Here is a 72,089-nt window from a genome sequence, read left to right as displayed (position 1 = left end):
GAAAGAAGCTGTATCTGCACTACATTAATAATTGGTGCTTTGAGTGCTGGTGCTGCATATGTCTTTTACCCCGATTAGTTTACATGTATATAGGTAGTAAGTTAATGGCTTTATAAAGCCTTTTGAACAAGTGAATTGTGAGGCTGTTACTATATATTACTAATGGTGTTTAATGAAAACTCGCTTCTAACTTGATACTTGATTTTTTATTTGCCGAGCTACAATGATAAGAAATTTATATATAGAAAATAAGCTACCATAATGTCTGAAAAGAAGATGAAATAGATTAAGTTAATCGTTGAAATAAGATTAGCTAAATAATGTTACATAATCATCCTGACTCAATACAAATTGCCAAAGGTGGAGTCATACAAAAATAATGCACTTACAACAACAAAAAACAGTTTTGTACATAAGTAGTATAGAGTCTTTGAAGCTCTTGAATTTGTACAAATTGCCAAAACAAAACTAAACAAAAATGCACATTTAGCCATTAAGAAAATAACAAAACCAAGCATTTCCATCACTCGATCTGTCTTTGAGTAATCTTGACGCCTTTTCCTTTGTTTTGATCTACTTTTGGTATTGGAGCTTGTGTGCTTGAACCTGGATATATAGCTCTTCTTATAATACTGCTTGGCAGTTGGTTGTGAGCTTGCTTCATGCTTTCTAACTCTAGCATTCATCTCATTATCTTCTCTTATTTGTTGTTGATGCTTTTGAAATACTTCCTTACTAGATTCTATATAACTCTCAAAGTTCATCAAGTCTGGATTAGCACTTGATTGCCCTTCACTATCCCTGTGAGTATTAATATTTGCCACTTTGTCAAATGATGTGTAAAAAGCTGCCTTCTGAGCTACTTCTTGCTTATTCTTCTTTTTGTGTTCCTTCTTCTTACTTACATAATAATCATCTTTGAGATCTTATGCAGCTTTCTTCCTTCTTATCTTGTTGTGATAATTAGCTCCCTTGCTGGTTCTGGCTGGTCCTAGGTGTGTTTGTATGAGCTTGTTATTTTCTTGATGATGTGCTCTAGGTTGACAACACAATTCAACAAATTTTAGTTTAATTACACTAACAATGCAAAATAAAAAAAGTAAAGCTAAAATAATGACCTCTGGGATTGCTGCCATATTTGGACAACCTTTTCTATTGTGGCCCTTACTGTTACATAATCCACAAGTCATGACACGACCTTTTCATGACAACTTCCTAAACTTTTTTTGGTTCCTCTTCGTCCTTCCTCCTTGCTTTCTTAGGTATGCCTGATATTTTCCTTGCTGCTAGTGGCTCAAGTTCAGGCGATCCAATCTCTGTCCATATCATTTTACCCTTTATTGGTTGCAAAGAGTACTGTTATGACTTGAAGTAAGTCTTTTTTCTGTACCAATAAGATAAATACTCTTTTGGATCCTTTCAATGTTGTACACTGCATATATTGCATGTGGGCAAGGTATCCCTGTAAAGTCAAATTCCCTACAAGTATAACTCCTATTTTGTAAGCTAACTATATGTCTAATGCTAGTTACTTCAAAATCCTCATCTCCATTCCATTCCATGAATCACTTGTAAAAAATTTCTTGTTCTTCTCTAGCTTCTCTAGTGATCTCGGAGAGATGTTTTATATCCAACTATCAGTAAACTTCCTTTTCTCAACTATTCTCTTTATTATTTGGACTCTTATATTGTCGATCATTGTAATAATAGGCTGGTATCTAGCTTCAAGTATCCATCCATTAAATGTCTCTGATAGGTAGTTAACAACCACATCACATTTAATGGTGGTACTAAAAAAGTTCTTACACCAAATATACATTGGCCTTTCAAGCATGTCTTCAACTATACCCATTCTAAGCTTCTCAAGTGCTTCAATATTTGCTTTGAGTGGTTGTTCAAAGTTGGACTTAACCAAACCTAGAAAGCCAACCTTCTTTCTTCTCCCTTCTATTTCTTGCACCAATTAGAGAAGATATGCCTTGCAGACATTCGATGTTCAATGTTTGGCAGTAGCTCTTGAATTGCATTGTCCAATCCCTACAAATTAAGTAGAATACAATTCACTTTTACAGCTGATAATAAAATGAAAAAGGAAAAAATCATAAAAATGTGATTACCTTCTGCATGTCACTAATGAGTATGTAACCCTCTTCATCACCTAAGGGCAGATCATATTTGAGGAACCTCAGGAACCATGACCATATATTCTTTTTTTTCAATATCAACTACACTCCATTGCCAGAGCGTACATCTGGTTTTTGCCATCCCTTAATAAGCCCCTTCATAAAACATACATCCAACCCTAAAATTTGTCTGCATTCAGCTAACCAACCCTTCTTTAGAGCATCAAAACAAATATAAAATTTTTCAAACCTCTTATTGTCTTATTCTTGAATGTTATTACGTTTTAAGACACATATAGTTCCTGAATTACTACATGAGATCTCATTTACAAAATGTGGCAGCCTTGTATATTCCTTTTTGTAACACCCTATTAAGTCTTCAAGTACCTTCTTCTTGATAGCTCTACAAACTGTAATGCTCACTTTAAGCTTGTAGTCAGTTATGCAAATATGTTTCAAGTTCCTTAGTCTCATTACTGGTTGAGACATTATCCTATCTTTCAATAATTTTGCTAGGAATTTACTGGTTGCCATCTTATTTTCCTCAATCCTTTTGCAATAGTGATGCGGGTGGTAGGTTTTCACTGTTAAGTTGTTATTTTTTTACTTTTTTTTGAGATATACAATGTCCAAGGACATTTTGGCTCACACTTGGCTCTAACTTGGTCTTTTTATTCTTTTTAAGCCACACGCCTAGACCTTTCATAATTAAATATCTTGTAACTGTATCTCTAACTTGCTGCATATCTTAAAAATCATTCCAAGACAAAAAAAAAAGTATGTTGGGTTAGGATCAAATTTTATAAAACTATTGTGCCTCCTCAGTGCTGAATCCCCACATTCTTCATCTGAATATTCATAAAAAATGCCATAATCACTACTATCAAGTATTTAGAACTATTTTCCTCACTTTCAAATGATGATCCCCCTATCTCATCCTCCTAAACTTCAGACAGATTCTCTTCATCAATTTCTGTTTCTCTGTAGCTGAAATTCTTCCTATCGGCTGCTTCTCTCAGTTCATACTCCCTCACCATCCTCCTAGCTTTAATGAGTTCCTCATCCTCATCATCTGTAAGTACACTAATATGTATGACGATATTATCCTGCAAGTTCTCTTTTTCATGCCCAATCCCTTCATCAGCCATTCATGAATTCACCTTACCCTTACTCTTTCCACTTTCATCATACAAACCTGAACTAGCTTTAGCCTTACCCTTTCCACTTTCATTATACAAACTTGAACTAACTTTAGCCTTACCATTTTCACCTTCCTGTCCTTTTTTCACAGGCAGTTTACTTGGTCTATGGTGCTTGTAATGCAAACCAAATCTTGATGCATTGTCATGAATACTAGATTGGGATGTTTCCTCAATATTTATCCTACCAATGTTACCAACAACACTAACAAAAGGTTGATCACTTAGCCCACTTTGATTTCCAGCGTTGTTGTTTACATGATCAATATAGACATGCAAATCAGACCCTTCTGCTAAATTTTGTACTCCACAGCACTATTGTCATCTTGAATTAGTGAAGACTCATCACTCAAATTACACTTATAGTTATCTGAGCAACTGCACTATACCCTAAGTCTTTAACATAAGATATTAAGTTGGGATATGATACGATATCAATATCAAAACTTTCTTCAACACACTTTACAATACCTCTAACATAACTATAATACATATTATATTTGTTCCTAAGAAAACGACCTTTATGGTGAAATAATAATCTTATAGCTACTTCACCCATCCTGTAATGTAAACAACCAATATAATATATCAACACCTACACTAATAAAGAATTTCAGTAACAATATGACAAAATCAATTTCAATTTATATTGCATAAGGCATATTGATAGGTTACTTTTAAGAAAAGGAATGCAAGCTAGCTATAACAAACGACAAACATTTGTATACTTTAAGATTTATTCTTTTTACACAAAGCAACACTACATTAAGCAAGAAAATAGTAAATAAACCCATAAACACACTCATTTTGGGATCACTTTCATTAAATATTACTAACAACAAAATAAAAACTAACCTTTTGCAGCTTCAACAACCGACACTTGGGACCATAATATGCAATAGACTTTAGGCTTGAAAACACTGTATTAAGCTTCAAAACACCGTATTAAGCTTTAAAACACCATTGAACCAGACACTCACTCTCACAAAACTACTGCAATGTCGAAGAATAATAAAACAAAATTTTGCCCAAGAATTATCCCCAAATAAAAAATAAAACAATAAAACAGTTTGTTTTGTATGTAACTAAACAAAATGGAACCGTATTGATTATTTGTTTTTAATTATATTTTTCAATTTATGAAATATTATTAAAATATTTAAATTCTATGTTAAAAAATATTTGAATAATATTGGAATGTGCTTTTCACATAGAGTTTTAGACATGCACTTAACACCCATCTATGAAGGGTTTACATCATACAACTGTGAAGTTCACAGACCCAATTGCGCTAAAGTTGAGTTTACGGGGCTAATTATAAAAAAATGATAAGTTCAGGGGCCAATTATGCATTTTACCTTATAATTTAATAGAAATTTGAGTATTAAAATATATATTTTGATTTAATACATAAGCTTACTGGTCAAATAATATTTATAGAAGGAGTTTATATTTTCAATATTGTAATTAGATGTAATAGTAGATTTTTGTAATTAATATTTATTTTTTAATATTTATTTAATTAATTACATTAAAAATAAGAAAACACATAATATAATACTATCACTTTAGACATTTTAAACATATATATATTACTCTAGATAAAATTAAGATGAAATTTTAAAAATCATAATTTATTATAATATAAAATATATTTTTATTTATATAAAGAAATTATTCTTATATAGAATATCATTTTGACCGTATGAATTGACGAAATGATTATATGTTTATCTTTAAATAAAAATTCATAATTTATATGATATTTTTTGGAAAATCGAAAATATCATTGCTATTTAAAGTCATACTCATAAATTAAATTTTTAAAATTTTTATTTAATTTTATTAACTTATATTTTTAACAACTAATAATTTTTAATATAAATAAAAATAAAAATATAATAAATTAATATAACAAATAAAAATCTCATATTGTATCAAGAAAAGTAAATGCTTAATCAAGGGTTTTGCGAGATTTCTTTTGAGGAAATTACATCTTATACGCTTTTTATGTAAAATACTTACAAAAATACATGATTTTAATTCCTTACAAATTTATTCATTTCACTTACATTTTTACACTCTTCTTTATACGTCACTATCAAACACCTGCAAATCTCCACAAAATACTATCAGATCTTCATCACCACCCAAAAGCTTCATATCCACATCACGTCATCCCAACCGCCTATCAATTACCTATTTTTTTATCTTTGTTCTTTTTAATTGAAAATGTTATGGGACTAACATCCACTAACACTCTTCCTGCACTCTCCAACACTAACTTCTTTTGTATTTTATCCCTTTTTCATAATATTAAAAATAATTAACAAAGTAAAAGATGTTGAAGATTAAAATATCTATTAGTATGTGAATAAATTCTTAATAAATAAATATTAAATTATTGAAATATCTTAAAGGATTGTCATTGAATTAAATTAAAACTTTTAGGTATTATATTAGTCAAATGATATTTTGTGAAATAATTATATCAATGAGCACTTACATTAAGTTTCAATTTGGTCATATTTTGTATATTTTATACAGTAATTTAACTTTAAGTTGGGTAACATATTAGTCGATTATCTAAAATCTAGTGATTTAATTCGCTAGAATAATGACATGTATAAAGCATTCATTGTTAGATTAAAATGTGTTTTAAAAAATTGACAAGTTGCTATCTTAATCATTAAACCATTTAACCAAACTATTAACTTAATTCAAAATCAAACGCAACTTTAGACTTTAGAAATCCTCTAAAATTTAATAATGAATCTTGGCTATAGTTTTTGTTGTTTGTCTTCTCATCTTCTATTCCTTTTTATTTATTTATTATTACAATAATATTTTTTTTAACTTAATTAATTTTAATTTTACCAAGATATTATTTTTTAAGTAAAAATATTTAATAATAATAACAATAAACAAAAAATAAAGAAATTGAAAAATAAAAAATGGAAGAGTGTCCAACCATTAAATTAGTAATATTTCTGCACTTGTTTTTATTTAAGCTATCATTTCTTTAGGTTTCTTACATATTACATGGCTATTAGAGGATGTACGATTAGTTCCTATTTGGTGCAAAAATTCTAATATTAAACAAGTACCTAACCACCAAATTAATTAAATTTCAATGCAAATTGTAAAATAATGAATATGTAGAACTTACAGTATATAAGAACATTTTCTCCTAGTTGTTTACAACGTAGGCCATTGAAATTGATTTTTAAAAATTGGGATTCATTACTCGCTCAAGACATTAAAATTAGAGATTTCATTTTATTGTATTAGAGATTCTAAAATGTATTAGAGATTCTATGTTGTAGATTTAGGAGATTTAGTGATTTTATTTTTTCTTCTGATGAATAAATCACGAGATTTTAAATAAGTGACCAATTTTTTACCCAACTTAAAGTTAAATGACTTTAATAAAATAAAAAAGTTATATGACCAAGATAAAACTTAGTGTAAGTTAAGTGACCATTGACATAATTATCTAGATATTTTGTTGATGTTAAAGAGGGTATGATTGGTATAGTTGATGTTTGGTTAATTTTCAGAACTATGAATAATTGTCATTTTTTTTAAACTGCTATTATTTTTTTTCTTGGTATCAATTCTTTTCTTCTCTTTCTCTGTTATGTGTATAATTTAAGTTTTTATGTTACAATAAACAACAAGAATCTAACTACCTTGAATATATATACCTTCACAAAAACAACCTTAAGTAATCTACGTCTTTTTTCTTTAATACATATACATAATAATTTTTTTTTTTAAAAAAAGATTGCAGTGACAAATTGATCGACATTTTTTTATGAAAAAAATAAGAAATTGATTTAAAAATATATGTTGTAGAAATATGAGAAAGAATAAAATTTAGTGCTTTTTGTGTTAGATAACTAGTTATCTTGAATATTTTGTTGATGTTTGGTTAATATTTAGTTGATATTTGGTTGATATCCAGTTGATATTTGATTGATTTTTAGATCTATAAATAATTGTCTTTAATTTATTTTCTTGAACTGTTATTTATTTTTCTTGTAGGTCTCGATCTCTTTTTTCTTTTCTTTCTTTGATCTCTCTTATTGCAGTTCTCTTGATTGCATAAAAGAAAAAAAAAATAGTCATTTTGATTTTCTTAAAATTTGTTAAATTTTATTTTTCATAAGAAGTTTGACTTTTTAAAATATTTTGTAAGAAATTATTTAAATATATATATATAATTTTATAACGTTTAGACTATATTTACAGTTCCATTATGAATTTTTATGCCAAATTTTACGCTTTTTTATTTGTTTTAAGTCTTTATGTAATAAAATAATTTTGTTGATGTTTGGTTGAATTTTAGATATATGAAAAAGCTTTTTTAATTTTTTTTTGAACTATTAGTTATTTGTTGATAATTATCTAGAATATTAGAAATTAGTCTTTTTTTTAAAAAAAAAGTTTTAAGTTCCTTGGACTGTTATTTACATGTTGAAAAAAATTCAAAATATTAGAAATTAATTGTTTTTAAAATAAAAATATATATATTTTAGCATTAGATTTACCTTGTTTCATGCTTGATTATAGTTGTTTTATATTTATTATGTTGATATAAAAAATAATTAAAAATAAAATAGAACAAAGTGATGATGCAAATAAAAAGTGATTTATATTGATTTTTATACTATTAAATAAAAAAGTAAAACAATAACGATAGAAAAATTATAAAATAATATAATTAATTCTATAGTTAATTAAAAAAAGGTTGTCAAGAAGACAAATAATGAAAAACATACCGCTATATTAATTATTTATTTTAAGATATTTATACTTCAAGATATTTTATTTTTAGAAAAATATGAAAATCTCCAAACAATTTGTGATAATGTAATTCTTATTTAATTTAAATTATGAAAGTAAATGAATGTAAAATAATTTATAAATTAAAATATAATAAATAATAAAATATATAAATGAAAAAAAATGTTAGTTATTTCAAGGCTATTATATTTTTCAAAAATTTAAAAATATATGTCATAATTGCTTCAAATATAATATTTAAATTAGAAATTATATTTATTTAAAATTTTAATTTGATAAATAAGTTATAGAAAGTACTTTAAGACAAATAGTGGTTAGAACATATCACCATGACAATTTTAAAGTTGTAAGATATCAATATATCTTTTAGTTAACTATTAAAGAAAGAAAAAAAATATGTAAAAAGATTAGTAAATTTTAAAATTTAAAAATAAATGAATAAAAAATATGAAAAAAAAATACATGTACCACTAATAAAAGCATTTGCAAAGGAAATGTTAGCATTGGAAAAAAAACACTAAGAAAGGGAATTTGTGTAAACATCCCACTTCTTTTTCATGGCATTACATTACAAGATGAATAATTGTAATTCACACACCACACATAATCAAAGTGTTAATGCACATTACAAGCCCAACCGGTCCAAACCTTCAAGAGCCAGAACGGACCCAGGATGGGCCTTCAAGACCTGACCATAAGCCCATCGAGCCTCATCCTTCTTTCCTTTCCACTCATAACACTGACCCAACAAACAATACACTCTCTCACTTTCCCCACTCAGCTTGACCGCTTCCCTTAAATCCTCAATCGCGGAGTCAACTCGGCGTCTCCGATTCACGCTCGTCTTCAACTCAGCTCGTTTAACAAGCGCATCCCCGCGCTCCCTCCCTTCGAGCGACTTTACGCGCGGCGAAGAAAGCGCTAAATCAAGCGATTTAAGCGCAGAACCTTTGTGGCCGAGTAGATCGAGAACAAGTGCTTTGAGAATTAAAGGGGCTGGGTCTCTAGGAGAGAGAGAGATTGCCGATTCGGCTTCTAAGAGTGCGTTTCTAGCTAGGGTTTGAGATTGAGATTTATTATTATGAGGTATGGATTTAGCTTTGGAGAGGAAGTGGGTGGCTTGGATCAGGTGACGATTGGCTTGGAGTGAGGTTCGGTTCTTGGCTCGGAGTTTTGTTAGGGCTTGTTTGGGGAAATACTGGATTGCTATGAACATTGCTAGGGTTAGTAAAAGAATGGCTACCTGCAGTGCAACTTCTGTTGCTTCCATTTGCCAGTGTTGTTTGTTGTGTTGTGGGCGTGGAGTTTAGAAGCAAATGGATTGATGATGGCATTGGCCTTGTTGTTGTGTTGGGTCTCAAGTCTATACTAATTTAGGCCCGGAGTTAAATTATTTTGATCGAGTTGGTTTGCAGATAACAAATTGAACTAACGAACGAGCAAATCTTGCATTTTCCTTTTATGTTACTGATTTTTATTTCTTTTTAATTGTTAGGTTACTAATTTGATTTATGGGTTTTTCATTTGTATACAGTTGATTGAATAATTCTTGTTGTATATACTGGAATGCAACTGATAGAGAGAAGGGCCTCGATATTTAAATATTTTATATTTTAATATTTAAATAATTAATAATATATTTTTTTAAATTAAAATTAATAAATATGTGTCATTTATCGATTTAAACAGAAGTTTATATTAAATATATACAGTAAATATAATTAAATTTTTTTAAAAAAGTACTACCAATAATAAAAAAATTAGATAAAACATTTCAAATAACATGAGTTTTAGTTATTTAATTATTTTTTTAACATATTATTTTTTAGTTTATTTTCATAAATATTTAAATTTTATTTTCTATCTTTTAAAATTTATTAATTTTTAATTTAATTTAATAAACAATTAAATTTTATTTGTCTTGTATTTTTTTTAACAGTCGAGCCGATGAAATAGACTGGTAGCTTTTGCTCAATTTCTGCTGTATATGTAAGATGTTTAAATTCATTTCAGTCCCCACAAAAAGAAAACAAAAAAAGGTAGCAAGGTATCTGTATCTGCATATTCTGATGAACTACTACTATACCATGAAGCAAAGCAGAACAGGCTCCCATGTCTATTTTCTTTCCTTTTTTTTCACCTGGGTCAAAAGCAAATGAGAAGAAGAGAATGCAAGTGCCAATGAATGGAATCCGGAAAGTTAGCCAGGGCTGCCCCTATAACTGGAAACAATCTTGTGAACTGGAACATTTGTTCTGGGATTATGTAATTTTGCTTGAGAGAAAGACATAGTGACATTCTAGGGATCGTCAAAGCCACCCACTTGGGTTGACATAAAAGTAAGGTAATTGGAGAAGCATCTGCTTTTTAAGATATTTAACATCTATATTTGTTTTCTCCAACCATTGATGTCTTTGACCTGCCACTAACAATTTTTTTATAAAGCAGTTCCGGGTCAAAGTTGAGGAGGAGAAGGATACCGCCATCAAAAGTTTCAAGGGTGACTTTCCGCCCTCATTTGACTGCCTGTCTCCTGCATTTTCTTTGTTTTAAATGTTTCCGGCTATGCTTTTTTCTGTTACAAGTATCAAACACATGGAGGAATTATGCAAATAAATAAATAAATAAAACAGCGATTTAACGGAATTCGACAATGTATTTACATTTTCAGAAGCAAAGCAGTTAGAATTTTATTGATTCAAAAAATACATAGAATTACACTTCGTCGACGGCTGCAGTATCTGACCACTTACTAATATATACGAACCATGCACAACATGGATACTTAGTTTTTTCAAGCAAGTACCATCCTAAATTATCATGTGTTTTGGTGTCGTTGGAGAACTTCTAGAGAAAAGAAAAAAAGGAAAAGAAAATTGGATAAATCTTTTTAAGTGTACCATAATAAATGGACAAATGATGGAATATCTTACACTTAAATATTGAATAATCCACACACATTTCTTTTATCTATTCACTCAAAATCCTGGCATTCTCCTGGTGACACAGGGGGTCCAATCTTGCCAAAACAAAGATGAAATGGGGTTTGAACTTGGTGTCCCGGGTGAATTGCACTTGCACACGAATTACTGTGAGAAATTTTTGGCTTCCTATGTATGTGCATTGTGATTGCTTGTTAATCACATTTGCCTACGATTTTATGTCAAACCACCTTCGTGGAAGGTGGTAAAACTGTAAAAAGGATATTACAAAGGAGAAAAGATATTGATTTCTCCACTCATACAAAGAAAAAGGGTAAAAAATTTTAACCTTTCATATACACAAGCGGGAAACTAAAAGTAGCAGCAGAAGCAGCAAATAGCTCCTAAAAAGTGTATCAAACAAAACACTACTCCAACACAAGTTGCATATGACGATTGAGGTCATTGAGATAGCTTGTGCAAGTATAGTCTTGCAAATCACAACCATCCACCATTACTGCCCTGCCTGCATTACTCTTTTGCTGCATCTCCATTGGTGCTTCCTCACCCCTCAATAGCTGCACCACCTGAAGGTTTTCAACATTCCTGTTAGCTACTAAAAACTTTCTTCGAAAGCAATCAAATATATAGTAAGACGAACGAATTTTGTACCTGATTCATGTGGGGACGCATAGATGGTAGATGGTTGATGCACATTGAAGCTGTGAACATTGCGCGCTTCATTTCGACAGGATCATAATCGCTCCCTAACTGGGGATCAGCTACTTCTTTAACCTGGTTTTCCTCTAACAGTGGTTTTGCCTGTGCAAAGCAAAAGACTAATTTAGGACTTCCCCTGATGGTTAAAGATCTCAGCGAATAGTGATGGTAACATATCTTACCCACATTGCAAGGCTCTGTCTGCTAGAATCAACTGCATGACGACCTGTTATTATCTCTAGTAATAAGACCCCAAAGGAAAATACATCAGTCTTCTCATTGACTATCCCGTGCATGAAGTACTCTGGAGCCAAGTATCTGGATAAAATTTGAAGTTCCGTAAGGCTAATTCTGACAAACAGTATGAAAACAGAAATGAAAATGGCAAATTATTGAAAGCTGCAGTATGCCTAACCCGAATGTGCCTTCGATGGGAAAGACAATGTGGTGAAGCCAATTCTCAGGGAGCCATTTTGCCAATCCAAAATCAGAAATCTGCAGGAATGGAGAGCTTATCATCATTTGAAAAGATGCCTACAGTATACATGGAGGCAATTCATTACTATAAAATTGAAGAATCACCTGAGCTTCGTAATCTTCAGTGAGCAATATGTTGGAGGCTTTGATGTCTCTGTGGATTATGCGCCTGTGGCAATCATGATGGAGATACCGTAATCCTTCTGCTATTCCTACAGCTACTTTAATCCTTTTCTCCCATTCTAAACTCTCTGCCCCACCTGAAAATGTTGAATGTCTCAGTGAAATGACAATGTGAGAAAGTGGTCAAGAGAATCAACGCAAAATTGCGAGTCAGAGAGAGCACCAAAGAGCACAGAAGCAAGGCTGCCTTGAGGTAAATATTCCAAGACAAGATGCAAACCGCCATCGATGCTGAAACCAAGTAATTTAGCAGCATTTGGGTGGTTTATGTGTGCAATAATCCCTAGCTCAGATAAAAAATCACCAATTCTATTCTCGTCTTCCTTTTCTGTCTTCATTATCTTCTTCACAGCTACAACTTGACCATCTGATAAACACCCTTTATACACTTGTGCATGACCACCTTCCCCAATCAAGTTCTCTACCAGAATTTTTATGCACAATCAGAAGCATAACGAAATATAAAAAAGTAAGCATATACAACAATAGAATTGCAAATATTGATAAAATCTGCTGCACTTGAACTTATGTGTTAACAAATTTTCCAAGTAATATGAGTTGCTGATAAGCTGAGAGTAACTAACCAACAATCATAAAAGTTCTACAATATAACCCATATCTTTGAACCTGAAGTGTAGTTTAATATGGCTGCAATTATCAACTTAACTGTCAAAAATTTGCTTGAAATTCTTTCCAAAGATTTAATATTTGTCCTGCCATCAGAACAGTAGTGTAATAGTCCAGTGTTTAAGAGATTAAAGAACCAATCCTCCACACCCTCCTCCCCTTCAAAAAAATTTATTACCTCCCAAAAACAAATATTAGTTCTAAAGTCAATTAGGCCTAACAGCAACATTAAAGACTAAGAAAGGATCTGTCAGCTTAATTAATTCTTCATCAAAAACCACTCCAATCAACCCAGTGCCTTAGTCATCAAAATGACCATATATCATATGGCTATGCAGGATTTTAATTCGCCTGGTGCACTAGTCAATCAGTTTGGTCCCACCTTTTCCTCCTTAGCATACTTGGTCGACATAGTCCCCCGTCCAAACCAGTTCTCAATCGCAGGCGGTATTGACTGTTAGGGTAAGGTATTCCCTTACGAATTTTCAACTATGTAGTTGGGGCCTTTATTAAGACAGCATTAAACCATGAAAGTGACCACCGTAGGGTAAAATTGTACTTAAATCGGACCTTTAATTGCTTCAAGAAATTCAAAGCAATGAGAAAAAGAACTACTAATAAAACTAGAGGAGCAAAAAAACTCAATAAGTTATTGCCATCTAAAATAAAGCATAACCCACTTAAATGTAAGGTTTAAAATTTAATTATAACAATTCTATTAGATGATGTAAGGTTTAAAATCTAATTATAACAACTTTATTAGATGAACTTAGTGTATATTAAAACAGAACTTGTTTACCATAAGCTTAAAAATGAAATAATTTCATCATTTCGAGTTCAAGAACCGCAATTAACAAGAAAAAGGAAATGAAAATATCATATCCTATTGTTCTTTTAAATTTCTTGAAAGAAAAAAACAAGGCGAATAACACTAAACAAAGAACAAAATCAAAAGTGGTAGTTTCTTACCAGAACTGAAATGATCAGTAGCAGCTTCAAGTTCAGCAAAGTCAAAATTTCTCCAGGATGGTTTCGTAATTTGAATACAATCCAAATCGATAACAACATCAGCAGAACTCTGAATTCTATTAATTTTCCTTTTCAAACTCTTCTTAGCAATAAGATCATAATTTGTAAGTAAAGGAATCACTGAAAACCTCCTCATTGATTTCTTCTTAAAAGCATCAAGCATCTGCTTCCATTGAGACAAATTAGTACCCTCTCTGCTCTCCAATTTTTCAGGTGATGACAATTTCTCTGTAGAATCTTCGCTGCTACTAGTTGTGCTGAAACTACTGCTGCTATGATCAGAATCTGTACCTAAAATTGGAATTTCTAATACACATCTTGGTGATGGGTGCTCAACAGTATTTTTAGTATTATTGCTAATGTCTCTGTGTTTTGCTTCTTCTTGTGTTTCCATTTCTGGGAATTCTCGGGTTTCTCCTTCTGTCACTTCACATGCAATAAAAATGAAACAAAAGATTATTCATTCTCGTCTGTAACCATGGCCTCCTGTTAACAAAAGAATTACTTTTCTTTCTTTACCAAGAGAAGCAAAAAAAAAAAAAAAAAAAAAGAAGAAAGGAAATGAAACAGAAAAGGATTTCAACTTCATTTTTCTTCCTTCATTCTCTATGCAATCAAACAAGGTAAACCAAAAACCAAAACAACAGAAACAATTCCTTCAAAACATAAAAAAGAGCTTACCTTCAACAGCCATTCTGCACAAGAAAAGAATGAAAGAAAGCAAAAAGATTTTCTGGGTATCAGGATTCTTGAAATGTAATGAAAGAAAGAAAGGTTCTTTTCTTTCAATAAAGAAAAATGAAATCACAAAATACCCAGAAAGAAGAGAATCCAAGTTCTCACATAGTTCAAAACAAACAGAGAGAGCAGAACCAAGAAAGGAGATAAAAAAGAAAAGAGGTACAGATAATAATATAAATACAGAGAGAGAGAGGGATAAGAGGATACTAAGAATAAGAATAATGGTATATCTTTAGGAATTGGTTATTCTTGAATGAAAGAGAAGCTAAAACCAGCTTGAGAATGACTCAGAACTTTCCTATATTTATACACTTTTCTGTTACTTCTTCAATATTCAAAAGATTTATGTGTGCGAGTCAAAAAAGAAAACAAAAACAGATTTGTGTATTTACTAAATATTTTTACATTCTTGAAATGTTAAAACTTCATTTTTAATTAATTTTAAAAAAATTAACGATTTAATTTTAATTAATCATGCTTAAGTGATTCATTAACTAAATCTTGGCCGTTGTTCTTTTCGCTCGAGATTTTTGCCGCAACTAACGCTTGAAAGAGTGGAAATGGAAATGGAGGGACAGGAGTGTCGAGACGAACCCGACAGGGGGTATAAGGCGTAAATATTTTACGGCTACTGAGGGTGTTTTAGGAATATATTGAGAAGAATTTGTAAGAATGATTTTCTTAAGTGGCATGCGTGCGTGCTGCAGCTATTGTGGCCTGCTGACATGTCTTCTCATGCGGAACTCCGAGGGCGGGAATTTGGAGTTTGGACGGTTATTTTGTAAGTTTGCGGCTTTTTAATTTGGCAATGAAAGAAAGGAATAAGTTTCAATTTGGCCCCTAAACTTTACTGCCAGGTTCAATTTGAACTAGTTTAACTCAAAATTTTACCTTTTTGGTCAAATCATCCAAATTGAAAAGAGAGGGAGTAGCTAAAATAGTCATAAATTAATAAACTTAGCTAATATTATAAAAAAAATAAAAATCTAATATACATCTAGAATAAAATTTAGTTATAAGGTTTAATAGAAAAATATTCTAGTTGTTCTTTAAATTATTTATTCAAATTATTTTTTTAAATTACAAGATATTTTCTAAAGTAAATTAGTAGCTATTTTTATTTTTAAAATATTTTTAAAGAAATGGCAGTCTTGTCGATTTGGTCCACAATGTGGAGCCCTTATTAATCATAGAATGATGCCTAAGTTCCAAAGACATGCCATGTTCTCAATGCCTTCACCTTTTCATTTCCCAAGTTAAAATTTACCCACATCATCAATTCACATGGATAATGATTAACTATATATTACATGATTTTTGTCAGTAGTAATTTTTGATAAAAAGAATAAGGCTTTAACTGACAAAAGGAGCTAGTTACTTACCAACTCAAAAAGAGAAGGAAGGTGTCTTGACTTATCAACAAAACCCAAGAGACCAAATCCTTATAAATAATAAAGCAAGATGATGGTAACAATGAGGGCGAGAAATTTGCAGAGGTGATTAAGATCTATAGGTGTATAAGACGAGCAGTTAGCTTTAGATGACCCATCTTAAGAATTGTTTAGACCAACAGCATGATCATATATATATATATATATATATATATATATACCTAGTTACTTATGAAACCCAGTTGGCTAGATTTTCACCATACTTCATTATGCTAACAATTAACATGTTTTTTATTATAAGTAAGAAAAGAAGAGTTCTAATTTAAACTATTGCTTAAATTAAAATAATTATTTAATATTTCACTGAAATTACTATAGATATTTAGGATTATTGTTGGGTGTTAAAAAAGTATATTTAATTTTTTTAATTTAATATATTAATATTTTATGGACTAATTGTCTTAAATCTGATTTTTAGAAAAAAATATTAATTCATCTGCTTTTATAAAAATAATTTTAAAATTAATATAAAATAAAGAATCGAAATTCCTCCGGAAGCCTCTCTATAAATTATAGGCATTGCCATCTTTGGAATAAACCTAAGAAAGATTTTAAAAGACCTTTTGATAATTGGATGAAGCTATTTATTATATAATACTCATCGAAGTAGCCTAGAACTATGCCCAACGAGGGAGGGGACCTAACTTATCATCTCTTTTTTCTTTAAAAAAAAAAAAAAAAATCATTTTGGTTTCTCTGACTTCTTTCTTTAAATTTCAATTTAATTTCCCTTTACACTTCATTATGTCTCCATCACTCAATTATATATATATATATATATATATATATATATATATATTAAAAACGTCGGTCCTAAAATAAAAAATTATAAAAAAATAAATAATAAATTTTAGAGTATTATAGTTTATAACAAATTTCAATATTTTTATGTGTTTATGAATAAAAAATCATAACATTTTAAATTAATTTATATAATAATTTTTTTAAACAAAAATATATATATAAATATTTTAGTATGTAGTTTTATATAGAATTTACATATTAAAGTATTTAATATAAATTATAAAATTTTAAATAAAAATACATAAAAATTATTATAGCTACCGCACCTTAAAATTCAATATAATTTTATATAAGAAGAATTGTTTGTCGTCCTGATTATTCGAATGAGCTTTCCCAGTTAGTTACTGCGTGATTACTCAGGAACTCCATAACACATTATTGACACCGCTGTTTACAGTTTAAATAAGAATTTTAAACTGCGACCCTACCATAACGACATGTAGTCATCAAGTTATATATATTAAGAAATAATAATAATAAAAGAATGGCTGAAAAATGGTAAAAACAAGAAGATCAGAGATGTGACATTTGAAAATGTAATTATTAAATAAAAATAATAAAAGAAAAAGGTTTTAATTAGTGGGTGAACTAATCCTGTTAATGCGACTTCACAGCTTAATTAGATAAGTGAAGTCTTTCAAGAACCCAATCCAAACTCACCAACCACACCCAAACTCACTTCAGTTAGAGAAGTGCGTTTAACTGAATTCTCTGACGTTCATTTCAACTATAATACTATACACTATATAATATATAATAATATACTTTTGTGTGTCCAAAAGATACGCCATTTTGAAATCTTTGTATTCCATAATTAAATAAAAGCATAAAATGGTTGGTTTAAATATGATTCAAGAGGGTCCCTTTTTCTCTTTACTGCACTTTTTTTAAGTGTGCTAAAAAGTGATTGAACCCTCTAATTAATTCAAACAAGACAAAGATTATGCAAGCCTTATTGCATTTTCCACTTTCTAGTTCACTGGATTTGGTACTCCATATTCAAAGTGGGATGCCAAACTTTTTCTGCCTCTGAGAATTATATAATAATGTTTTATTTTAGAGGTAGCACGTAAAATTGCTTTGCTACCTTACCCATCTCGTTATAATTTGGAATTAATTTATAATCTAATTAAAAAAAACATATATTTAATATTCATATACCTTAATATAAAATTGTATTAAATTCAGAATTATTGTAGAAGTTTCAAATCTGTCACACAAATAAGTGTTTTTAATTTAATGATAAATAATTCTGATTTTTAATATCGGTTTCTGTCCATCCAATTAAAAGCAATATTTTTTTTGTTTTAAATATAAAAATCAAAATTTATGTTAATAATTATTTATCAAAATAATCAAAGATGAATCTACGGTTCTAAATTGGAACTGAATCGGTTGAGAATTAGGACACAAACTGTTTCCGCTGTGGCTCGAAGCCTAAATTAAAATATATTTATGGTTCGAGACCAATCAGTGATTATTGTCCATAGAAGCTTGGTTAATAATAACAATTATGGCTTGACTAAAGCATGGCAGTAGAAACGGGTGGCTCTAGGTGTCCAAGTGATGAGTATGAGAACAAGTTACGTCAGTATCTTATATTCTTAACGGGTGTCAAAATTTCAAGTGGACTCGGACAACGTTTTGGAACAGTTGGGGAGTAAGTGCTTCAGATAAAGCTTTGGTCATAGGATGTGAGGATTAGGGTTTATGACTTATCAACCAATCCAATTCAAGGGAATGGCATTTCAATTTATCTCAAACCTAACTTCCAAAATCTAATTTATATGACCCAACTCAACTTCCTTTTCCTTTTCCTTTTTCTTTAGTGGGTTGGGAAAGAAACTTACAGCTTGATGAAATTTAACCCATGTTTTAAATTCATTGGGAAGGAGATCTTACAGTTTAGTATTTTGTTTGATCACTGTACTAAACTAAACCACAACTTGAGAATCAACTGCAATGATTGTGAAGACTCCCAAGAATTGGTTAGCTAGTAAAAATTGCGGCAACAGAAAGCTCAATGTCTGATGCCCAAGTACACATCCAGTCATAAATTGTGCTGTTGGGTATTACTGGAATTAACAGCTGAGAAATTCCAGGTCGGCCGCAAATGTCAGCCAAGCAATTCTAATCCATCTTAACTGCATAATCTGTTTTCTTCTCCAAAAATAATAAATGTACTCCAAATTTTAAGGTTACTTACTCCCATCATAGCCACATTTTGAAGATCAACTCTTCCATCACTGGGAAAACAATTTAGACACATCATCTATTCATTGTGCGACTATAATAATGATATTTATGCCATTATTTAGTGAAATCATTTTCTTATACATAGTTGCATGGCGAAGGAGAAATTTAAATTTAAAAGCAGTCTAATTCATATAATAACTGACATCCAATATATAATGTTTGAATAGTTTAATTGTCAAATAAATAATGTATTTTATATTATTTTTAATTTTAGTATATAATTTTTGTTTTTTTTTTTAAATTTTAGCAACTTACTCTGATATTATTTTCAACTCTAGTGTGTGATAAAATTTTAGACCAAAACTTATTAATATGTTATAATTTCAATGATAAATAAAAGATAAACAAAATTGAGTTACCATTATAAGTGTTAACTCATTTGACGCCATCTAATAAATAAATGATCTAATAATAAATATTATTTTCTAACATTTTACTCATTTTTATTAAATTTAAAAAAAATAACAATCTAACAGCTTATTTATTAGAAAAATCAAAAACTTTTTAAGCTGCAGGTTTCTAAAATTTTAAATAAAAACGGTAAAAGAAATTATTTTAAGATATCTAAGAGTGAGTTAACAATTCTAATATAAACAACTCTTAAGACCTATCTTAAGTAGCAAGAATCTTTTTTTTTGGAGTAAGAGGTCTTGAATTCAAATCATCTCTTTCATATTAGGTGAATTTTTATTTTTATAACGAATATAAGAGGATGACTATCCCTGTTATATAGTTTATGGCTCATTGACCTTTACACGAATCAAAAATACAAAATTATAGTTATACCAGTAAATTTTAATTCATTATTTAATCGAGAACTACATTGAAAATAGAAAATACAAGCTAGATTTAAAAACTATCCAAACTATAGAATTGATTTGGCAATTAATCCTATTCAAATCGTCATTTCTGCTAAGCCTACTGTTTATGTTCATTGTATAAATATATATAGTAAATTTATCTAGAATTGTGTTTTTCTTGGAAAAATGACACAGCAGAAAACAACAGCTCAAAAAATGCTTAATAAGCCCACACAAAGTAGGGGAAAAAATGCGAACAGCTCGATCGAGGCCTCCCATAAAACAGGAACATATTGTCCCAAATAAACAGGTCACAGACTCACAGTAGACAGGAACAATCACTGGACCAATTAAAATCTAAAGACTCACTTCTATTACAACTAATAAAAGTTTTCTTGTTGAATTCCAAGGCTGTATTCAATTTCCTTTTTGTTCTTTTAAATATATTATCATGATTTTTATTTCTTTGATTTTCCTTTTTCAATTAGTTTTCTTTGTTTGCAAATTGTCTAGTTGCTGACATCACAATATAATTTACCTTTAATCAGCTTAGAAAAACTAAATTTAATATAATGTATAAATATTATTGTTAAACCACCTACTTGTTAAGAAAAAAGAATTCGGCTTGGAATATATGAACAACACAAAAATTAATATAAAAATTTAATATCATTAAAGTTTAGATTGAAGTTTAGGAATTACTTTTATATATATAATAATAATAATAATGAAAATGTCATTACTGATAAGGATAAGATACATCCAATAAAAGAAGAAGTTCTTTTAGACGAGGAGGAACATCTGAAACTCTACTAGGATTACAAATAAAATGATTAGCTCATTACAGTACAAAACTAGAAAAGCTTCTAGCTAGAGATCTTACGTTCGTAATTACGGTGCGAGCTTCTATGAAATTTCATTATTGTGGTAATTAATTGCATTAATCACTAATCAGCAGTTAAAATTCACAAGTTTAGAAATTAAGATTGACAGGAATACGTAAGCTAATATTATACTCAGTTGTATCTATCGTTTTCATATGAGCTGTATAAGAATCTCATGGAGTAATTTATAAGTCAATTTCTGTAAAGAAAATAATAAAAAGGAAGTCGAGAACAGGGTTTTTTTTTATGAATTTGCGTAAAAAAATTATGTTGTTGCTTACCAAATAAACCGTTAAGAATCAGTCTTAAGGAAGAGAACCCTTCTGTTGGTGTTGCTTAAGCATCAAGTATAGTTATTTAAAGTGTCAAGATTTTGGTAGGCTACAGAACTCCTAAACCATACTGATGCAATTGAGAGACCAAATATTGATTAATTGCAAAGTGTGTGCCACAATTGCTACTTTGAATTGAGAGGCTGGGTTTTTGGTAAGCTATCTCTTTCCTGCAATTTCCTTACCCCCCAAATCGTACACTATCTTAAATGATTATCAGATCTGTCCAAACCCAAAAAAGAAGAAGCCACATGGTTGTTTGTTTATTTTAGAATGAATAAGATTCAAGAAATTATGCTAAACTGAGGAAGAAGAATTCTTTATCTGGGAATAATAATCTGATAGAATGTGATTTGATAGAATTTATTGTTATAATAATAACAAATTTTTTAAGTAGGAGCATTTGGATAAGAAATTAAGGTGGGTAGGCCACCCGGCCAAGGGCCAAGCCGACACAACACATAACACAAAACAAGAAGCAAGTTGCTATGCAAAGGGCTTAGAATGGGGTAAGGCTGTGTCTTTTGTCTGGTCTAATGACCTATTTTTATGTGGGTAGTGTTGGCTTGAAATTGCACTAAGTAATTAAAGAAAAAAAGAAAAAAGCTCTTTTGCTCGTCTAGTCCACGCAAATCCGTACAGCATAGGACTGATTACTGAATGAGGAATAATGCCCAAAAAATGAGTGGTGGAAGATAAGGTTTAGGGCTACTTAATTTCAGGACTTTGTCGTTTGGCTTTCTTTAACTAAGTAAAATGGATTGAATTGTGCTGGTAACTTCTTTTTTGGAAGCTTTTTTTATTTGTTGGCTTCTGGACTGATGAAAATACAAACTGTTACGAAGAAAATATTTTCACTAGACTTGATGATAATTATATATTTTGTTACGAAAGAAACAACCAAGCGCTTGTAGCTCAGTGGATAGAGCGTCTGTTTCCTAAGCAGAAGGTCGAAGGTTCGACCCCTTCCTGGCGCGAAATTTTACATTTGTTGCTGACCTTTTTTTTTTTTTGACCAAAATAGAATTCATTCATAACTACGGATACTGCTTTTAAAGTTGAAAAAGCTACTCAATTAGCAATTTTGTTACAAATCATTGGAATAAAATTAATAGCAGATAAAGCTAACATAATATTATAGACAACAGATTCAATATCCCAATAACTTGTTTACTGCCTTGGCCAAAATTAAATCGTAAACTTCAAAAATGTAACTATTGGCTTGCATCAAATTTCCCAATCTCACAGTTATCAGAAGGGCACTGGATTCAGCTACCAAAGGAGAACGACCCCTGGCTATTTTGGCCATACCACGAATAAGGGAGCTTCTAAGATTACGACAAATAGCAACCATGCCAAGTTGCATGGTTATTTTGGCTATTTCAAGTACCTCTTCAATCGTCGGAATTAAAGCTTTCAAGTTGCATCTCCTCTGTTGCGTTCATATTGCTGATGATGAGTTAGCTTCCAAGTCGCTTATTTTATTTGCACCATTTCTACACTTTAATGATGCTTGGATTGCATCCAATACAACTTTCAGCAATAACTTCAACCATATTAAATTAGTTTAGAATTGACTTTTTAAGAAATTTTTGTATCCTTTTTGCCTAGTAATATATATTATTTGGGCTGGGTCAAATTTGGGCTTCTCTGCATGAGCGGGGTCGAGTTTGAATATTCGTGGGCATCGATGGGCAGCCGATCCATGACGAGGTCCACTCACAGCTTCACAATGAAATTTTCGGCGAGACTTTAATTTAAACGAGCGGACCATCTCACTGCAAATCTACGGTGACGAAAATACAATTTACAATTCCAACTTTAACCTCTTAATTTTTGTATAAACTCCCAAAACTAACCCCACTACCTGGCTCCGCTGGGAAAAAAATATGTCCCTACTCGGCGACGATGGCAACGGCTACGACCTAGCTCGGAAGCTAGAGTCACTGGGCACATGGAGGACATGGCTGGGCGACTCTCTTTACTCAAATTTCGTTCATTTTTTATCTTCTCCTTCTTCATGGGACTCCTTCATGCGAACCGACGACTCCAAATCAAAAGCTCAGATCCACCTCCAGCTTCGCGCTCGTGCTCTCTTATTCGATAAAGCTACTGTCTCTCTTTTTATTTCTAATAATAATAATTCCTGTTCTGCGCTCGCCGTTTCGAAACTTAATCCTAGTTGTAAGACTTCCAAGCTAAGTTCAGTTTCCATTTTTAGTAATTTTATTAATCTTGAATGTGATTTGTTTCATTGCTTTCTGTCTTTTTGTGTTTATTTAGATTTGCAATTGCATGGTGACGACGTGTACTTCACGTTAGAAGACGGCGATCAACGGCAGAATGCTGCACTGTCTAAGGTTTGCTACACTAAACTACACTTTAGAGATGAAGTTTTCTTTACTGCATAAGTTTAAAATGTAAGGGTGATGGTATTAAGTTTATTCAGAGAGTGTCTGGACTGTCTAAAAGTGCAAGAATTGAATTCTATCTATATAGTCAACTATCATGTTTTGAAAGGTTATAGTTACTGATTCAACTTAAGAGAAACAAGGCATTTTGAAAGAAATGAAAATCATGCCCGGAAGTGACATAGATTTTGCAATAGTTTCAATTGGATCCAATTCTTTCAAGTGATTTATTTCAAACGTATCCTGAGTAATCAAGGAATAGAATTAGAAAGTGCCCTTTTATTAAATGTTGAGGAATGATGGAATGTTTTCCTTTCAGTGTTTATGCTTTGATGCTTTTTAAGCGTTGTTCTTACCCTGATGCTTAATGTTAGTTGGTTATGAATGAGTACTTCATATATTGTTTACTGTTTCTGGTTTGACTTACAGTATTAACTGGGTTTGCAGAGTCATTCTAAGTCAGCTTTTAGCATTGGGTCCAGATATGGTGAGCCTGAAATGGAAGGATTAACCCAGAGATTCAGGAATGAGGAATTTCCTGAATCATGGTATAATCAATTCATAGAGAAGTATAAAGTTAGTCGGCCATATAGATTGTCAGTAGGGGAGAGAGAGTCAGACAAACGTTCGCCTGAGGAAATGTCTAGTTATCTTAGACTGGTAGATAAGCATAAGAGGAGGCGTATTTCATCTACACCAAGTATGCATTCCAGTTCTGTTTTAGATGGTTCTAATTCCACTGATGATGATGATTTATCTTTTTTTCCCGAAACAATGTTTATGTTAAACTGTGTACCTGATAGTGCACTCCCACTCATAATTAGACCCCAAGATAATCAGAAAATTGAGTTCCACGGAGTTCTTGATTCATTACCTCAAACGAGGAGTTCTGTTGTGATAGAGAGGCTTGGTATTAGTGTGGAGCAGGGAGGAAGCTTACATCGTGCAAAGAATGGGTCTGAAGGAAATAAGAAACTTATTAGTCAAGAGCAAGCATCACAGATGTGTCAAAAGGTAGTGGCCCGAATGCTGGCACGGGTGGGGTTTGACAGCGCAACTGAACTCCCAGTGGAAGTCTTATCTCAAGCACTCAGGTGTCATATCTCTGAACTAGGACGTAACTTGAAAATTCTCGCTGATAATTATAGGAAACAATGTTCAGCGATTGACCTACTTAAGATGTTTCTTCAAACGGCAGGATTTAAGTGAGTTTCATATCTTTCTTCCTATTACTTTTCAAGTTCCCAAGTTTCCAAGAAATATATTTGAACATAAGCAAAATAATCATGCATGGTTTCTTGTATGTTATGTGGATGCACCTGGATTGGGCTTGAACTTTATTAGAGCTTCCACTGGTAGGTCGCCAATTATTTTCTTTAAATTATGCTTATCTATGTTCATTAAATACATTCCAGATTCTTTAATACTTGTATTTCTTATTTCACAAATTGCGATAATTTGAATACTGTAGCCTGTAGCTGCGTCACAAATAAAAGGGAAAGTTAGATGTTTATTACAATATGTGACGAAAAGCAATGAAGTTTTTGTGCCAAAGATTATTGACTTTGAGCTATTTCATTATCTTAGTTTGCATTCACATGATCCTTTAAACAACCTTTTTTGCCCTTTGAACTGTGAAAAATGCTGCTGGCATCCACTTTTACATATGAATCATTTGCTGTTTAGCAGCTAATGGCCAACAGATCAAATTCTTCAATCCGATCTGCAAAGAGTAGCTCTTCGTGGCCTCAAGTTGTTAGCCCTTCGGTAGAGTAGCATGAATCCTAGCAAATTCAGTGGCTTGAAAAGCCAATGTGCAACTTAAGTTGATAAGATGACTTAAACCAACACGTGTCAAATATGGCCTAGGGCTATGATTTCATGTAGGAGCAATATTGAATGGGGTTCAGCTATATATATTTTTCAGGAGACCTCATCTGATGCTGCAGCATACAATGTCTAAAGTTAGAAAAGAGGAAAAGAACAGTGTGCCTAATGGAATTCACTCTGACATCATAAATTACTTGCTTTTGTCTAGATATTTAATGTGGATAACGCAAGTAATATGATCAACACCTTCTTCTGATGTTAAATTGTTCCTTTTTCTTGATTGGCATATGTATATTCTTAATTGACATGTATATTCAGCATGTTGTGGAATTGGTAATGTTGATTTTTCTTTCATGGCAATCTAACATATTTCTCATTTTCTCGCAAGTAATCTTGGAGGTTTGATGGAGCTTGTTAAAGATGGAACTAGGAATGTTGTCCAACCAACTCAGCAACAAATGCATGCAATCCAATCACAATTGCAGGCTCAGCACCAGAGCACCCTTCGGCTGCCCCAGCAAGTATGCTACCTAAATTGGTTTCTTTAAACCGAGTTCCATTTTATCTCTTTAACATTCCATTTATAGTATTTCTTTTAACATGGTCTGATATGTTTGGTTCTTCCAATGCTGTTTCTCTGTGGTGATATCTATCGACTAGCTGGTATCTATGATAGCTTATATGGCCTTTGTTGTCCCACCACTAAAATAGATTTTCACCAGGCATATGTGCATATTTTAGGTTGTCTCAAACCTAAAAATCATGCTATAACCAAGGCTGGGGTTAGGTTGTATGACTGTAGCCTGTAGGATACTAGGAGGAATGTCTTTGTTATCTACATGCCCCTTTATCGATTGGAGCACAAATGCTTTTCATTTGACATTATTATGAAAATTACCATAATGGATTTTGTTATAATATGTGGTGAAACTACAGATCCCAAGACAAATGCATCCACAGATGCAGCAGATGGTTCATCCACAAAATTTGGCTTTTCAGCAGCAGCAGCAGTTAGAGAGAATGCGTAGGCGTCAACCGTCTACTCCTCGCCCTGCAATGGATATAGACAAGGACAGACCAATGGTACAAGTGAAGATTGAAAATCCATCAGAATTGCCAATGGATGGCAATGCCTTCAATCCCATGCACTCCAGACATCCACAAATGCAGTTCCGGCAGCAACAGCTGGCTGCAATATCAAGTCTCCAAGCTCAATCTAGCAATCAATTTAGGCAGTTGGCATCCATGCAAGTTCCTCAAGTGCAGTCACCGTAAGGAAATTTCATAAGTAGATTGAAAAATACTTGCCTAATTATGAGTACTTGCTGAACTTCTAACCAACTTTTGTATGCACAGGAATATGGGCATTGTTAGGGCACCACCGGTGAAGGTGGAAGGTTTTCAGGAATTGATGGGTGGAGATGCTTCAGTAAAACATGACCCTGAGGAAAATAAGCGAACCTCTCCATCTGGTAAATAGCTTGGCTAGGCTTGCTGACTTTTCACCATGCATGTTTCATCCTCTTATTTTTGTTCAAAGAAATGCTTAATATGTATATAAGCTAGTTTAATTTTTTAGAGACTAACAAAGATATAATTTAATACTTAATCAAATATGTAGAAAATGATATATAAACTTCATAATATTAAGCAAACTTTTTTTTTTTTTTTTCTTTTTAGATAATTTATATTTTTGTTCAATTCATTCATTCTAATATCAAGAAATTATTTATTGGTTTTATAAGAGGATGGATGAAAAATTTGTTTAAATCCATTATTATATATATGTATTTTTTTTGACTATTTGAAGAGAGACGTTCATTTTTATACTCGCTCATTGTTCTCCTCCTCTCATCTGTCAATGCAAATTCTTTTACACCTTTCAAACACATCCGTCAATGGACATTCTTACACCTTTCAATAACAACTCTTGAAAGAGAAAGATTTGAGAGTATAATATTTTGAAATCTAAAAGTAAAATTAATATATGTGATAATAATAGAAAAGGTCACTAAATTTTTCATCTTAGTTTCGGTTTGGTCATAAGATTTTAATGTATTTTATTTCAATCATTCAATCTTATATATATTTTAGTTATTTTGTAAATGAAAAATTAATACATGATAAAAATATCAATAAAATAAAATAAAATAAGACATGTCAAATTCTTATTGATAAGTTAAATAATTAAAATTATGATGAGAATAAAACTAGATAAAAAGTTGAGTAAGCATTTATATTTGTATCCCACTAATACCTAGTTTGTAAAGCCTATATTTCATATACTTGAAGCATATTTTTAACACTTTATCTTCTAGGGTATCAAATTTAAAAAAAGTTATTCATTGTATATCTATCTTAGCTTAAACCATTTATTTAAAGATTTTTTATCACTAAATTCTTTATATGTATGTATTTAGCTTATATGTATATAACATCTACTATTATTTTTAATATCTGTATATGATAAATGTTGAATTCTTATTTATATGGCAATAACTTTTTATCACATCTTTTATTTATAACTCACACATGAATTTTAATAACATATATATATATATATATATATATATATATATATATATATATATATAAAGCACATAAACTCCTTTTGGATTAATAAATATTTATCTATTGATAATTTAATAAATTATTCATTTATTGATAAATAGATAATCTCTACAGAATAATATTATCTCTATTCTATATTAATTGCCTTTTCTTTAAACCAAAGAAAGTTCAATTATTTGTGATTTTTCTATATCTAATATATCATTAATTTCTTTATTTTATTTTATTTTTGTGTTAACCTTATCTATAATTGGTTTTCTAAAATTTTATAAGTCTATAGAAGGGAGTAATAAATTTTGAAATTATCTAACAGAAAGTTTAGTCTTATTTAACTATTTATTTTCTATAATTGAATTTATTAAATACTTTTTTAATTAATGAAATACTAAAAAAGTCAATTAATATAAAATTAAGAAAGTATTTGTTATTCCTAGAATTACTACTGTATTTTAATAACTATTTGAGTAATATGTTATTTGTGAGTTTTCCAAAATTCTATGCGTATGAGAATAGAATCAATATTTGTTACCTGATATAAATACATGTTATTAGTTTGACAACGCTTCTTGCTACGTGTCACCGTCAGAATGACAATAGTCCAAAAATTATACTCTCTATTTTATATTAATTGAGATTTTTCTTAAGAAATTTTTTAATATGAATAACTATAGAGAAAAAAAATAGTTAAAGGAGATCAAATTACCAAAATTTATTATATTTATTTCTAGACTTATATAATATTTGGTTAAAATTTATGAAATTTATTTATAAATTTAAAATTTATATGTTTAAAATGAAAAAATTAATTTAATATTTCACATAATCAAACTTATATTGAATTAGTTATAGTAAAAATAAATTTTAATAAAAATAGATAGAATTTTTAGATAATTTTTACATTTTTAAGTCTATATTTCATAACATAAAAATATATTTTTTAATTTTATTATTATTATTTTAACTTTTTTAATTTCTTTTCAAATAAAATAAATTTTTTAATAAATTTCAAATAATTGTAGCATTATATAATTTTATAAAATCAATTATAGATAAGGTTAATATAAGGATAAAATAAAAAAAATTTAATAGATATATAAAAATAATAAATAATAATAACTTTTTAATTTTAAAAAAGTTAATCAGTATAATATAGAGGGATTATATTAGGACGATTGTCAGAAAATACTGGTAATTTTATAAAATGTAATGGCCCTTATATAGAAATATCCTTAAATTGATAAAAATTCAGCCACTTTTCTATGCATCACCAATTTTAATAATTTGCCAACACTTTAAAGAAAGGTCCTTTAATCTTTGTATTTAGCCACGTCTTTTTAAAAGCATTGTAAAATTACTATTAGGATAGACTCCTTTTATTTTAGTGACAAATATATATATATATATATATATATATATATATATATATATATATATATATATATATATATATATATATATATATATATATATATATATGTATAAAAGATTCTAAATAATTTCTTTTATAAATTTTATATATTTAATTCAAATTTATTATTTAAAATATATAAGTTCTAAAAAATTTGATCCTTCAAAATTATTTATTTTTTATAAATTTTAATTTTCATCTAAAATATAAAAAAAGTCTCATTTCAGAAAAATGATCAATTAGCATATAATATTTTTTTATTTTAATATTGTCTCTTATAAATTTATATTATTTAATATTATTTTTAATTTTAAATAAAATTTTATTCTGATTTAGATACAATATTTTTTAAAATTTAAATTTATGAATTTTAGAGTCGGTCATTTATGACATGTTAGCTGGCAAATGAGATGAGCAAGGCAGTTGAAGAAGCAGGGAAAGGTGAGATGATGATCAAGCGGCTCCCAACAGATGCATGACCATCTATGAGGTCTTGCATTGCAGGTTATGGCACTAGATCATCTCTTCTCAAATAAAACCCTTTTGGTGCTTTATAATTATTTTTCACATGGCCTGCTGCAGGGTTTCATATTTGATCACTTTATCCCAGAGTGGAGATTATTTGACTTTTTTTTTCTCTTTCAAAGATTTGCCCCAAAATGTGTAATAATAAAGAGCTTCACATGGTTACGTCTCCCATGTCTAAATGACAATTCCATTTTGAAAAATAAAAGAAATATATCTATAATAAAAGCTTTTAAAAAGATAATATAAGACTATAAATTAAATAGATAGTTAATTAAATAATTTTTTTTTAAAAAATAAACTCAAAAATTGTATTCTTTATTAAAAAAATTAAAAATATTGCAATTCTGATGAACAAAGATTTATGGATCCAATAATTTTTATTATTTTATTAATAGATAAAATTATCTTTTTTTATTTAAAATAAAATTTTCTACTTTGGTCTTAACAAAGTAAGGAGCCGCAATGACACCATCCTTTACAATTCACCCAAAACTTTAGAAGCTTAAAATTCTACCGTATAAAAGGTTCACTGTGATGAATAGCACCGTAACATAACCGTTATAGATATTAAGTCTCTTAATTTTTGTGTTAGTGACAATAAATTCTTAATGTGATTCGTTATGCTTATTAGAGAGAAACGGAAGATTCAAATATAAATGGAAAATAGCCATTTGATTCGTGCTGTTCTGAACCTTGTTATTATAGCTAGGCTTCCCATTGGAATTCTCCGAATTAACTATTATACAATATAACCATGGAGTCAAAGCTTGTCCCCTTCATGGCCAACCGTGATGACGAGCTTCATATAGCCATGTTTCCATGGCTTGCCTTTGGTCATATGATCCCATTCTTGGAGCTTGCCAAGCTCATTGCTCAAAAGGGTCACAAAATCTCCTTCATTTCCACTCCTAGAAACATTGATCGCCTCCCCAAACTCCCTCCACATTTAGCTCCTTTCATAAATTTTGTTAAGATTCCATTACCTTACGTCGAAAACCTCCCTCGTTCTGCAGAAGCAACAGCAGATTTACCTGCCGAAGATGTCGTGCACCTCAAAAAGGCCTATGATTGTCTCCAAGAACCCTTGTCCAATTTCCTCCAATCATCCCTTCCTGACTGGATTGTCTTCGATTTTGTTTCTTATTGGGTACCTGATATCGCCTGCAAATTTAACATCCCTAGTGTTTACTTCAGTATATTCATTTCCGCCTGTCTTTGTTATCTCAGTTCAGGAGAGGAAGACTATCGCAGAGTTATTGAAGATTACATTGTAGCACCCAAGTGGGTTCCATTTCCTTCCAAAGTAGCGTATCGCCTTTTCGAAGTCCGAAAGATCTTCGAAGCTGGAATAACTGGCGATGAATCCAATATTTACGACATTAAGCGTTTTCAAGAAACAATGAAAAATTGTGACCTAATAGCTGCAAGAACATGCTTTGGATTAGAACCAGAATGGCTCCAACTGACTGAGCAACTTCACCAAAAACCGGTTTTTCCAGTCGGTGTACTTCCTAGAGAAACTGATCAAGATAGTGAAGAAGATCAAGAAGAAACGTGGAAGCCAATCAAGAAATGGCTTGACAGGCAAGAAAAAAGATCAGTTGTCTATATAGCCTTTGGTAGCGAGGCCCTACCGAGTCAAGAAGAAGTAATTGAGATAGCTCATGGATTAGAACTATCAGGACTACCTTTCTTCTGGGTATTAAGAAAGAGTTGCGGATTATCCGAGGAAGAAGAAGTTGTTGATTTGCCTAATGGATTTGAGGATCGAGTTAAAGATAGAGGAATGGTGTTCACAAACTGGGCACCTCAACTTAGGATTTTAGGCCATGAATCGATAGGTGCATTCCTGACTCATTCTGGAATTTGCTCAGTCGTGGAGGCATTACAACATGGGAGACCACTTGTGCTTTTGCCGTTCAATTCAGATCAAGGGCTTAATGCTAAACTTCTCGAGGAGAAGAAAATTGGATATCTGATGCCCAGAAATGAGGAAGATGGATCATTTACAAGGAACTCAGTGGCCGAGTCATTGAGGTTAGTGATTGTTGAAGAAGAAGGGAAAATTTACAGGGATAAAGCTGAAGAGATGAGAGCATTGTTTACAGATAAAGATAGACAAAGCCGTTATGTTGATGCTTTTTTGGATTACCTTAAAACTCAAAGGCTTCGGGAAAATGGCAATAAAGTGACTTGAGAATGTTATTAATTATCGGATCAAGATCCATTTGCTAAGGTTTCAATTCTTATCTCTCGTGTATCTATAAATATTGCCCTAAAAAGCAAGAAACAAAAGGAGAATAATAAGATTGTTTTATATTTTAGTATTAATAATTTATATATTTTATTATTTAAATTAATAATATATATTGATAACTTATTAATTTGACTAGATAAATGATTATAAAATTTACGATTAACTACTTATTAAATCTATTAAAAATATTTATATATTTCTACTTATTACAATCTAAAGCCCGTATATATAAAAAGAAATATATAAGAGATTGTATTTAAATATTGAATATTTTTACTTATATTATAATTAAAAGAAAAGAAAAAGTAATAATCTATACAATGGGATCTTAAGCGTTGGATACGTGGAATGAACATGACCTAACATATGCGTCACCATGTGAAACTACCCATACTTCAGCTTCCATAACAAATTCTAGACTACAGTTTGGACTCTTCTTCTTCTTCTTCTCTTTCTTTTGGTATGCTTTATTATTAGTAATATTATTAACTGATGTCTGTGTGTGGTCACCGGCGTTAATGGGTTATAGAGCAGTTAATAATACCAAATCAGACTCAGACTCAGACTCGCCCACTTTGCTGCCAATTTATAGTTACATATCACACAACACCATAAATACTTGCCTATCTCGATAACCAATCAAATTAATTATTAATTGTAAATTATTGATGGGTCCTCTATAGGGCTGTGCCTTCAATTAACGGAATCCAATCAAATCGTTAATCCATTTTTTTAAATATTAATCAACCTGAACAACTTAATTTAGAGTAAATATTTTCTATAATGATGTTTTATATACAAATAATTTCTGCATAGTTTATATAAGATTTTAATTTCAATTTATGCCAGCTTTAAATAGAAATAACCTCTATACTAGAATAAATTATAATTTTTTTAAGAAAATATTATTCTATATATTAATATTTGTATATATATTTTTAAATAACTTTATATTATATTACATGTTTTTTTATTGTATTATTTTTTTTTATCTCATTACTCTTATTTATATATAAGTAAAATATTAAAGTTTCTTATCTCTAATTATTAATATTTAACCAACAAACTTAAGTATTAAATCAAAAAATAATTTTGATACTCAAATTTCTATTAAGTTATAAATTTCTCATAGTCATAAATTTTATTTAGTTTTAAATATATGACTATCAAGAGATTTTATTGTACGACCAAACCGACATTACAAAAACATCTCGGTTACTAAATTATTATTAGAATTTTGTCAATTGAATTTTTTAATTACCAAAAAGAAAAGTATAAATATTTAAGATTTCTAAGATTATATTAACTTGACAAATGAGATTGGAATACCATACAAATCATATTGAGATCTTAACAATCTCAGATTACATTTAATTAAAGAAAGTATAAAAATGACATTAGAAAATAGGGTGTAGAAAGAAAAAGATTTTAAAGAGTTTTTGATATCTCAGGCGGTTATATTGCAAAGTAGTATAAGAATAAATTCTTCGTAGAGATGAGAGCTTATTATTACAACAATATATACAAGTAAGGATGAATAGAAGATATGGTTTCATTAGAATAGGGGTTACCACGATTCATTTACCCATTTTTAGAAATATATATATAGTTTTAAATTTATTAATTTTAAAATTTAAATCGTTAGTATCGGTTAACGGTAGTTGTAGTGGTTAGTTTTACAATTTCTTTAAAAAGAATTTTTGATATTTTAGAATTTTATTTTTTCAATTAGTGAATAAATTATTATTAATAATAAGATAATTAATATAATTTTTTTAAAGTTAGACTTATTTTTAATATTTTTTTATTAATTAATATATAAAAATATTTATTTAAATTAATACTAAAGTAATTTACTAGTTAATATATTAATTATATTTATATATACTAATACTATAACACTACAGATAAATAATAATTATAGTAAATATAACAATCACACATATATGTTGCATATATCAAAATTTATATATATATATATATATATATATATATATATATATATATATATATATATATATATATATATTCGGTGGTTAATTAAATAGTCGATTTTTGATATAAAAAATCAAAAATTCAAAAAAATAAAATAAAATTCAAACCATTAGTTTTGTTGACCTGTTTTGTCGATGTCATATTTTAGTTTCAAACTGATTTTTCGATTTAATCAGTTTTCTTTAATCAAGATAACATATGAGTTACATATTATTAATACTAAATAATTGAGATATGTAATAATTATTTAAATTTTAAATAAAAAAATATATTATTATTCACTTATTTATTATATTATATACTAAGATTAGACAATGGCTTACCCATGACAAAAAAAGAAGGTAAAACCACAAACATGGGATCATAAACCAAAAGAAAAAAAACATTTAAAAGGCAACTTAAAATGTTTGAAAAAGTTCCTTGTTTTTTTGGCTCTTGCCCTCTTCATTTGGCCAAAAAAAAAGTTTGAAAAACAAAAAAAGAAGACAAAAGCTAACTCAAAAAATAATGCTGTCAATGAAAGTCTTTTGATAATTTAATTCTTCCGGAATTGCAGACATGTGATTGTTTTTGTCAAAGATTTTCCACTATTAATAATTATGGCTTAGATATTATTTCAGAAAGTTTAAATATTAATTTTTAACAAAAAATTTAAAAACACCTTAAAATTAATTTATACATTTAAGAAATTTTCTCTAAGCGATGGCTACAGAAAAAAGAAAGGAAAAAAGGAAGGATTATCAAATTGACTCATATTATTAATATCATATATATATATATATATATCTTTATTTTTAATATATAAGAAAATATATTTGACATGTATTTATTTTTGTATCTAACAATTATGATGATGTATGATTTAAAAACCCCCCAAAGTATTTGAAGAATGTAGGATTTGAAGTAAAAGTTTCACAACTCTGATACTATTTTTCCTTATAATTTTGCTTCTAAGTTCCACAATATCAATGGCGGTTGATTCTAAGCTACATATTGCACTATTTCCATGGCTAGCATTCGGTCATATGATCCCATACTTAGAGCTTGCGAAACTCATTGCTCAAAAGGGTCACAAGATCTCCTACATCTCCACTCCTCGTAACATCGATCGCCTCCCAGAACTCCCTCCCAATCTTTCGTCTTTTATAAATTTCGTCAAGATTCCATTGCCTCGCTCGGACGATCTTCCACAAGACGCAGAGGCAACCACTGATGTCCCATTCAACAAAGTCCAATACCTTAAAAAGTCCTATGATCGTCTCAAAGAACCACTGACAGTGTTTCTTGAAAATTCCGATATAGATTGGATTCTTTACGATTTTGCAGCTTACTGGCTACCTGATTTAGCCAACAGTCTTGGCATTTCACACGCCTTCTTTGGTATATTCTTGGGTGCGACGATGGGTGTTATTGTGAAGCCAGCATCACTCACCGATGATCGCACAAAACCTGAACAATTTACAGTCCCGCCAAAATGGGTTAATTTTCCTACCAAGGTTGCGTATAAACTGTTCGAAATCTTAAGAATATTTGAATCTGTAGAGGGTGATGCATCTGGTGTTTCGGACCTTTCCCGTGCGGCAGAGGTACTCAAGGGCTGTGAAATAATAGCTATAAGAAGCTGCATTGAGTTTGAACCAGAATGGTTAAACCTACTGGAGGAGATCCATGGAAAACCATGTATACCTGTTGGCATGCTTCCTACTACAGGCTATGAAAATGGAAAGGAAACCAATGAGTGGAGAAAGATCAAACAATGGCTAGATAAACAAGACAAGGCATCTGTAGTGTACGTAGCATTTGGCAGTGAAGGAAAACCAAGTCAACTTGAGTTAAATGAGATTGCTCTTGGGTTAGAGTTATCAGGGCTGCCATTCTTTTGGGTGCTGAGAAAGCGTAGAGGGTCAACCGACGCTGAAGTAATTGAGTTGCCTGATGGGTTCGAGGAAAGAACCAAAGGGCGTGGTGTGGTGAGCACCGGTTGGGCTCCTCAGCTGAAGATTTTAGCTCATGATTCCATTGGCGGATTCTTGACTCATTCGGGATGGAGTTCAGTTGTAGAAGCGAGTCAATATGAGAGGCCTCTTATACTATTAACGTTCTTGGCTGATCAAGGGATAAATGCCAGAATTTTGGAGGAGAAGAAGATGGGGTATTCAGTACCAAGAAACGAGTTTGATGGATCTTTCACGAGTGAATCAGTAGCTGAGTCGTTGAAATTGGTTATAGAGAAAGAAGAGGGTAAAATTTACAGAGAAAAAGCTAAAGAGATGAGAGTTCTATTCTGTGACATAGATAAACAAGACAAGTATGTTGACAATTTTCTTGGTTATCTTAAGATCCATAAGCGACCAGAGAAGGCTCCAATCAAGTAAGCATTGCAGGAAATCAAGAATAAGAGGTACCAGCAATGATAGACACAATAACTCCTCGTATGAATAACTATGTACCGACAAAACAAATTACTTTTCTCTGTTTTTTCTTTTTCCTGTTAAAAGTAAAATCCTATCCTTGTACCGCCGTCGTCAATGGTTCCAACCGTTTGTAGTGGTCCTCCCTCCGATTTTCTTTCTCTTTCCCAGTGTGGTGCTTTCGTCTTGTCAATGCCTGTTGGGCTAAAAGGGGTTCGGAGCGCGTTTGCAGTCGTCGTAGGAGAGAAGGGTGCGGTGTCGCAATATGTGGGACGATGACGTTGTTGGTATTGTTGTAGGAGCACCGCCACCGACGACTCGGTTTGCTATGAAGATCAAAGCCTCCACGGTAGCTGATTGCCATTTTTATTTTTCTTTTGTTGCGTTTACCGGCCTCCATGGCCACCACTGAAGTCACTGTTTATATATGCCTTAAATGTATATTAGAAGTATTGCTGTGTGTTGTTCATGGAGTCTTGCTTTTTCAATATGTGTTTTTCAGTGTCTGGGATTGGGAGTTTATACATCAGCATTTGTTCTTAATCCTTTTTCAATATGTCTTTTTTTTTTTTTTTTCTTTCCGTTCTAAATTATATTCTATTTTTCTTATTTAATTGTTAGTTAAATAGTTAACGGTCAAATAATCCATCATTTAGTAACATATATATTATCATATAAGATTAGATTTCAATTTTCTTACTTCAAAATTATAAATTTACATTGAATATGGTTTTTTGAGTTATAATGTAATATTAGATCTTTCTATTTGACTAGTTACCATCATATCATAGGTAACAATGGAGGCTCTAGGATTTTGAAAAAAGATATTTAGCATTTTAGAAATAAATTTTGTATAAATATTTTCCAGTGGAAGGGTGGGGCTCTTCCCATCAATTGAACCGGCCAATAAATATTGTCTGCTCGTTGGACTGACAGATAAATACTAAATTTATTTTATAAAAAAGGAAATTTAATTTAAAAAATATTCATGCATATTTAGATTTTACAAATAATTAAAAAAATATTTAAGACCTTCAATAAAAAGGAGCAGCACCACAAAGATGAAGAAGAAGAAATATTAAAAAGAGCTATAGTTTCAATTTAAATATTAAAAGAAAAACATATCTACAGAGATATAGAGATATGAGGGTTGATTTTTAGAGAGAGAAGTTTCTTTTTATTTGAATCACAGAAGAACATGATTGAACTTACAAGTCTATCCAAATTCCAAATAAAGATTGTTTTCACCTTCATCTTATGCTTTTAGGGTCATTCGGAGGATAGTTTTTGAAGGCTAAATTATATTTTCTAAAGAAATAGAGAGCCATAGGAAGAAGAAGGAGGAAGAAAGAGAGAAACAAGGGATAAAAAAATAATAAATAAGAAAATTAAATTTTAGATAAACCCTAAAGTGTGGTAGTTTATGTGTTTATTTAAAATAATTATAGAATCTACGTTAAATTTATATAAAATAATTTAATATGTAGTTTTAATATAAAATTATATATTAAAATATTTTTTATATAAATTTTAAAATAATCTATTATATAAATTAATTTAAAATTATATAACTCTTTATTCAATAAACACATAAAGATATTAAAATTTGCTATAAATTGTTCACTCAAATTTGAATATCTTAAGCTTCTAAAAATTGCCACTTAAGCCCCGTATTTAATCATCAAAGGATAATAATAAAATTGTACTGGGAAGCAGGGCCAAAATGTTTATAAATATATTTTACAAGTAACTTGTTCATTATATTATCTATATCCAATGTCATAATACACTGGACTAATAAATTAACATTAAATCATTACAAATCAAGATAGTAATAAAAATCATATGATTTAATAAAATAAGTATCCAAATAAACTACAGTCATTATATTAAATCAGCATGTTTTAAAATATTTATTTTTTTAACATTATCATCGTTTTCTTAACATATTTATATTTGCAAACGATTCAAAGCTTCACATAGCTATGTTTCCATGGCTGGCCTTTGGTCACATGATCCCATATTTAGAGCTGGCCAAACTAATAGCACAGAAGGGTCACAAAATCTCCTTCATTTCCACTCCTCGAAACATTACTCGTCTCCCAAAAATCCTTCCAAATTTAATCCCTTTCATAAATTTCGTAAAACTTCCATTGCCTCATGTCCATGGTCTTTCAGAAGACGCAGAAGTCCAATACCTTAGAAAAGCATACGATGGTCTTAAAGAACCTTTAACCAATTTTCTTGAAACTTCAAATCCTGAGTGGCTTCTGTTGATATTTAGGGATTTGTATCTCTCCCACGTTGTTAAGTTATTAATTTTTGAGAAGTATTTCTCCCACATTGCTAAGTTAACAATGTTGAGGTACCTTCCAAGCCTGTATAATAGAGGCTTCACCTTATTATTCTATCATCCAAAAAATAAGAGAAAAATATTAGAGAGTTAAGCAATTATTTTTCTCCTATTATAAAGAGAGAATTTTAATATTTTCCCCTTTATAAATAGAGAGTTTGTAACTCATATTATTTTCTTATAGTAAAATTCTTCTATCATTGCCCGTGGTTTTTACCCTAATTTGTTTAGGGGTTTTCCACATAAATTTATGTGTTCTATTGTGTATTTTGTCTTACTTTATCTTTATTTTCTCAAATTATTAGCTGTGATTTTGCTCTATCAGGTTCATATTTTTCTACAATTGGTATAAGAGTCTGGTTGGTAAGAAATTCCTTAAAATTCTGTGATTGCAGCTCAGTCTGATCTTTCACATCAGAAAAGGATTTTGAGGTTTTTTTTGGTGCAAAAGAGCTTGTGTGGAGTAGTAAGAATACTTACAATTTAGGGAAGGTTATGTATAAGGAGATTGGTATTTAAGAGGTCCGATTGTGACCCTCCAGTCTTTCCTGGGAACTTACCTAGTGAGTTGTGTTCATTACTGCGGTTTATTTTACAAGCTAAAAGGCATCATTTGTGATAGAAGCAATGGCGGCAAAATTTGAGATTGAAAAGTTCAACGGGAGTAATTTCTCACTGTGGAAATTAAAGATAAAGGCTGTATTGAGAAAAGACAATTGTCTTGCGGCTATCAGTGAACGACCGATAACACTCACAGATGATAATAAGTGGAACGAGATGGATGGGAATGCTATTGCAAATCTTCATCTGGCACTTGCAGATTGGATTTTGTCCAGTATAGAAGAAAAAAAAACGGGAAAGGAGATTTGGGACCACCTCACTAGACTGTACGAAGCCAAGTCATTACATAATAAAATTTTTCTTAAGAGGAAACTTTACACATTAAGAATGTCAGAATCTACTTCAGTGACAGAGCATCTTACTGTCTTGAATACTCTATTTTCTCAACTCACATCTTTAGGCTATAAAATAGAGTCACAAGAATGTGTAGAACTTCTATTCCAAAGTCTACCTGATTCGTATGATCAACTCATTATCAGTTTGACAAATAATGTTGTTACCGAAATTCTAGTCTTTGATGATATAGCAGCTGTTATTCTTGAAGAAGAAAATCGGCGAAGGAATAAGGAAGACAAGAAGGCAGGTTCACAACAAGTGGAAGCCTTGATGGTGATGAGAGGGAGATCAACAGAACATGGTCCAAATGGGAGTCACAATCATGGTAGATCAAAATTAAAAAGTAAGAAGAATTATAAATGCTACCATTGTGGTAAGAAAGGTCACTTGAAGAGGGATTGTTGGAGTCTGAAGAATTCCAATCCTCAAGGAAATGTGGCATGCACTTCGGATGATGGAAATGTATTGTGCTGTGAAGCAGCAATATCAACTGAGAACAGGAAGAGATTTGCTGATGTATGGCTTCTTGACTCAAGAGCAACTTATCACATGACCTCTCGAAGAGAATGGTTCTATCATTATGAACCTATCTTAGGAGGATCTGTGTATAGTTGTGAAGATAATGTCTTAAAAATCATAGGCATTGGAACTATCAGGTTGAAGATGCATGACGGTACAGTCCGCATTATTCAAGGAGTGCGACATGTGGAAGGTCTGAAGAAGAATTTGTTATCTCCGGGACAAATTTGGATGATCTTAATTGCATTATCAAAGTTCGGAAAGGAATCATGAAGATTAGCCAGAGAGCGCTTGTAATTATGAAAGGAGAAAAAATTCACGCTAATTTGTATATGTTTTGGGAGAGCTGTGCATGAAGCAGAAGCATTTGTTGCTTCAAGTAGTTCAAGCGAGAGATCTGTAATGGTGTGGCATCGGAAGCTTGGACATATGTCTGAATAAGGCATGAAGGTTCTTGCTGAGAAAAATCTACTTCTTGATCTCACAAAGGTGTCATTACCCTTTTGTGAGCATTGCATAACAAGCAAGCAGCATTGACTACAGTTCAATACATCCAATTCTAGAAGCAAGGATGTTCTAGAATTAGTTCACTCTGATGTATGGCAAGCACCAGTTTCATCACTAGGAGGAGCTAAGTACTTTGTGTCCTTCATCGATGATTACTCCAGGAGATGTTGGGTGTATCTTATCAAGAGCAAGGGAGATGTATTTGCAGTTTTCAAAACTTATAAAGCGCGGGTTGAACTTGATTCAGGCAATAAGATCAAGTGTTTGAGGACAGATAATGGAGGAGAATACACAGGTAATGAATTTAATAGCTTTTGCAAGCAAGAAGGCATCAAGAGGCAGTTCACTACGGCATACACTCCTCAACAAAATGGAGTGGCAGAGCGGATGAACAGAACTCTGTTAGAAAGAACTAGAGCATTGTTGGGAGTTGCAGGCCTAAATAAGGCATTCTGGGCTGAGGCAGTTAACACCACCTGTTATGTGATTAACCGGTCTCCATCTACAGCAATTGATCAAAAGACACCGATGGAGATGTGGATTGGGAAGCCAGTTGATTATTCAAACCTCCATATATTTGGAAGTCCTGTGTATGTGATGTATAATACCCAAGAAACTACAAAGCTGGATCCAAAATCCAGAAAGTGTTTGTTCTTGGGATATGCTGATAGTGTGAAGGGGTATCACATGTGGGATCCCACTGCCCACAAGGTTATAATCAGCAGGGATGTAATCTTCTTAGAAGATAAATTGAAGGGAGAAAATGATAGCACTTCAAAAGAAAATTCAGAGACTACAACTATACAGGTGGAAAGAAAGTCTACAGAAGAAGATTCTTCCGAAGGCACGAAGAGGAAGAACCAGTCGAGTTTGAAGAGCCAGCCGAGTTTGAAGAGTCAGAACTTGGAAAGGGAAAATGTATAAAATTTACACTAACCTGGCAGAAAGATTATGATATAGGCAGCAATGTTGCATACTGTCTTCTAACTGAGGAAGGGGAGCCATCAACTCTCCAAGAAGCAATGAGCAGTTCAGATGCATCTCAGTGGATGGTAGCAATGCAAGAAGAGATGGAAGCTCTACATAAGAACAAGACTTGGGAGCTTGTGCCACTACCACAAGGAAGAAAGGCCATTGGCAACAAATGGGTCTTTAAGATCAAAAGAAATAGTGATGATCAAGTGGAGCGGTTTCGTGCAAGAATGGTGGTGAAAGGATATGCTCAGAAGGAGGGGATTGACTTCAACGATATATTTTCCCCTGTGGTTCGATTAACAACTGTTCGAGTAGTCTTGGCGATGTGTGCTACATTTGACTTACATCTAGAGCAGCTAGATGTGAAAACAACTTTTCTTTATGGAGATCTTAAGGAAGAAATTTATATGCTCCAGCCAGAAGGTTTTGAAGAAAAAGGAAAGCGGAATTTGGTTTGTAGGTTGAACAAATCTTTATACAGTTTAAAGCAGACGCCGAGGTGTTGGTATAAGAGATTTGATTCCTTCATCATGAGCCTTGGATACAACAGACTTAATTCAGACCCTTGTGCATATTTCAAGAGGTTTGGTAAAAGTGATTTTATTATCTTACTGTTGTATGTAGATGACATGTTGGTAGCAGGCCCCAACAAAGATCATATTGAAGAACTAAAGGCACAGTTGGCTAGGGAATTTAAAATGAAGGACTTGGGACCAGCAAACAAGATTCTAGGGATGCAAATTCACCGAGACAGAAACAATAGGAAGATTTGACTTTCTTAGAAAAATTATTTGAAGAAAGTTTTGCGACGCTTCAATATGCAAGATTGTAAGTCAATTTCTACCCCACTTTTTGTTAGTTTCAAATTATCCTCCAGTATGAGTCCTAGCAGTGAAGAAGGAAGGATAGAAATGTCTCGAGTACCGTATGCATCAGTAGTGGGGAGTTTAATATTCGCGATGATTTGTACACGACCAGACATTGCACATGCAGTGGGAGTAGTAAGTCAGTATATGGCGAATCTTGGCAGAGAGCATTGGAATGCTGTAAAGAGGATCCTAAGATATGTTAAGGGAACCTCAGATGTTGCATTGTGTTATGAAGAATCAGACTTTATTATCAGAGGATATGTTGACTCAGATTATGCAGGTGATCTTGATAAAAGCAAATCTACTACAGGGTATGTGTTCACACTTCTTGTGGCGACATCAACAACAGAAGTAGAATATGTAGCAGCTACACAAGCTAGTAAGGAAGCAGTATGGTTGAAAATGATGATGGAGGAACTCGGGCACGAACAAGAGCATATTCATATGTTCTGTGACAATCAGAGTGCCTTGCATCTCGTAAGGAATCCAACTTTTCATTCAAAGTCAAAGCACATACGAGTCCAGTATCACTTCGTTCGTGAAAAAGTGGAAGAGGGCACTGTGGATATGCAAAAATTCATACTAAAGACAACCTAGCGATTTTTTGACGGCGTTAACAACGATAAATTTATTTGGTGTCAATCCTCTAGTGGCCTGATAAAAGTATAAGCAGCATGGAAAGGCAAGGAAGAAAGAACGGTGTGAAGATCTGACTGATCCTCAATCAAATCTTCAAGTGGGAGATTGTTGATATTTAGGGATTTGTATCTCTCCCACATTGTTAAGTTATTAATTTTTGAGGAGTATTTCTCCCACATTGCTAAGTTAACAATGTTGAGGTACCTTCCAAGCCTATATAATAGAGGCCTCACCTTGTTATTCTATCATCCCAAAAATAAGAGAAAAATATTAGAGAGTTAAGCAATTATTTTTCTCCTATTATAAAGAGAGAATTTTAATATTTTCTCCTTTATAAATAGAGAGTTTGTAACTCCTATTATTTTCTTATAGTAAAATTCTTCTATCCTTGCCCATGGTTTTTACCCTAATTTGTTTAGAGGTTTTTCACGTAAATCTGTGTGTTCTATTGTGTATTTTGTCTCATTTTATCTTTATTTTCTCAAATTATTAGCTGTGATTTTGCTTTATCAGGTTCATATTTTTTTACAGCTTCTTTATGATTTTACTGCTTACTGGCTACCTAATATCGCTAGTAATCTCTCCATTTCGCATGCTTATTTTAGTATATTCTTGGGTTCTGTATGGAGTTTTACAAAACCGCATTCGCTGACTGATGATCGGACCAAACCTGAAGAATTCACTGTCCCGCCTAAGTGGGTTCCATTCCCTACTAAGGTGGCGTATCGGCAGTTTGAGATCTTGAGAATTTCTGATTCTGTAACCTGTAATGCATCTGGAATTTCCGAAATTAATCGTGTGGAAGAGGTGATTGGAGGCTGTGAAATGGTGGTTGTCAGGAGGTGCTCCAAGTTTGAAGCAAAATGGTTAAACTTACTAGAGAAGCTCCATGGAAAACCCTGTATACCTGTAGGTATGCTTTCAACTATAGAATATGATTGCGGAGAAGAATCCATACATGGAACTCAATCAAACAATGGCTAGATAACCAAGGGAAAGCATATGTGGTGTACGTAGCATTTGGCAGTGAAGCAAAACCAAGTCAAGATGAGTTGAATGAAATTGCTCTTGGGTTAGAGTTATCAGGGCTGCCATTCTTTTGGGTGCTCAGAAAGCGTATAGGGTTAACGGACACATAAGTAATTGGTTGCCTGAGGGGTTCGAGGAAAGAACCAAAGGGCGTGGTGCGGTGTGGTGTGCACTAGTTTGGCTCCTCATCTGAAGATTTTAGCTCATGATTCCATTGGTGGATTCTTGACTCATTCAGGATGGAGTACAGTTGTAGAAGCGAGTCAAAATGAGAGGCCTCTTATACTATTAACATTCTTGGCTGATCAAGGGATAAATGCTAGAAATTTAGAGGAGAAGAAGATGGGATATCCAATACCAAGAAACGAGTTTGATGGATCTTTCAGGAGTGACTCAGTAGCTGAGTCGTTGAAATAGGCTATAGTGAAAGAAGAGGGTAAAATTTACAGAGGAAAAGCTAAAGAGATGAGAGTTCTATTCTGTGACAGAGATAAACAAGACAGGTATATTGACAGTTTTCTTGGTTATCTTGAGATGCATAAGCGACCAAAGAAAGCTCTGTTCAAGTAAAGTAAGCATAGCAGGAAATCAATAATAAGAGATATTTAAGAGGGAAAACGATCCTACATACCCCAACCTTTAACCATTTTTGCGAATCTACCCTCACGTTTAAAACTTATCAATTTGGTCCACCATATTTGCATATTGTATCATGTCTACCCAGCCATATTTTGGCGTGTGCCACTAATGACATGGCGTCCACATGTGGCCCTATATGTTTGTCTACGTGGCTGAGCACAATAAAGAAATGCAAAACTTACCGTTTCGTCCCATGATTTCCCTAATTTTTCCCCAATTCTATCCCCAATTCTAATCTTTAGGGTTTTCAATTACAATACAACTAATAACTTCCATAACTCATTCTATAGGCTCATTTCGCTCTGTTATCTTTGTCCCTTCTATCGTCCATTATTGTTGAAGCTTGTGGCTGTGGTCTCCCGCAAGATGGCTCCTTTCAGAAAACGACAACGAATGTATGCATTTGTTAATACATTGAATGGGTAAAATAATGCAAGTGGGGAATCTTATTCTCGTAGGTATAACATTTTAGGGAATATATATTTGTTATTACTACAACCTTCAAGCACTTTCTGAACATAATGCAATTACTACAAATGCCATTTCGTATATGCATTTGTTAAGTGGCTGTAATAACAAAATGCATTCTGCAGCAAGGCAATCCAGAAAGAGGTCTGACACCCAAAGATCAACTACAGCTACAAAGGAACAAAGATCAACTACAGCTAGTCATGAACAAAGTGTTTTTGTTTGTAGTGAGACTTGAACAGCTACAAAGGCAAAAGAGAAGGTGACTATGTTTGATAGGTTGTCTCACAAAACTGCAGCAACTAATATATCAGTTAGTTCAAAAGGTAAATAGAAGGTGGTAGCTACAAAGACAAAGACTAGTAAGAATGCAGATTTGGTGATTCAAGAAGGGCAACATGTTTTGCCAAAGCCAATGCAGAAATTTAAGAAGTTGCCTTAAAGAAGTTGCAGTACTTTATGTTTGTAATTTTAGAGTTGCATGGAACAAAAGCTATCATTTTGACCATATCAATTAGTTTGCCTTAGTATTAGGTTTTTTATGTGTTTGTTTTTTCTAAGACATATTTTTGTAAGGATTCTATATTATAGTAATGTTAAAAGGCTGTTTAATGCCTATTTTATCTATCCAAATGTGAAACCACCAAACATATGGCTCCTTATGTTTGTCATAATAATACTTTATCAAAGCTATAAGCAATACATACAAAATATCATAACAGAAAAATAAGAGCTTCATTGCATAATCAATTATAAAAGTTGGTAATTTAATTCACCATTGATTACAAGATTCAACCCCCCTATCTACTATAAAACCAAATCCTACACCTTACTACATCAACCATAAAGACTGTCTGGCAGAAACAGGCATAAACTGATCATCAAATATCAAACTTTCCTTCATCAAACTTCTCTATCATGACTTTTCGAGCTTTACAATAATTCATTACAATGTTCAACCATACCACAGAAACCGAACTTGAAAAGCATCAAATGTTCCTTCACATTTTGTACAATCGTCAGTGTAAGAGCACAACTCCGCCCTAATTGCCAAACTTCTTCTCATTCACCCAATCGTCATGACAGATAAACAAAACACAGCTCTGCCCCTACATGGCCAAATTGAAATGAAATCATCATACATTGTTCAATCTTCCAGAATAAAATAACTAAACCCTAACATTGTTAACAAAGCTTACCTCAATGTAAGAGCAACCTCGTAATAGACACCCGAAATTTTTCGTTCTCCTTCATATCATCAGCTTCGCTGGTCTCTCAAATTCATAAAATGCTACTTCACTCCCACATAAATACTATCAATTGTTGATAACAGAAGATCTTGATGATGCCCCTTCTATTTAGACTTGCCATAAGAGGAACAAGAAAACCCTAGGTTTTAATTTCTATTTAAAAATTAGAATTGGAGAAAAACTGGGGATATAATTGGGGAAATCTTAGGACAAAACAGTGAGTTTTGAGGTCTTTCATTGTGCTCAGCCACGTAGACAAACATGTGGAGCCACGTGTGGACGCCATGTCATGAGTGGCACACGCCAAAACACAGTTGGGTAGACATAATACAATACGCAAATATGGTAGATTAAATTAATAAGTTTTGAAGGTGAGGGTAGATTCGCGAAAATGGATAAAGGTTGGGGTATCCGGGATCGTTTTCCCTATTTAAGAAAGCTTTCCTTTTTAAAAAAAAAAAATTTCTTTATCAAGTATTAGGGTTAAATGAATTGATTTTTCCTTTATCAATAATATTTAGGAAAAATATAAGAAATACTCATTTATTTTATCAAATTTACAGTATATATTTATTCATTTTTATTGTGTTAAAATATAAAAAATATAATTTTTTTACTACTTTTTATCTAGAGGAATATTGAGATGCTTCAGAATCAACTCTCACATATAATTCAAATCATTAGAGTGTTAATTCCTTACAAAGAACCTCTTTTTTCTTTTGATAATAATAATATTTTTATTAATATACAGAAATTAACTATTCTTACAAAGAACTTAAATATCTCATATCCGAGCATTGCTTCTGCTTTCATTAGAATTTATAAGATTACTTAAAGCTTTTAGATTGACTCCTTTTCTATCTCAGTGGGTGGATTGCTCTTAAGCATTCATTCCTTTTTTATCTTACTATCATATATAAATAAACAAACAAATAACAAAGGGGACGTTACGAAAAATAAGAAATTTTATAAGTAAACATTACCTTTGTCATTGATAAATTAGTTTATTAACAAAATACTAAACAGTTAGTAAATTACCAAAATAATATATGTCGGTAATTGATTATAAAACCGTCGGTGTGTGATTTCTAATTTTAAATATTAGATGATTTATTGATGGATATAGTGTTTATAAACGGTCGATAATTTACTGACATCATTATTTCGATCGGTAAATATGTGCATTTTTAAAAAAAAAAATGTTACTAGGTAATCCATCAATAAATATGTAAATTTTAATAAAATTGTTGTTATATATATATATATATATATATGTATATATATTTCGTCTCAAATCCCCTTTCTTACTCGTATCCGTACTAAATCTAAATAGAAATGTATAGTGGCTAAATTCGATAAGGACCCGTTTAATATATATAGTTATTAAGAAAAATTTATGAATATTTAAATGGGTTGCAGGTAATCTACTCTTTAAATATTCATTTATATAAATTTAAATAATTAAATAGATATTTATTTATAATAATTAAATCTAAAATATATTAATAAAAATTAATAAAAAATTCACAAAATTTAAACCATATAGTTTTAAATAAAATCTTATAATTTTTATTATTATTTTATTTTATACACATAATATATATGTATGTCATTTAAACAGATATTAGAAATTTGATGAGGTACTCTACAACCATATCCGTTTAAATAATTAGATTCGGATAGGGAATATCCAAAAAGTTTAAATTTGAATCAATATGGATAGTAAAACCTGTCCCAATCTTATTTATAACCATTCATATCTATTCTATTAAAATTCAAGCAGTTAGATATCTAAAAATATCCATCTAACTGTCATCCTTAATATAAATAGTTGGTAATTCATAAGCAAATTGATGAAATATTAAGAAAAGTAGAAGTAATTAAGAGATTGTACATGCATTTAGTTAGAATATAAATAATATGAATATCAAAATGACAAGTAGATAATATAAAGGAGATATTCTTAAGATACCTCTAACAAAAATAGTCACATAAGTTAATATTGCTATATTACCCGAGAGTAATTGATTTTATGACATACATATAGATGTGGTAAGAGTATTTAAAATTCATTATCATTAGTGATGTGGCTCATTTTAATTGTATGTGTCTATAGGTGATGTTGGAGATAGAATCTACTAAAGAACTAGCCACACTACATCATCCTCTTGAATTTGTATAAAATAGTCAACTAATATTTCATATTTTAATATTTATCTGTTAGATATTTTTACTTGTTAAATTGATAATATATAAACATCTAAGTATCGACTTGGCACATATATAACTCACGATAGACTTAAATAATTAAATATAAATTGACGCATGAAACTATTATTATAATAAAGATTCAATTTTTTTCTAAAATTTCTTTTTTATCCCTCTAAATATTTTTATTATTTCATGATTTATGTAATATTTTTTTAACTCCTATAATTATTTTTTAGTATTTTTATATTTTTTAAAAAATAAAAGTTTTTCTTTTAAACTTTTCGAAAGTATATTTATTTAGGTGTAGAATATTGAATAATATATTTATTTAAAGAAAATTAAATAAGATATTATTTACTTGTTTGTTTGCTTGTTTAATAACAAAGAAAATATTTTTAATTTATACGTAAATAAATATATTATTGAAAATTTTAAAGGGTTAAAAAATAATTTAGAAAATATAAAATATTTAAAAAAGATTATAAGAGTTAAAGAGAAATTTTATATAAATTATGAATAATAGAAAAATTTAAAAAGACTAAAAAATAACTTTATAAAATTATGAAGACTAAATTAGATTTTTATTATAATAATGTTGACTAGTCAGTTTTCTTTCTGGTATTGAGTGTGCGTGAGTTACATGTGTATTAAATCAACACTTAAATATTTACATTGTTATCAATTTAGAAAATGGAAATATCCATCGTAAAATATAAGATGCTAATCGACTATTTCATACAAATATAATTACCAAAATACAATTGTTTGATAATGCATTTTGCCCAAGAACTAATATAAGAATTAACTTGATGGTATAAAAATAAGAAAATTCTAGCACTTGTTTAAATTATTATAAAAGTGTGATCGGTATGTATTTTATTTGATATATTTTTATTAACTATAAATTAAAACATATATTTTGTTTATTGGAAAAAGTAAAAAAGAATAAAGAAAAAAGTTTAGCACCTTTTTAGAAAGTAAAAGAAAATATTGCAATCTTATGTGAATTATTTTCCCATCTTCTAATATATATATATATATATTAATCTTTAAAATTTAAAATATTTTTGATATATGTGTTTTATTTTTGATATATATAATATTAATTTATATCATATGAGAGTTAATAAATAAATATTTTAAAAATAATTTGTTACCAAATGCCAATGAAGAAAAAAAGACAGGCATATGGAGCCTAAAGTGATTATTACCAGCTGTTTAAGAAGTAGGCTGTCCTCGAAATAAACAATTGGATAAGTTTCAATAAGATGGGATTCTAAACATGAAAATCGTGTGACTTTGTCACTATTAAATCTTATGGGTAAATATGAAACTTTATGGGTAAAGTTTTGTGTCGGTTGGATTAATATTGTTTTTTTTATATATTTCTATAGAAAATATGAAATTTGTAAAATTAAAAAATATTAAATATAAATATATGTTTCAATAAATATTATAATATTATAAGAGATATTAAAGATTATAAAAAAGTGTGAGAGTTATAATTACTGCTTAATTCCTAAATTTTATAGAATAACGATGGATATAGACTTATTATATAAATAGTGGTAGCGAGTAATTAAATAATTATTCTACTCATTTTTATTTTTATTTATAAATATATAAGAAATTATTATTTTTATATTTTATAAATAATAATAACAATGTGTTTGTTCACTTGTAAATAAGTTATAAAAAGTTAAAAAATAGAGATCACCTCTGAATTTAACAATAATGAGTTTATACAGTCTGAACATAAAAAATAGTAATATTTTAAAAAAGAAAAAAGAAAAGTAATTTTTTATTGATATTTTGAATAAAAAATGCTTTATTGACAGACGTTGAACAGACTGTGCAGCACTAAAAAGGGGCAAAGGGCAGAGTGTCAATTGATGATGCTCAGTATTAATAACTGCTTTTTCAATTATTTGAAATCCATTTGGACCCCACTATTGGATCTTATTTCTTATCTCAATTAATCAATCTCATTAAACAAACATCTTAGACAGGGCATGGTAGTTACAGAACTCCACGTGAAAGCCATTGGAAAACTTGAAAGATTCATCTTTTCAATCTCTCCGGGTTTTCAAATTTAGAAAGTATCGGTAGGAATGGCCGTCGGGCGGTTCCGGAGGATCTGGATTTTTCCATTCCCGTCTCGTCAAGGGCTGAAGCAGAAGCAGAAGCAGGCAGGAAATGTTTGGAGTTCCGTCGAGTTCGAATAATTTTAAATATAGTTCAGGATGGGTACAGGGGCGGAAACGGATTTAAATGTTCCATCGGGATAGATATTTCTTTTTTCCCTTAAATCATATTATCAATATACTCATGGATATAAAATACATTGTAATCTCTACTTTTTAAAATTAAATTTTAAAATATTAGAAATTAATTTGATATTTAATTAAATTAAATTTAAATCTAAGATAGTCCGACCGTTTAACGAGTCAAATTTAAAATTTATAATTCTTGACTCAATAAATTGACAATATAATCTAAATTTTTATTATCTGTTTAGTTTATATATTGTGTTAAAATTTTAATTGTTTACAAAAATCTTTTAGCTAGTAATAGTTTCGCCAAAATCTTGAATATTCCATAAATGTAAGTGAAAACAAATAGGATTCGCAATTTATGTACCGTCATCTAATTGTATTATATTAAAATATATATATAATATAAAAATAGTTAATTTAAATATGGTCCGTTCATTAAATTGTGTTAAAACATAAATATAAATATGAATAAATTTATTAACTAGATTAAACGGGTTGATTTGTATAATTATTTAATAAATTAGATTTTTAAAATAATATATTTTTAAATAAAAATTAATCATTATAATTTTAGAAATATATTTATTGAATTATAAAATAACTCAAATTTTGTATATATAAAATAAATGTGTTAAATATATTTATTGTGTCATTTACGGATTAAATCAATCAATCTATTTGAATTTAATTTTTTTCCATATTATAAATAAATTGACCCATTTATAGTTAGTATCTATTTATTCTTAATTTAAACCCATTTAACTGTATATTTTATGATATTGTATTGTTTGATCGAATCATGTAAAGAATTGTCAGTTCTAAGAATAAATAGGACTCTGTACGTGCACATATATATTCCCGTTAAATAGGACTCTCACTATCTTTTGTATACTAGCCCTAAGAAAAGACAGCCAGCCAGCCCTAAATTCTTCTGAAACGAAAGAAAAAGAAAACTTACAAAAGCATTCGGTAAAGATACAGATAGTATGCCTCTAGTAATTATTATTTCTTCCTCTTCTTCTTCTTCTTATTATTATTGTCATTAAAAAATTAATTAAACATAAAGAATACAAATGAAAAGAAAATAATAACTAATTTATTAAAAAATATTAAGTGACATCAAAATAAAATAAAAAATAGTAATTTAAATAAAATACTTTTTATATAAAAATTAAAAATTAGTGACATATTTTTGTATTTTAATAAAATAAATAATTTAGTTATAGATTGTTTGCCATTGCTATAGTTGATGAGTCCCTTTCGTCCCTAAAAGTCATCATAAAAGAATCAAATTTTCACTAATAGAGTGACTCTTACCCCTAAAGTTAATGACAAATTACTCATTGCATAAATCAAATCATGAAAGTGTGTAATAATTTAATCAATTTAAAAGTTGAGTATATAGCTGGTTAAAAACTCTTGAAAGAGTATTTTACCGTCTAAAAGTCAATATCCGACATACTTTAGATTAATTATATATATATAACAAAGAAAAATAGAATTACTAAATTAGGCATGAACTGAAAAATCTGTCCCTAATAGAAGTTTTTTAAAGGCAATTAAGCCTTATTTATTTATGTATGGCAAATGGCCGTAGAAGTCACCGTATATTCTATTGAGTGTGGTTGGATATGAGTTTGTTAATTCTTTTTTCTTAATTGATTTGATTGGGACTCAAACTCCCTTAGTGCTCCTAAAATCTTTTGTTAAAACTTTCACTTTAAACCTTAATCAAAAGAGCATACTTTATCTTTTTAATAAAAAAGAAGAAGTAGTTGAAAATAAGGTTTTTGTTAGAGTAATATTGTGATAATTTATTATTATAAAAGTAAAATCTTAATTATAGATAATAAATTGATATTATTTTAATTAATATATTAGTTTTATAAATTTATATATTAATTTCAGTTGTTAATTAATTTATATATAATTTTTAATTATTTATAGAAATCAAATTTATATAAATAAATTTTATAATTATAAAATAATACTCATTAAACTATAAAAAATTGGAACAAATTAAAATAATATTAGTCGATAACTTAGTATTATATAACTAATCTAGCGTCCAATTACATTAATACATTATCATTAATCAAAATGGTATTAATTATTATAGATATTATAAGGTATCCTATATTCCCAGTGCATTAAAATGATGAATGTTGTTAGAATATAATCGTGACGTTTTATTATTATAAAATTTATTTTTAATTATAGGTGTTATTTAATTTAATTTATTAATTTTATATATGCTATTAATTTAGATTATTGATGCATCTACATATAATTTTAATTAAAATTATTAAGATAAATTTTATAATTCTCAAGTATTACCGATTAGATTATAGAAATAAATAAAAGTTTATAAGAAATAAAAACAAGATACTTTATTAGTCGATAACTAAATATTACGTATAATTGGTTAATTTAATATCCGATTATATAAGCATATTATTAAAATTAACAATCATTATTAATTTATAAGTATCATACGCTTAGAATGAGTTGTATAATTCATTTGTCCCATCCCAGGAATACACGGTACTGCAGGGAAAAAAACACATAATTGAGTCCAGAAATCAACCATTATTATTATTAATATTATTTCGGTAATAAAGAGGGGTATGCCCCTTATTGTTGTTATTCTTTTTAAGGATTATTCATTAGTGCATCTACCAAAAGCTTTCTTTTAATAATATTTCTTACAAGCAAAGAGATGCGCCTGATTGACGATAAAAGCTCACCCCCACTTGTTATATGAAGCCTAGAGATGAATGAAAATGGCTCCAGTCTCTTATCTTTTTTTCACTTTTAGCAGACTTTTGCATACCTAAAGCGAACGCCACTGCAGGCAGGGGCATTTCGTTCAATAATAGAGCAACTCAGGTTCTTCTTTTCGTTCCATTCCTTCGTATCCATGGCAAACGATTCAAAGCTTCATATTGCTATGTTTCCATGGCTAGCCTTTGGTCACATGATCCCATATTTAGAGCTGGCCAAACTCATAGCTCAAAAGGGTCATAAAATCTCCTTCATTTCTACTCCTCGAAACATCAATCGTCTCCCAAAACTCCCTCCAAATCTAATCCCTTTCATAAATTTCGTAGAACTTCCATTGCCTCATGTCGATGGTCTTCCAGAAGACGCAGAGGCCACAACTGATGTCCCATACAATGAAGTCCAATACCTTAAAAATGCATATGATGGTCTTAAAGAACCTATAACCATTTTTCTTGAAACTTCAAATCCTGACTGGCTTCTTTATGATTTTACTGCTTACTGGCTACCTAATATCGCTAGTAATCTCTCCATTTCGCATGCTTACTTTAGTATATTCTTGGGTGCGGTGCTGGGTGTTACAGCAAAACCACATTCACTGACTGATGATCGGACCAAACCTGAAGAATTTACCGTCCCGCCTAAGTGGGTTCCATTCCCTACTAAGGTGGCGTTTCGGCTGTTTGAGATCATGAAAATTTCCGATTCTGCAACCTGTAATGCAAATGGAATTTCCGACATTGATCGTCTGCAAGATGTGGTTCGAGGCTGTGAAATGGTGGCTATCAGGAGCTGCTCCGAGTTTGAACCAGAGTGGTTAAACCTACTAGAGAAGCTCCATAGAAAACCCTGTATACCTGTCGGTATGCTTTCCACTACAGAATATGATTTCGGAGAAGAATCCGAATCATGGAACTCGATCAAACTGTGGTTAGATAAACAGGAGAAAAGATCTGTAGTGTATGTAGCATTTGGCAGTGAAGCAAAAACGAGTCAAGAAGAGCTGACTGAAATAGCTCTTGGATTAGAGTTATCAGGGCTGCCATTCTTTTGGGTGCTGAGAAAGCGTAGAGGGTTAACCGATACTGAAGTGATTGAGTTGCCTGAGGGATTCGAGGAAAGAACCAAAGGGCGCGGCGTGGTGTGCAACAGTTGGGCTCCTCAGCTCAAGATCTTAGCTCATGATTCAGTTGGTGGGTTCTTGACTCATTCGGGATGGAGTTCAGTTGTGGAAGCAAGTCAATACGAGAGGCCTCTTATACTATTAACATTTTTGGCTGATCAAGGGATAAATGCTAGAGTTTTGGAGGAGAAGAAGATGGGATATCCAATACCAAGAAACGAGCTGGATGGATCTTTCACGAGTGACTCAGTAGCAGAGTCGTTGAAATTGGTTATGGAGAAAGAAGAGGGTAAAATTTACAGAGAAAAAGCCAAGGAAATGAGAAGGTTGTTTGGAGATGAGGATAGACAAGAAATGTATGTAAACAACTTTCTGGATTACCTCAAGAGCCACAGAGGTGTGTGAAGTTAAAGGTCAGGAGGAGCAATGGAAAATAAACAATCATTCTGTCAGAGAAATAAAATAAGATGTTAAAGTAGTGTCAGTGTGTGGTGAAGTTTGTGAAGCATTCAAATGCAGTGGGTGTTATCAATTGTTATTAATCTGTTGATGGTTTCTTCTATTTTCTTGTTTTGGTGTTATATGCATTTACGACACTTTCACTTTTCACCATCAAATTAATTCTTTTTAATTTTAATTCACAGATCACTCCAACAAGCTTACTATTACAGAAATATACGTGAAAAAAATAGATTTTTGAAAAACTCTTTAATTTATTAATTATTAAAAATAATTTGAAAATCACATTTTCGTTTCTTAAATTTAAAAAGTAAAAGTAACTCTCTCTTTTCATGTTCTTAGTTTGTATTTAGTAGTGTTTTGAGTGTTAATATGAAAGAATTGCTGGTTCTACTAGATGTCTTGCGGTTGTTAACTAGTTTTTGACTTCTTATTATCGGCTACATATATAAATTTTAGGACAACAAAAGGATGCTAGTAAAATGGAGTAAAAACTGTACTCTGTTGTATGAATTGAGTTATTGGTAGTTGGTTAATCTTTTGGTGGATTGAACTCTTTATTATTATTATTATTATTATTATTATTAAGACTGAAGTAGTGGCAATTAATTATAAATTTGACAATTTATTAAAGGTATATTACTATAAATATAATCTAATTCAGTTTATATATAATTGGTTTATATTACTTATTTATAATTTAAAATCAGCTTTTCTTATTAAAAATATTAAATGTTTAAAAGTAATGGAACTCACTAATCCAGAAAATAAGTAAATAATAATTTATTAGTGACTTCCTAAAATAAGTAATTTGGTAGTTGGATGTTCATTGGGTGCAGTCTAGAATTTGATGATTTCTTCTCTTTTCTTATTTAGTGATGATGTTGGCTTCATCTTTTGCACTTGATTCATAGTTGGGTGTCTGGAGAATATTCTCTACCTAAATCCGATTGGTTTACCTAATCCATTACTAAAGCTATTTTCGTAAACACAAGTTCAAAAGAAAAAGAGAAAAGGAAACATGTGCTATTAAACAATTAAATCACCCGAGTACATGAAATTATTACAATTTCTCTATTTTAATTAAAGTCTTAAATATAAAATAATAAAATCAGTGGTATTAGTCTAGTGAGATGCTATTCTTTTACCAAAAGTTACGGATTTAAATTTTTAAAATGATATTATTGAAGAACTTGACCATTTAGAGGACTCCAATTAAAAAAATAAATTAGGTTCATATTTAATTTGATATGAAGATACTTTAGAAATAAAAGTATGAATTGTTATTTTATTTTAAAAGATGAAGTTTTTTGAGATACTAGTAGATTTAACCTTTTCTTTGAGAAATTCAATCATTTTATTTTTGATTGAGTGAAATAAATGATATATTTTTATAATTAAAACATTTTATTCTAAACATGCCTTAAGAAAAAAGGTTAATACGACATATTTGGTTTAGTAAAGTCTGGTTATGAATACATGAATAGCTCCGACAAATTATAGATTTACTTTAACTATTGTTGTTTTTTTTTTTTCTAATTACAAATTACAACATAATATAAATTAATAGAAAATTTTAATAAAATCTTAATATTTAAAATTACTTATCATATTTTAAAAAATAATAATAATTTAAAATTCTTATGTGGTTTCCTTAACAAAAATTTAAAATTTTCAGAATTTTATTAATATAGTAAATATAATAACTATGTTCAAAAAATTTATCATTTAATTTATTAAGTTAAAGGTTAAAATTTAAAAAAAGACTCCGTTGACACTTTTATATTCAAAGGACATAGAATTTCTTGTACTAAAGAAGTACAGCAAGTGATTTTTTTTTTAAAAAATTTAGATAAATATTTATTTTTATTTTTTATATAATTTTATATATATCAAACTTGGTCCATCATTAAATTATTATTCGATAAGTATTATGACTCTATATTAAAATTTATTTTCTAGATTTGATTAAAATTAAAAGTTTATATTTTAACAATTTTTTATAATTACAAAATATCCAGTCGGACACTAAATTACTTAAAAATATTATTTTATAAAAAACTTATATATCCTATTAATATTTATAATTTAATAAATAGAAAAACATTATATATACCTAAAATATATTTAAAAAGTAAAATATATATTGCTCTTTTAATACAAAAAAAATACCTTTATCTCTAAAATATAAAAGCGTCTTATCATATGATAATTTTTTTAACTTTATTTTTAACTAAATATAAAATTCATAAATAAAAGTTTAGTAAATATATTATTTTTATACAGTAAAAAATATAATATAAAAAATGTATATATATATATATATATATAGTTTTTTTTTAAATCTTTTCTTTAACTTAATATAAAATTCATAAATAAAAATATAGTTAGAAAGCATTGTATAGTAAGAAATAATTAATTAATTAATTAATATTATAAATATAAATATTAAAATGTTATTTTCAGAATTAAGGTTATTTTTAAAAATTATTATTATTTAATAGATTAATCATACAGTATATATATATAATCTATTTTGCGTGTTAAGAAAAATATAGTCACGGATTACAACTTATTGTTCTTTTACTAATGATAAGTTTAATAACTTAAATGAATAGTTTCATAAAATTAATTGAACAATTATTATGATATATAAGAACACCATTTTAATCACTTATATCTCTATTTTATAAGCATTTAATTAATTACAGTAGATACACCACATTTTGCTTCGTAGAGGTTATTTTTATTCCATGCTTTCTTTGTCTCAGTACAAATAATTAAATAATAATTTGTGTTCACAATGATTTTTGGACAGCATGGCGTGGGATTTAATGGAAATGGAGAAATATTCACTTCCGGAAATATTTTAGCTTGGATTAGGCTTGTCCAAACTATATTTATTTGATAAGCTAAAATGTTAATTAACTACTTTATTTTAGAGTGCTAATTAATTTTATTTAGAAAAGACAAATAATTATACACGCTTCATACTCGATTTTCAACAATAGTAGAACAAAAAATTTGCAGTTACTCCACATTAGATATCGGAGAATAACTAGTTTTTGTGCCCGCCCATAAGCCGGATTATTATATAACGACTTATATAAGAATCAATTATTATATTCTGTACTTATTTAAATTTGTTATTGTAATTAGAAATGACTATTAATTAAGTGAATAGAAAGATATAAAAGTATAGTAGAATAGAGAATTGAAAAATGGAAGTATTACAAAACATATAAAATGACATTAATTTTTATCTTGCTTCGGCGCATACAAAATATTATTAATTTTAATTGTAAACATTATATGTATAAATAATTAAATTTAAAATAACATAAAAATAAGAAATAGGTCTTAAAATAAAATAAAAAATAAAAAATCAGTCTTAAAATAACTAAATATTTAATGATGAGATTGTTTAATTATATAACTGATTAATTTATATAATACACACAAGATATTCATATTAATATATAAATTTATAAATTAAACTATTAAATTAAACTTTTAATATAATTAAGAAAAAAAATAAAAAATACTAACCCGAATAGTACGTAATCATGAAACTGTTTAACAAATTAAAATAATTTTCTTAAGTATACTTTTTGAGAGTTTTTAAAAATAAGGTTACAAATTATTATAATGCTATTCCAAAAGTTATATTTCTTATACTCACGTTAATTTTATTTGAAGATGGAGATAAAAATAAAATTGAAAATAAAGATGGAGATGAAAATATAGAATATATAAATGACAAAATGGTGATTTATATTAGAATGGTTGTGGTGATAAATAATAACTTTTCAATTATCAAAAGGGTGATCATGAGACACTAAATTAGCATAATATAAATTTAAGAGTCGTTAATAATATATATAATTAATAGAGGAGATGAATACAATTATATTAATATTAATTGATAATTAATATAATTTTAAAGATGAAAGAAAAAATAAATATAGTTAGTTTTATAAAATTTAAAATTAAAAAACTCACTACAATCCAAAGAAATGCCTTAAAAATCATAAAAGATCTTAAGGAGAGTGAAAGCCTTGCTTTCATATATATAAATATAAAGTTCTTGCATTCTCCTTTATCACTTACTTTTTAATTTTGTTTGAAGATGTAAATAAAAATAAAATTGGAAATGAAGATAGAGATGGAAACTATGAAATCTATATTAGAATGGTTGTAGTGATAATTGATGACTTTTCAATTATAAAAAAGGAGATAATCAGACACAAAATTAGCCCAATGAAGATAATGAGACACTAGATACATTCATATTGCTGCAAAAGCCAATAAAAGTTGTCAATAACATATATAATAAATAGAGGAGATGAGAATAGTTATATTAAAATTGCTGACAATTAATATAGTTTTAAAGATAAAAGAAAAAAATAAAAATTATTTTTTCATAAAAGTTACTACAATTCAAAAAATGCCTTAAAATTTATAAAAAAAGTTTAAATAAGAAAACAAAAAGTAAAAAATAAAATATTACTTTCATATTTACATAGCTGTAACAAAAAATAAGAAATAATTGAGAATGAAATAAAAAGATTGCTTCTTTTGTAGGAAAAAAAGTTCATGACTCGTATGCTATCTTCACTCAGAATTACTCTGTTTAAAAAACGAAGGATTGCACTATTGTCGTATACAAGTAATTGAAAAATAGAAGATTGAAACTTATTATAGAAAAGATAAATTTTTGAACTAACTTTCACATCTGCTTATTATGCGAGTAATTGAATTTGTTTAAGTTGTTATCCAATGATTTCATTTTTAAAGTGAGAATAGATAGTCCTTTACTAGTAACTTAGAAAAAAGAAAAAAGGAATAAAACAATCCAGACGAAATGATAACAAGTCGTATAGAATGTATAAAAATTTAAGAGGAGAAAGCATTCATATGAAATTTTTTTGAAAGGACAAAAACTTTCACTCATATAAAAAGATTAATTTGTTTAAAAAGCAGCACTTGAACTAATTTTGCGAAAGATTATGGCACGTTATGATATTAAAAAAATTTATTAAAATTATAATTAATTATTTGTACAATGAAGAATTTTGTAATTGACTCCTAAAGAGGAGTTAAAGTCTATATTAATATTATGTCAAGCGACATATATGTGCCAAATGGGACATCTACAACAATAGACATGTAAAATAATACTCTCTTAAAGATAGATAGATATACTATTTAAGAATTAACAATATATATTTAAAAATTATATAACTTATAGAAAATGTTTCTTATGAAAATTAATGATAACGATTTAAATAATTTGAATTTCTTATAATATATAAGAAGTTATACTTTAAATGTAATCTAATAATTTAATAAACTTATTAATGCATGTAATGTTCTTTACTCTAAAACAATTAAATTTCTCACAATTTGGAGAATTAATGCTAAAATTTATATAAATTACTAAATAAGAAATTATTATTTTTACATAAACCACTACTTTATATATATATATATATATATATATATATATATATTAATTCTTTAATTCAAATTCAAATTTAATAAAGAAATACCATCATGGCTTTTCGTGAACACGAAGTATAATTCAATTTGCTTTGACAATCATAGCTTAAATAATGCAGTCACACACGTAAATTTAGGTTATAGCTACAGTTTGCATTTTATTTGAAGGACACATCTATGACTCTGGTCGACAAGAGTTAGACTCTTCTATCATTGTGCTTATTAATATTTACATTCTTTTTCTAAAATTCTCCTATATTATATTTTCATTTCTTCTCACTATATTTTTTATCTTAAAAAAAATATAAAAAATTTGAATGAAATTTTAAAATTAAAAATTATTTACTAATGATATTTTTTTACTCATAAATACAAAAAAAAAGTTAATTAAATATTTTAATTTAATTTTAAGAAAGATTCTCATAAAAAATATGAATATTAATATATAGCAGTAGTAATAGGAGCAGAGTCCAACTATATTTGGATTTCAAAATTAGAATAATAGTAACAATAGGAGCAGTAGTAGATAGCAGTAATAGTTTTAGTTTTAAAATTTCACTTTTAATATTTAAGGTGCTTATAATTTTAAATTTGATAAGTTTTTATCTTAATCAAGTCTAATAATTTAGTTAACGAATTTTTTATACATGTAATACATGAGTCAATCTATTTAAAATAAAATAAAATTTATATCAATATTTTAATCTAAGGATTGTACTAAACTTTTATATAATTTTAAATTTTAACAAAAAATTATATTTTATTTTATCAGCAATAACAAATAATGAATTTTAATTACTATATATATATATAATATTTTATTTTTATATAATTTTGTTAAATTTACTAATTAAACATTTTCTTAAAAAATGGGAATATATGTTATAGAATTTCAATTATATAGAAAAATTATGAAATATATTATCTTTAGTTGGATTTTAAACTAAAATAAAGATATAACACTTATACTAGTACTAGACTAATAAAAGAACGAATTAACGATTTCAGTTATTAATATTCAAATGCATCACACGTGCATAGAAAATTATCTATTTATTTATTTAATTTTATAATAATACATAACAAAATAAAATATATAAAGACTAAAAAACCACAACTGAATTTTATTTATTAAATAGTGCCACCAGCATGCATATTATCTAAAATAATGACTTATTAACTCATCAATAAACTTTAACAATAATTTCAAAGTAATTGACATGATTTAAACATAAAATCTTCAATAAAGTTTTATAATTATTTTCATAATTTCTTTACACTTTAAAAATTTTTGAAAAGTAAATTATCAAACTTCTATTTAATTATATTTACCTTAAATAATGATGTTGACTTAAAAAATATTTTAGATATTTTAATCTAAGTATAATATTAGAATTAAAAGATTTAGTTTTATAATTTTTTAAAATAAAAAAGGAAAGAATAGTTTATATTAAATATAATTGTTGCATATTGTATAATTATTTAATTATATTAATATAATTTTACAATATATATGAATTTTAATTTTTTGATAATTTATTAAATATATTTATTGATAGCCTTATAAATAATTAATATTAATCTTATAAGTCATAAAATTTAAAGATGAATTTACTATAAAAATAATTTTGTTATTATCTTAATATTGAAATATTTATGATGATAAATTTTAAAAATAAATTATTTCATTTTTAAATAGTAATAAATTAAATAATTAATATTTACATGCTCGTTGTACGTGATATATATATATATATATATATATATATATATATATATATATATATATATATATATATATATATATATATATATATATATATAGAACAAACATATAAGCATATATTTAATTATTTTTGATAAGTAAAAAGTTGAATTAATAATAAAGATATAACATAGCCACTCCAATAACAAAATGATCGTATTAGATACTTCATCTACCAGTGGTCGTCGTCGCAGCTACCGCCAGCTGAGAAAGAGGACAATTAAACCATCAAGAAATTGAGCACTTGATTGCTCAAACCCAGCTAGGCAGTCACCACAGAGAAACCCCACTAAGATGTCAATTTCCATAATGCTGTGACGTTTTCAAGACTACTATTAAACACTGAATCCAAAGGCTGAGAACCAAACTCAAACCTCTATATTAGAAAAGTTTGAAAGTGACCCTCTTGCATCTCAGCCTCCACTGGACCATAAAGAAAGTGTATATGAGGATAAATACAAAATAATAGGGTGCTTGATTCAAAAGTTTAATATAATTAATAGTTATTTTTTACTAAATAACTATATTAAAATATTTGATAAAAACTTAAAAAACAACATCTGATAGCTGATTTAGTTTTAATCAGTTGCCGATTGTATCGGCTTTATTTTAAAACTTTTTCTTATCAGCCTTGATTTTTTTTACTTATTTAGATACTATTATCCTTATTAAAACTTCATTTTTGAAGTGGTACAGTCTTTTTTTAATAAATTTTTATATTTAAATTTAATGTTTATTTTATTTAATCTTTCTTATACATGTACTAATATAAATACTATAATGAATATAATATGTGATTAAATTAGTTTTAAAAATATAATTTATATGAATTAATTATTTAATTTAGAATTATTTGATGAATATATGTAAGTTGATTGATTTATTAATATATTATTCTTATAGAATTTATCAATTATAGTTATACAAACAATAAATTGAACTAATGCATATTTTCTATTTTAAGTAAATGTTTGATAGTATATGTATGTATGTATATATATATATATATATATATATATTATAGAACGACAAGAATTAAAAATAAAATAAAATAAAATAAAATATATTAATTTTCCGTTTTGATTTAATAAACATAATTAATTTAATGAATTAAATAGTTCATTTTAAAAAAATAATAAATAATTACTATTTATCTATTATTATTATTTTGAGTTAAATATAATTCTTTTAACCGAATTTTCAAATTACAGGTTATTTAAGTAAATAAAATTAAATGGTTGAAATTTAAAATAAGTAATCCAACTATTAAAATTTAATATTTACATAATATCATATGATACCAAATAATGATTTGAAATTAAAATATTTTATATTCCTGAATAAAAAGTGAATGCTTTATTTTAAATTAAAAGAAAATTTATATAGACTTGATGTATATTTCTATTTATATACTAAATTGGTAGATGATTAACAAATATTTATTAATTTTAAAAAATAAAATATATGTCAGTCAATCTAATGTCAAAATATAAAACACTCCCCTATCCGTCTAACCAGTTAATTTTATTTTCTTACGTTCTTAATTACAATTGCTGTAGCAAACCCTGCCTATCATTTTTGGTTGTTGGATTAGAATTTTCCATATGTTACTTCTGGTGAAGAAGAAAAGACAATGCCGTGTATGACTTGATCGGTCTTCTAAAACAATTTTCGAAATATTCTTGATCCGTCAGAAACATATTATAAGATAACGTAATCATATATCAATCTCTTCTATTATAGAATTCTTTATTTAACAGGGTAGGAGCCCATGAATAATTAATCAAAGTCCCTAGTTTCTTGCTTCTGATCATATCACAAAATTACTCTAAATTTTCACATCCATGGCCGACCATTCAGAGCTTCACATTGTAATGTTCCCATGGCTAGCTTTTGGTCACATGATCCCTTACTTGGAGTTGGCCAAGCACATAGCTCAAAAGGGTCACAAAGTCTCCTTCGTTTCCTCTCCTAGAAACATCGATCGCCTTCCTAAACTCCCTCCAAATTTATCCCCTTACATAAAATTTGTAAAGCTTAGATTGCCTCACGTCGCTGGGCTCCCCCAAGATGCCGAGGCGACCACTGATGTCCCATACGATAAAGTGCAATACCTGAAAAAGGCCTATGACGGCCTCAAAGAACCGTTAACCAAATTCCTTGAAACTTCAGATCCTCATTGGCTCCTTTACGATTTTGCTCCTTATTGGCTACCTGATGTAGCTAAAAACCTTGGCATTTCTAATGCTTTCTTTAGTATATTCCTAGCAGCGTCGCTGAGTTTCGTGAAGCCGCACTCCTGGATTGAATATCGCTCAAAACCTGAAGATTTTACAGTCCCGCCTAAGTGGGTTTCTTTCCCTAGTAAGGTAACTTTTCGTCTACATGAGATCTTGAGAATCTTTGATGTCGTAACAGGTGATGAATCTGATGTTTCCGACATCTACCGTATGGAAGAAGTGGTCAAAGGCTGTGATGTAGTTGTCGTTAGAAGCTGCGTGGAGTTCGAACCAGAATGGTTACACCTGCTAGAAGAGAATCATGGCAAGCCAAGCATACCTGTTGGCATGCTTGCCACTACAGAATATAATAGTGAAGATGAGGAACCTGAGGCATGGAGGTCAATCAAAGAGTGGCTAGACAAACAAGAGAAAGGGTCTGTAGTGTATGTAGCTTTTGGTAGCGAGGCAAAACCAACTCAAGTTGAGCTAAATGAGATAGCTTTTGGGTTAGAGTTCTCAGGGTTGCCATTCTTTTGGGTGCTGAAAAAGCGTAGAGGAATAGCCGATACTGAAGTAATCGAGTTGCCTGATGGATTCGAGGAAAGGACCAAAGAGCGTGGCATGGTGTGCACTAGTTGGGCCCCTCAGCTCAAGATCTTAGCTCATGGCTCGATTGGTGGGTTCTTGACTCACTCGGGATGGAGTTCAGTTGTGGAGGCAATTCAATATGAGAGGGCTCTTATACTATTAACATTCTTGGCTGACCAGAGCTTCAATGCTAGGCTTTTGGAGGAGAAGAAAATGGGATATCCGATACCAAGAAATGAGATTGACGGATCTTTCAATAGGGATTCAGTAGCCGAGTCACTGAGATTGGTAATGGTTAAAGAGGAGGGCAATATTTACAGAGAGAAGGTTAAAGAGATGAAGGGTTTATTTGCAGACAGGGAAAAACAAGGTAGCTACGTTGACAATTTTCTAGATTATCTTCACAGCCATGCCCGTTCCAAGAAGAATCCTAATCAAGGAGTAAATTAAATTATGTAATGGATTGAATAAACAATTTTAAACTGTAGTGATGCATGTGACTCCGATCTTTCCGGTTGACTCGATTGCATGCTATTAATGTTTTTGGGCCTGTTGAATGGAATTTCCTGGGTGAAAGGCAGTGGCTCCTTTAAATTCCTTTTCTCGAAGTCGACTGTTTGTATTTTTTCTTAAAAATAAAAACATAACACCAATAATTACTTTCTTTTATATTAACTAAAGTTTTTATTTCTATCTTTTTTTTTTAACAACCACTAGATAGTTAGATATATACCTATCAATTAACATATAATTGCTTTTGTTCCATGATCAAAATATTCAATATTCCTATAATTTTTATTTGTTATTTAAAGCAACTCAACTACTGATTTTATTAAAATTATTAATATGCAAATAAAAAAGAAGTTCATATTAAAGAAGAAAAAGAACTAAAGAAATATTCTGTTATGTTCTATATAAAGAAAAGCAATGCTTCTTTATATTCTTGTTTTGAAGAATAAGTATAATTGATTAAATGAATTTAAATGAGGTATTGTGTATGTCAAAATGAACTTGAAAAAAAAATAGAGAAAAAGTGAACTTGAGGACAGCCACTTTCCTGCAGGTATTGTTGCATGGGTTTTTCTAAATTTTTAACTCTTTTCATAGTTTGGCCATGCCCTTTCAGGGTCTCGACTCTCCTGCAATTTAGCTATTTTCTGCACATTCACGTACTCTAGATTTTATTACAAGACCAGCTTTACTTCCTCAAAAATCAAAACTAAGAATTTTACATATAAGATGGGAGAAAAAAAATATTACTTTTCTTGTTTAGTATTAATATTTTAGCGATGAAGCAAATTAATTCTTTTCGTTGCAATTAATTATAAAACTAATTCTTATAATTTACTTGCGAAAGAACAGAATTAGATCTTGAATTCATCAACCATCGAATCAAAGAGTAAATTCATTAATGAAAATCACTCAATATTCCAACATCTAAATCCCTTTCATTTTAAGAGAGACAATCAATAAGAAGAGATTGTTTAATCTTTCTTTTCTTTTCTTTTTAAGAAGCATATATGTATCATTCAGAATTCTCATTATAGTGAGAAAATTGTTATTTTAGTAATTTTTATTTGGAATTAAGTAATAATTAGTTCTTAGTAATTATTTATTTTTTTTCTTTTTTTTTTCTTTTGAAATATGGAAAGAACGGTTCATTAGCTAATTAAAGAGAAACATCAGCAGCATCCATATAGGCTCTGTTGAAATAATTAAATAAAAAAAAGGTGGCCAAGAATAATAGGATGGTGCTTGGAGGCCAAACACCTCTTGTCTATAAAAGGCAAGAGGTGCAAAGCCTCCTTGTTATCCTACATCATTCTCAGTTTTTCCGCATTCCTTCGTGAGAAAGAAAAAGAATTAGAGAGAGAAATAAATAAATAAGTGCTCTCTTTAAAATAAAAGAAATACTGTAAAATCTTATTTTTCTCATAGTAAAATTCTTTTATTTTTACTCATAGTTGTTATCTTAATTTGTTTAGGAATTTTTTATATAAAAACTGTGTGTTCTATCTTTTTTATTATTATCTTTTTAGTCTATTTTAGCTGCAATTCTACTTTATCCGGTCCGAATTAATCCCAATAGGCTCTCATCAGGAACTTCCTCTACAAGGATTTCACAACCATTTCTAACTGCCCTTTGTGCAAGAGAGTGTGCAATTGAGTTTCCATAGCTAAAGGTAATAGAATAAAATTGTTGTGCAGCTGAATTCATATCCTCATTGATCGAGCAAGTGGTGAACCGAGAGCCCTTGGTTCCTTTGTCTCAGATTTATAATTAGCATTTGTGAATGAGACTCAGCTAATTGGATTCGACGTAAGCAGCTACCCCATGCAATAAATAAGCCAAATTATAAAGCATTCGCTGCTGCAACTTCAACATCCCACACTTCAATGCATTTGGAGGATGACATAAATACTTGGCATTACAATCACGAATCACCTCCCCAACCCCTGTCTTCCTCTGATCCGGATGCACAGATGCGTTAGTATTCAGCTTATAATTATCAAACTAAGGTTGTTTCCGTGATCTATCCATTGGTGGTGTGAAGAATGGATCTCTCGAGCATTTGCAGCTTGAAACTCATTGAGATGTGAGCCAGCCATCTGTGAGACTTGAAAAGCATCCACTCCCGATTTTCCATGAGTGATTTGTTACTTCGAACGAGTTTATCCATCTATTTTAGGTGGACTTAAATTGGAAATTCAACATCTCTCACTTACTTGTGAAAAAAAGAGTCTCCTAACCCCAGGTTTCTCTCTGGAAGCTAGAATTTGGTAAGATTTACCGCAGTCTTTACAAGTTTAATGGATAACTTTTTTACTTGTATGAATATATCCCACAAAAAATAAATGAGTGTTATGGATGTAAAATTATTTTATATTTTGACGTTAGATTATCAAAATATATTTATTAATTAAAATTAATAAATATATTTTAGTTATATATTAGTTTAGTATGCAGGTGTGATATATATTTGGATTAGATAAAAAAATTTAAGAAATTTTATTTTATAAAACTATTATATTTTGTCCTTTATTTTAAGAGTAATGCTATACAATTCACTTATTCTTAAATTTTATTTTATAAAACTATTATATTTTGTCTTTTATTTTAAGAGTAATGCTATACAATTCACTTATTTTGTCTGTCTGATTTAATATATAATATATTTATAAAACTATCTCTTAAACATTAAAAAATAATTTAGTAAAAGTAATATATATTACATCAAATAGATAAGAATTATGACAAGAATAAATAGAAATTTAGCAATTTTTCTTATTTTAATGTCATTATAAATTTTTAATGATGTAGTTGAATTAAATATAAATTAGTTGTTTATTCATACATTGCACAATTATTATTATTATTTTGATATAATTTTAAATAAAATTTATAGATAAAATTAATAAAAATTTAATATTTAATATAATTTATAATAAAATATTATTTTAAATTTTTAAATATTTTAAAATTTTATTAATATAATACTACACAAATTATTCTCCTTAGATAATTTTAGTATTATATTAATTAATACTATCAATACAATTGATATTTAGTATTCATTATGATGAAAAATTATTAAATAATTAAAAATTAATTTATTAATAAATATAATATTAAAAATATAATCTAAAATAATATTAGAATATAATTGATATGCTATTTCTTATTATAGAATCAGAATTATTATCTAATCAAAAATTAATTTATTAATTAATAAAATATTAAAATATTATTTTTTAAAATTATAATTAATATTTAATTATAAATATAGTTTATTAATCAATAAATTAATAAAAAATTATCCTCTTATGCAAAAAATAAATAAATATCTCAAAATAAAAAATTATATATCAAATTAAACACAAACTAAAAAAAATTTAGATCACAAAAATTATAATATATATATTAATAAACTATATTAAAGGTTATCTTCAACTCAGGACCACATGAAGCAATAATTCTTTTTTTTTTTTTAACTGAAGCGATAGATTACAAAAAATATAAACTACAAACTGAGTTCTGACCATAAGTTTCCGAAAATAAAGTACATTTTATGGAACTCAAATTTACAAACTATTTCCAAAGCAGCTGCATTGAACCGTAGTGGTAGATATCCTTCACTTTCAAATTTAAAAGGAAATTAAATGCAATGTCTTTGGCTTCTTGCTTGGAACAGTCATGGATTCCTGCAATGATTTTGTAGAAACTCAACAAAATGGCCCATGTATCTGTCATGGAGTTCCTTATTTCCGAACACCTTCTTCATCTCCTTGGCTTTGTCTCTATATACATTACCTTCTGTTTTGACCATTACCAACTTCAGTGACTCGACCACTGAGTCTTTGGTAAACCATCCATTTTCTTCATCTCTTTTTATTTCTACACCCACTTTCTTCTCTTCAAAAACTCTAGCAATTAGCCCTTGATCAAGAGATAAAGGAAACATAATCAGAGCACGTCCAAAATGCAGTGCTTCTATTATTGAACTATAACCGCAGTGAGTCAAGAATCCTCCCACCGATTCATGAGCAAGAATCTTGACTTGAGGTGCCCAACTCATCCAAACCAGTCCGCGTCCCTTCACTCTTTCCTCAAACCCATCTGGTAACTTGATCGAATCATCATTATTTCGCTTTCTCAGTGTCCAAAAGAATGGCAGCCCTGATAACTCCAGCCCAAGCGCCAATTCTTCTAATTCCTCTTGACTCGGTGCTGACTCACTTCCAAATGCTATGTAAACTACAGATCCTTTATTATGTTTGTCAAGCCATGAACTGATTTCAATCCATGTATCGTCTTTGTCATCGCTACTATCCAGAGCTGAAGGTGGCAGTATACCTACTGGAAGCACAGGCTTACCATGAAGCTGACCTAGGAGCCTTAAAAAGTCGGCTTCTATCTCGATGCAGCTTCGTATAGCTATAACATCAGAATGCCCCAGTACAGAACCTATACGAAAAGCATCGGAGAAACCTGAATTGTTCATCCCAAGGTGATCAAGAGCACGCTTGGCCTCATGGAGCCGAAATGCGACCTTGGAGGAAAATGGAACCCAATCTGGAGGGACAGTTAAGTGTTCAGCCTTTGTCCGTGGATCATCACCATTAATCATGGCCGAGGATGATGATCCCAAGAAAGTTAATGACCATGCACCAAATATACTGAAGAAAGCACCTGAGATCCCAAGATTTGCAGCAATAGGAGGTAACCAATGAGGAGAAAAGTCATAAATTATCCAATCTGGAGCAGAAGTCTGTAAGAAGTGAAGCAACTGGTCCTGCAGAAGGTCATAGGCCTTCTTGAGATACGGGACATGGTCATAAGGTAAATCCATGGTGGACTCTGCATCATGTGGGAGATTTTCTACTTGGGGTAAAGTGAGGCTTATGAGTTTGATACTGGATGATAGCTTTGAAGAGACTTGTGGCAAACGTTGGATGTTTCTTGAAGTAGATATGAAGGAGATCTTGTGACCTTTCTGGGCTATGAGCTGGGCCAGATCCAGATATGGGATTATATGACCAAATGCGAGCCATGGGAACAAAGCAACATGAAGCTTTTTAGGTTCACCCATGATAAGATCTTGTTGCTCTTTTCTTTTCTTTTGTGGTGAGAATCTTGTTGCGCTTTTCAAAAGAAAAAAAGACAAAAGAAAGAAGAAAGAAGAAAGAAGAAAAGTTGGTTTGATTTTAAGTATATTTTGGATGTTTGTTTCTTCTTGAAAAATAAAGATAGATGATTTACTTTGTTAGCAAAAGTAAACATATAAAAGTAAACAATAGCGATGATGTAGCTAATGTGATATAATTAAATATATTATAAGAGAGATAATAAGTGGAATATTAGTTTAAAAATTAAATTGAATAAATAATAAAAATAAAACATCAATAACTAACTTCAAAATGTATGCCATAAGCATAAAATACTAACTTCAGGTCTTGAATTTCTGAAGAAAGAAAGAAATGTCTAAATTTTCTTTCTAATTAAAACATTGGAAAGAAAACCATTTGAATAAGAAAAAAGGGATTCTTTCATTTATATTGTTAAAATTCTTTTTCTTTCAAAAATACTTTAAATTGAAAAATTATTTTAAAAATACGATGATATATATTAGGTATATTTCTTTTTTACAAAATGATATATGTTATTAGCAATTTGGTATGTATTTTTATA

At 29.6% G+C, this 72,089-nt stretch overlaps 8 protein-coding genes, 1 non-coding gene and 1 pseudogene across 11 annotated transcripts; 7 read left to right on the top strand and 3 right to left on the bottom strand.

The window, feature by feature from the left end:
• Positions 1-8,628: 8,628 nt before the first annotated feature.
• On the bottom strand, positions 8,629-9,740 carry LOC8273705. Its single transcript, XM_002533475.4, has one exon. The coding sequence runs from the start codon at positions 9,399-9,401 to the stop codon at positions 8,757-8,759; it is 645 nt and encodes a 214-aa protein (XP_002533521.1). The 5' UTR covers positions 9,402-9,740; the 3' UTR covers positions 8,629-8,756.
• Positions 9,741-11,387: 1,647 nt separating this feature from the next.
• On the bottom strand, positions 11,388-15,107 carry LOC8273708 (receptor-like cytosolic serine/threonine-protein kinase RBK1). Of its 2 annotated transcripts, none has more exons than XM_015727977.3 (8): positions 14,770-15,107; positions 14,029-14,514; positions 12,596-12,853; positions 12,355-12,509; positions 12,188-12,267; positions 11,955-12,090; positions 11,725-11,874; positions 11,388-11,639 (listed from the first exon to the last, which is right to left on the bottom strand). In XM_015727977.3, the coding sequence occupies exons 1-8, from the start codon at positions 14,780-14,782 to the stop codon at positions 11,481-11,483; spliced, it is 1,437 nt and encodes a 478-aa protein (XP_015583463.1). In that variant the 5' UTR covers positions 14,783-15,107; the 3' UTR covers positions 11,388-11,480. The 2 variants fall into 2 exon arrangements, with proteins under 2 accessions (XP_015583463.1, XP_002533520.2); XM_002533474.4 differs by having other exon boundaries at positions 14,029-14,508.
• A 7,153-nt stretch (positions 15,108-22,260) lies between these two features.
• Positions 22,261-22,333, top strand: TRNAR-CCU. Its single transcript has one exon. It is a non-coding gene; the product is annotated as a tRNA-Arg (tRNA).
• An 806-nt stretch (positions 22,334-23,139) lies between these two features.
• LOC8273703 lies at positions 23,140-27,183 on the top strand. 2 transcript variants are annotated; one of them, XM_048377221.1, is made up of 7 exons: positions 23,140-23,540; positions 23,640-23,716; positions 24,215-24,972; positions 25,112-25,122; positions 25,997-26,118; positions 26,534-26,868; positions 26,954-27,183. In XM_048377221.1, the coding sequence occupies exons 1-7, from the start codon at positions 23,246-23,248 to the stop codon at positions 27,075-27,077; spliced, it is 1,722 nt and encodes a 573-aa protein (XP_048233178.1). In that variant the 5' UTR covers positions 23,140-23,245; the 3' UTR covers positions 27,078-27,183. The 2 variants fall into 2 exon arrangements, with proteins under 2 accessions (XP_048233178.1, XP_002533519.2); XM_002533473.4 differs by lacking the exon at positions 25,112-25,122 and having other exon boundaries at positions 23,141-23,540; positions 25,986-26,118.
• Positions 27,184-30,779: 3,596 nt separating this feature from the next.
• On the top strand, positions 30,780-32,442 carry LOC8273702 (UDP-glycosyltransferase 91A1). The gene has a single exon (XM_002533472.4). It carries the CDS (start codon positions 30,859-30,861, stop codon positions 32,299-32,301), a length of 1,443 nt encoding a protein of 480 aa, XP_002533518.1. The 5' UTR covers positions 30,780-30,858; the 3' UTR covers positions 32,302-32,442.
• A 2,797-nt stretch (positions 32,443-35,239) lies between these two features.
• LOC8273701 (UDP-glycosyltransferase 91A1) lies at positions 35,240-37,310 on the top strand. Its single transcript, XM_002533471.3, has one exon. It carries the CDS (start codon positions 35,325-35,327, stop codon positions 36,729-36,731), a length of 1,407 nt encoding a protein of 468 aa, XP_002533517.2. The 5' UTR covers positions 35,240-35,324; the 3' UTR covers positions 36,732-37,310.
• A 1,412-nt stretch (positions 37,311-38,722) lies between these two features.
• Positions 38,723-45,185, top strand: LOC107262406 (annotated as a pseudogene).
• An 8,941-nt stretch (positions 45,186-54,126) lies between these two features.
• LOC125370734 (UDP-glycosyltransferase 91A1-like) lies at positions 54,127-55,925 on the top strand. The gene has a single exon (XM_048377408.1). It carries the CDS (start codon positions 54,380-54,382, stop codon positions 55,766-55,768), a length of 1,389 nt encoding a protein of 462 aa, XP_048233365.1. The 5' UTR covers positions 54,127-54,379; the 3' UTR covers positions 55,769-55,925.
• An 8,830-nt stretch (positions 55,926-64,755) lies between these two features.
• LOC8277501 (UDP-glycosyltransferase 91A1) lies at positions 64,756-66,574 on the top strand. Its single transcript, XM_002532346.4, has one exon. It carries the CDS (start codon positions 64,934-64,936, stop codon positions 66,347-66,349), a length of 1,416 nt encoding a protein of 471 aa, XP_002532392.1. The 5' UTR covers positions 64,756-64,933; the 3' UTR covers positions 66,350-66,574.
• Positions 66,575-69,792: 3,218 nt separating this feature from the next.
• On the bottom strand, positions 69,793-71,761 carry LOC8277500 (putative UDP-rhamnose:rhamnosyltransferase 1). Its single transcript, XM_015727344.3, has one exon. The coding sequence runs from the start codon at positions 71,488-71,490 to the stop codon at positions 70,093-70,095; it is 1,398 nt and encodes a 465-aa protein (XP_015582830.2). The 5' UTR covers positions 71,491-71,761; the 3' UTR covers positions 69,793-70,092.
• Positions 71,762-72,089: the final 328 nt, after the last annotated feature.

Source organism: Ricinus communis, chromosome 7, assembly GCF_019578655.1.
Source record: "Ricinus communis isolate WT05 ecotype wild-type chromosome 7, ASM1957865v1, whole genome shotgun sequence".
Classification (NCBI taxonomy): Eukaryota; Viridiplantae; Streptophyta; class Magnoliopsida; order Malpighiales; family Euphorbiaceae; genus Ricinus; species Ricinus communis.
Note: the sequence above shows the minus strand (reverse complement) of the source record. Positions and strands in the feature narration are given on the sequence as shown.

What these genes read in the sequence shown, in the direction of transcription:
- LOC8273702 (XM_002533472.4), top strand. Translation starts at nt 30,859, where the DNA reads ATGGAGTCAAAGCTTGTCCCCTTCATGGCCAACCGTGATGACGAGCTT.
- LOC8277501 (XM_002532346.4), top strand. Translation starts at nt 64,934, where the DNA reads ATGGCCGACCATTCAGAGCTTCACATTGTAATGTTCCCATGGCTAGCT.
- LOC8273705 (XM_002533475.4), bottom strand. Translation starts at nt 9,401, where the DNA reads ATGGAAGCAACAGAAGTTGCACTGCAGGTAGCCATTCTTTTACTAACC.
- LOC125370734 (XM_048377408.1), top strand. Translation starts at nt 54,380, where the DNA reads ATGGCAAACGATTCAAAGCTTCATATTGCTATGTTTCCATGGCTAGCC.
- LOC8277500 (XM_015727344.3), bottom strand. Translation starts at nt 71,490, where the DNA reads ATGGGTGAACCTAAAAAGCTTCATGTTGCTTTGTTCCCATGGCTCGCA.
- LOC8273708 (XM_015727977.3), bottom strand. An exon ending in CCCATCGAAGGCACATTCGG is followed by an intron (nt 12,091 to 12,187) that starts GTTAGGCATACT and finishes AATTTTATCCAG; the next exon opens with ATACTTGGCTCCAGAGTACT. An exon ending in TGCGTCCCCACATGAATCAG is followed by an intron (nt 11,640 to 11,724) that starts GTACAAAATTCG and finishes GAAAACCTTCAG; the next exon opens with GTGGTGCAGCTATTGAGGGG.
- LOC8273703 (XM_048377221.1), top strand. Translation starts at nt 23,246, where the DNA reads ATGTCCCTACTCGGCGACGATGGCAACGGCTACGACCTAGCTCGGAAG. An exon ending in AGAATGCTGCACTGTCTAAG is followed by an intron (nt 23,717 to 24,214) that starts GTTTGCTACACT and finishes CTGGGTTTGCAG; the next exon opens with AGTCATTCTAAGTCAGCTTT. An exon ending in CCCTTCGGCTGCCCCAGCAA is followed by an intron (nt 26,119 to 26,533) that starts GTATGCTACCTA and finishes GTGAAACTACAG; the next exon opens with ATCCCAAGACAAATGCATCC.
- LOC8273701 (XM_002533471.3), top strand. Translation starts at nt 35,325, where the DNA reads ATGGCGGTTGATTCTAAGCTACATATTGCACTATTTCCATGGCTAGCA.